The 64,737-nt window shown below is 37.3% G+C and overlaps 1 protein-coding gene and 1 long non-coding RNA gene across 2 annotated transcripts; one reads left to right on the forward strand and one right to left on the reverse strand.

Annotated features, from left to right (window-relative positions):
• Positions 1-1,838: 1,838 nt before the first annotated feature.
• Positions 1,839-52,011, reverse strand: LOC113083508 (ELKS/Rab6-interacting/CAST family member 1-like). Its single transcript, XM_026254560.1, has 10 exons — positions 51,845-52,011; positions 42,365-43,261; positions 30,539-30,955; positions 26,191-26,265; positions 23,913-24,068; positions 23,213-23,293; positions 17,963-18,130; positions 16,359-16,526; positions 4,931-5,068; positions 1,839-1,959 (listed from the first exon to the last, which is right to left on the reverse strand). The coding sequence occupies exons 2-10, from the start codon at positions 43,049-43,051 to the stop codon at positions 1,864-1,866; spliced, it is 1,986 nt and encodes a 661-aa protein (XP_026110345.1). The 5' UTR covers positions 43,052-43,261; positions 51,845-52,011; the 3' UTR covers positions 1,839-1,863.
• On the forward strand, positions 51,147-52,098 carry LOC113083510 (uncharacterized). The gene is made up of 3 exons (XR_003283288.1): positions 51,147-51,575; positions 51,701-51,859; positions 51,982-52,098. It is a non-coding gene; the product is annotated as an uncharacterized LOC113083510 (long non-coding RNA).
• Positions 52,099-64,737: the final 12,639 nt, after the last annotated feature.

A 64,737-nucleotide genomic window follows, 5' to 3' on the forward strand; every position in this document is an offset into this window, starting at 1 on the left:
TCTGGATGACACCAAGATTATTCATCAAGAAACGAGGTGAAATTAAAATCAAAATAAAATGCAGGAACACATTACAATAAGAATGTGCTTTAAAAATGCTGGCAATGCAAAACATTTAAACTATCCTGTACATCATAAACCACTTATGGTGCATTTTGTCCTTTATAAAGCCTGAAATCTTCAGAGAGCTTCAGCGAGCAAAACAACTGTTTAAAATGCCTCTATCTGTGAATCATGCAGGTTTGGATCAGCATGATGGGAGTTAACGACGAGCAAACTTTCATTTATAAATCAACCTTTATACTGACGTAAGGGCTATTGGAGAGATGCTAGACAAAACACAAGAAAGTGTGAGAAGATAGAGAAAAAGGATAGAAGGAAAAAGGCAAAAAGTGAACAACAGAGCAGAGTTGAAGACAGAAAGAGAAATGAGCAGTTGCTCTCTGGGAAGGGCCGTTCCCTCACATTTAGAATCTGCCATTTATCTTCATGACCTACACACACACACACACACACACACAGACAGGACTGACAGTGTTGCGGGTCCAGCATGTCTGTTCTCATCACTACAGCTCCTCAGGGGTTGTGCAGACAGCTACAAAATCAGTCTGTCTCTATCAAGCCTGAGCACCTCGTCCAACAGTGCAATCTAAGGAAGACGTTTCTAATGCTGCCTGGGATCTGCTTCAACCTCTTTAATCCACACTTGACACATTATAGAGGATTACTGCTTTATAAATGCGAAAAACCACCATCTGAACTAACATGATGAATGCAAAATTGCACAAGACGTCGGCTGGACGGCCACCTCTGAGCGATTTGTTGGTCATTTGAATGTTTGTTTGCACAGAACAAAAACCTGTAACATGACTTGCTTTCACAGATGCGAGATATAATCATACAGAAACAATCCGGGCTAATCTTTTGCAAATATGTGCAAAAATTTCACAGACAAATCCAAATGATTCATGCAATAATAGTTTACCGTTTAATTACAGTTCTCCCCTGATAGCCAGAGATTTTAGTTGAGCGATCGTTAGGATTAGTTTGTTGGATTTTTGAAGTCACAATTTATGACTGCAATAATGTTACACCGCAAACCCAAACTTCTTGTTCACAAATATGCAGAAAGGATTACACAAATACTGAACATATGTTTCAAGATCCCCGACATGTGCAAAGTTTAAAGGAATAGTTGACCCCAAAAATCGAAGATTTGCACCCTCAGAAACATCCAAGATAGAGAGGATTTTGTTTTTTTTTCATTTATTCATTAACGGATCACTTGCCTTAGCCGACTGGATCCTCCCTTCAGCTCAGAAAACGACGGTCTTGATTCTTTGCATACTTCTCTCCTGATTCAGATGAGACAATAATTTCACTGGAGAAAGCCATATTATGAACCGAGTATTTAGCCAGAATCAACAGTCTGAATGCCTTTCACTTCACAGTCGTGTGGATTATTGGATGTTTTTATCTGAGGTTTGATTCTCATTCTGACGGCACCCATTCACTGCAGGGTACACTGGTGAACAATGTGGATGTAATACTACATTTCTCCAACACTCTGTTCTGATAAAGAAACAAACTCATCTACATCTTGGAATGACCTGAGAGAATGTTTTCCAGCAAGTTTTTCTTTCAAGTAGACCCTATTATTTGGTCATCAACAATAAATGATGTTGTAGACAAGATATTGGTCTCTAGATATGGTTTGAGACATTTTTTACCAATGTCACTACAAGGTGGAATCTTTCCCAAAACATTAATAAAGCATTAATAAAGCATTAGTTTGTTCATGCAAAAACAAGTTCTCACCTCACGATCGGACAGCTCTCCCTGCAGTAAGCTGAACTCTCTCTTTCAGCTCTTTGAGCTCTTTCTGCTGCTGTCCAGTTCTTCGCTCTTCTCTCTCTCATCTCTATCCCTCTGTTCCTTCAGACGCTCGATAATACGCTCCTACAAACATCACACACCAAAAAAAAAGACATGTTAAGTGTGTGATTTAGAATCAAAGAGAAAAGAATCATTAACTCACCCTCAAGTTGTTACAAACCCATTTGACTTTCTTTTTTGGAACACAAAATTAGTTTTCTATACAGTACAATATGCAATCGCATGAAAGATCATAAATAAATAGTTACAGTAATTACCACCCTGTTCCTTTCACCTTTTGTGTTCCATGGTAAAAACATGAATAAATAATCACAAACCTTTCAAATGTACCAAAACCTAACACAAACTTCCTATTCACAGCAAAGTTAATAATAAATATCATTGATCTAAGAAGTAAATATGACTATTATGATTATTATTATTTATTCTCATTGTTGTTCAAGAACTGTTTTTATATATAACTTAAAATTAAAAGTATTACGTTATTTTTAATAAATCTATAAAATGAATCTAACGCAATAAGCGATTATTATGATCATTAGTATTATTATTTATTATCTATAATCAAATATAATATTTAATACTAATAAATCATTACATATAAAGATTAAAAAAAAGTAAGATTAAATAAAAAAAGTAGCACAAGCAAAGAGGAAATGAAATTTGTGGTCATTCGCTTTCTGATTTATATAAGGGTTTGTAAAATTTACCCCAAAACAACAGCAGGCCAATACCTGTCAAAGTTTAGAAAGCGCAGGCACAACATTTGCTTAATTCCCATCTTAAGCATAACCCTGCACGGGTAGTGGAACATATCTGAATGAACACATTTGGTGTACGATCCATTAATCTCACACATGTGTCAACTTTGGCCAGGTGTTGGAACTTTTGGCCGCGTCGGCTTTCAGAAAAAGGAAGTAACTTTAGTAGAAATTAGTCAGATCTTATGTGAACAGCTACTATGCTGCATTGTACTCGCACTTTAATAAGGTCGCAAAAAAAAAAAAAACACCTTTAATAATAATTCAGAGAGGGAAAAGAGACACACAGAGCAATAACGTGAGACAATAAGAGGTCTGAGGAAAGAGTGTTTTGGCGAAGCCTTGCATTCGCAGTCGATGGCCTGTGAATGAGGACGACTGGAATCATAGAGAGCACCAGCCTCCAGCACTTTCACACCCACGTCAGCCAAAACTCACACACCGAGCGGCCGAACCGGACAATAATAACACAGCTCTTTTTCAGGCCCGCACTGCGTTTCTCACCGCAAGGGCTGTATTTCACTCTCCTGAGCCGACGTTCCTTGCCGATCCTCGCTGAGCTGTGACATTAACCATGACCGAGCATCGCTGTGCCAGCTAACTCTCACACCAAGTTCACAATTTGCATCGAACGGCATCTGAGGCGTGTGAAATGGAAAACTGCATGTGTTTAAGTAGGGGAAGGACAGATACGCTCTGCAAATGTCTGTGTGAGGGAACGTGCTGCAAAAGTGCATACGTGTCGGCCTGTGTTCGAGTATGTGTGTCCACTAAAAAGCCAGAGCTCTCTTTTTCAATATGCAGATGGCTGACAAAGTTAATTTCCACCCATCAGATGGGAGGAACAGGACGCCCAAACCTCGGCGCGTGAGGGTATGTGAGCGAGATGAAGTGGGCAAACGCAGAACAGCAGATCGCTGCCAAACTGCGAGTGTGTAAGACAATGCTAATAACCGGCGGGGTTAATTCATTCATATTCATGAGCTGGAGTTCAGGGGGCAGGTGGTGAGGGAGGATATGTTGATTCGGAGAACTGCGTCATTCTGGTAGCCCATGACCCGAAATGTTCAGTGAACTCAGTGTACGCGTTGGTGAAGACGATAGCACATGTGATGCGAGTTGATGAGAAGCGACGGGGATTGACCTGTGGATCCGTGCGCTAGCTGCGAGGTCAATCATGGTGTGAGGATGACTGAGGCCTTACATAAGAGTGTGTGACAGAACAATCTTCACCGCTGTCACACACACTCACAGCGGTTCACGTCACCTGTGATATCATGTCTCTGAGGGAGACAACACAAGCTACCACATCCAGTTTAGTGATTAATAATAGCACCATTTGTACAGATGATAATAGTAATAATAATGAACAACTTCATGTAATATTAATCGAATGTATAAATAATAATAAATAATTTACATAATTACTACTACTACTACTACAATCACTAATAATAATCAAACAACAAAAAACTAAATGCAATATTAATATAATATTAACAAAAAACTGTTAGATTACACATATTACACAAAATTATCTAAATTGTAGTTAGAAAAAGGTACTACTTTTACTGCCAATAATAGACAACATTTATATAATAATTACTATTAGTATTAGATCATATATTTTATTTAATATGAATATTAATGGTTGTTATTATTATTAATAAATAATAATAATAATAATAATAATACAGCAACACAAACAACAACAAATTAGTGTATTATTAATAAAAAGTTTAATATAAATAAGAATAACTAATTTACATAATTGGTATTACTACAACTGCTATTAAATATTATCATAATATTTACAAATTGAATTTAATAATAAGTATTAATTTACACATGAATTGTAATTAGAAATTGCTATGACTATTACTACTAGTAGCGATAATAATAATAATAGTAATAATAATAATAGTAATAATAATAATAATAATAAACTAGTTATATTTATATCAGATTTTCTAATAGTATTAGGTTGTAGATTCATATTAGGTATGGGTATTAATTATTATTATTAACTGCTCTAGATTCCACCTGTTCTGATGGCAATACTTGCAAAAAATAGTAAAATTAGGGATGAATGCAAAAGTAATACTTAATAGCAATAACATCTGTAACGTCAATCCTGTTTGCTTGCTCTGGACACTCAAGGGTGAGAGTCATACCAATGAAAATGTTGCCATTGTGGCAACCCTAAAACAGACAACTAGTTTTCAGTGGCCGTAAATGAGTCTGTGGTCATGTGAGTGTTCGTGGGTGTCCACCTTCTCAGCCAGGGCCTCCTCCAGCGTGGTGAGGGCCGTGTCCGTGTTTGAAGTGTCTGTCTGCAGGGATTTGACGCGCTCCTTCAGGCTGGTCATCTGCTTCTCCTTATCCTTCAGCTGCTCCTGCAGGTTCTCAATCTGCACAGAGAGAGAGAGAGAGAGCGAGAGAGATAGAGAGAGAGAGAGAGACAGAGACAGTTTTACAACATCAAACTGATCCAGATGAGGACATATCTATTAAAGCACAATAAACAACATTCACTCACACTTATGCTCAGAGTAGACTAAGTGAAGCCATTTTTCATTTTATTTTCAGCACATGCACTTACAGCACTCTGTATGCAACAACATTGGGAACAGGGGGAGGGTCGGATCCGTTAAAAACAATCTATTTTTTTTTCCACTGTTCAGCTGAAAATAAATAATGACCTCATTAGAAGCATATTCAGAACTAATTCTCTTCATAAACTTTCCTTATCTGCGTGCGCGGCTGGCGTGGAGCTGATGAATGGCACGGGAGAGATGGGCATTTCCACGTTTCGCTCCATTCATCATGTCCCGACAGCTCAATGAAAAGACTGACTGTTCCTGTCTACCGTCTCACATTCAATTAAACGCTGACGGATTTGATAAATAGTTGCCTTTTTTGTTTCTTATAGCTGCTTTGAAACAACCTGCCGTTGATAGAGCCGCTCTGTGTGCAAACACATTTTATCAGCAGGCCTACCTCGACTGTTTAGAGTAAAAGTTCTTGGGCTGAACAAGATTTAGAGAAAATATATGGTCTTTGATATGAACATAATTGTTTTAAGATGTATATTCAGAAATGTTGGCAACAGAAAATTTGTTGCTATGGCGGTTAAAAAACACTATTACAAAAACAGTAATTTATATACACTTAAATATAAAAAAATATATTTATAATATTTGTTATATATACACTTTTATTTTTATTTAATTTTCAATAAATTTGAAAATAACAGAAAATAATTTAAATAACTATAAAGTTATCACCACTATTAAACCAATATTATAATTGAATATTACATTATATTACATTCCATTATATTGTACTATATTATTATTAATTAATTTTCAAGACATTTAAAAACAATGAAAACTACTCACTTATTTTTTAATTGTTAACACTAACTTTAAAAGAAAAATTTTTGTAATCCTTTCTTCCATTTAATAAATATAATTTTACATCATTTATATACATTATATACATGCATATATATATATATATATATATATATATATATATATATAATTTACTAAATTATTTGTTATTTTTATTAATTTATTATTCATGTTTCAAAACATTTAATAAAATAATGAAAATAACCTCTAACTAAAGTATTATATAAAATAAACCATTATAAATCACTTACAGCATATTATATTACATATTTTGTTTTGTTATTATAATTTACTATTCATGCTTCAAGACATTTGATAATCATTAAAAAATAATAAAATTCACTCATTTTTAGTTTTTAGTTAAAAACATAAAATTTTCAGACCAAAAATCTTTCCTTCTTCCATTCAAAAAATAAATATATTTATTTTTCTGCACCATTTATATAATAAATCTATATATTTTGTTTCTTTTTTTATTAATTATTATTTGAAAATAACTGAAAATGTAATGAAAATCACATATTTTGTTTAGTTATATATATAAAAAAAAGAACTGTACCAAGATATTATAAACCAAACAAAATGAACAGACTAAAAATCTTTCCTTCTGCCACATCTCCCACATCTTTTCTCCCTTTGTAGTCTTTTCTTTAAATGCCTAATCGATCTTAGAAACTTTTTTTTTTTCTCTCAGTGTCCGGAAAAGAGCAAGTGAAAACTGTGACAGCGGCGTAATCTGGTTTCCGAACTCGACCGCTGAGAGAGATAAAGCCGTGTCGACTTATGAATTTAATTAAAAGGGTGAATGTTTTGGCAAAAGCGATTAGAAGGATAACAAATGTAGGCAGAGAGAGAAGTGAGAAGAAACCCTAGAATGAATTTGCCCTGGTTCAAAAAACTACAGTTGTTGCTCAAATAATAAAAAGTGTGGCAGGGTCTGTTGTTTCAAATAATTTTAGACATGTTTGAACAGATGTCGGGGTTAGTCTCAGCTCTTAAGTGAAAAGCTGAGTGGGGGAAAAAGAAGTTCTGAATGTTCCTTTGGAATTGTGGGAGACTTTTTGTGGAATAACAACGTAGCAAAAGCAAAAACATAGCAGTGCATGTCCAATGGGCTAGGTGCACAAGATGGCGCCGGTGAGCTTTAGCGACGCGAGTGTGTGCTTACTTATTTCCGGTCTTGCGACGCTCGCATTGACTGTAAGGGAAACTTACATGCGAAACTTGGCTAGATGTATATAATTAATGATTTTCAAATTTAACAGCCGATAGTGGTATATCAAAAACATGGGGAAACATCCTCCCTATATTTTGCGTACCTCTGTGTGGAAATTCATCAATATACAACGCGGAGATTGCTTTATTCTTCTGTTGATTATGCGGATCAGCGTCAGGTCAGGTCCACAGGGATTTCTTTTTTCAAACACAAACCTCTCAAATATGCAATACTTTTCATTTTCGAAGAGCTGGTTTTGTTCTGTTATGTAAGATAAATGTTTCTGACTGTCAAACAAGACGCACAGAGATTTCTGATAAAGCATGTTTTATTAACTTTATGTGATAACATAATTTATAACTAACTGTACAATTAAACGTAATATAATTATGGTAGGTTTGCCTTAAATAAAAGATTGCTGTTTGCATTCATGTGTGTTTTTATCTGTTTATTTGTTTTGTGAAAGATCTGCAGCATAAATCATTATCTGTCTATGAGCAGCCATGTATATTGTTATTTTTTTGCATTAACTATCAGATTAAACAGATATTAAAATTAGTCACGTATTTTTTACTGTGCAAAATAATAAAATATGTTGTGAAAATAACGATGAAACAGACTGATGTATGTGTACAATTGAGAAATGGATACTTCTGAAGATAAATCGCAGCCCACATCTCACGAGGTAAATATTTAATATTAATAATAATAATGCAAACATTTTCGAGAAATAAGTAATTTGTACATTTACATATTTGGTAAAATAAACATACATTAGCTGTGTATACAAACCATGAGTTCAACTTTCATTTCGTGAACAGAAGTGAACATTCACCGGACCCAAACATTCACAAGTTTCAAATCCACTGGCTCAGTTAACATTTATAGTATAGTGATAATAGCAGTGTATATCTTATTTGCATATGAAGTGATATTATAAATCCTGTAAACATATAGAAGGTAATATTTGGACTTCTCCGGTTCTCTGCACTGACTTTAAGCACAACCGGAAATATCTACGCACACACTCGCAAGACCGGAAATCCAAGATGGCGGAGATATGCAACTAGTCCATATGCTCGCTTAAAAATCTCCAGCCTTTCATTAATCAATCAAACACACAGCTGATAGCTCCACCTGTCAGATGATACAGACATTCACACACACTCCACCTCCTTCCCTTTGATATCGTCTGCGGTCGCCCATGAAACCTGGTTGTGTAGCACAACCTGATTACACTCCTCTGCCCCATTACCCAGCATCCCCCAGAGTTTTGGGTTACCCCGTGCAGCTTTGACCGGCGCTGACAATACACTCATGAATATTTCATTGCGCTCGTATTATGCATGTGCAGAGTCATACGATAACAGCAATTATATTTTGGAAAACAATCAGCGCATTGAGGGGAAAACTGCGATCCTGTGTAGAGCTAATGGAGGAAAAATGGCTTCATCTTCCTCATAAAGGGAAGATGGACATTCAGATCTAGATTACAGGGATCCATGTCAAGCCAAATGATGATTACGTTCAAATAGGAGCTTATTAAGCAAAAAAAACAAAAAACAAAGGTCTGTTGGGAGAAGCTTTAAACCGGAATTCAATGACCCTGTATCTAAAATTGAGGGAAGAGCAGTGTGTAGATACACTCCCACACTCCCACAAGCTCTTCTGCCCTAATTCTGGCTTCATCCGAGAGTGTGTGAGCGGATAAAAGACAAGACGAGACTAAAAGAGCAGCCTCCCGTCAGAGATCCAAACGCTTGGAGACTTAAAGGCATTTGTGTGTTTGTGTGTGAGAGAGAGAGAGCGAAAGAGAGAGAGAGGCTGGGGTCTGTCTGATTTATAAAAAGAGTGTTTTGTTTTACTTAGTGACCTGCTGCATGTCAGTGTTGCATGAACTCTGGAAACAGACAGAGAGGCACATGACACACAACAAGACAACACACATAGGCACACACACAGAAAAAAGATTTGAGCGTTTACAGCGGGTTGCATCAGAATTGTATGCAATGTGCAAGCCGAACAAAACATGTCGAACCCACAGAGCGGAGCGACGGGAGGGGAGATCATTTCTGCAGATTTTCAGCAGATGGGTATTAAGAAGGTTATACTGTATGTATAAGAGAAACTGTTTGTTAGATGTTTCCAGCACTTTTTATTAGAAGGTTCTCTAATAGCTGTTATTTTCGTATAATTGAGAAAGTATTATAATTCTTAAAAATATTTTGAATAAAAAAAAAAAACTTCCATTGTAATTTTCCATTTTCATTTGAATTTTGTTTGAAGTTTTAGTAATTTTCTTGTGTCATTTTTAGAACACACACTCCTCAGTAATTCAAATGAGTGTGAGGAGTTTGGCACCTGAGTGGGTGAGACCTGACAGGTAAGTGGCACGCCGCCGGTCTTTGTTTCCCACACAGAAAAATAGATTTTCCTTCAGTTTATAATTGTCATAATTGTCAAAATTCATATTCCTGCTTTGATCACCATATTTTAGGGGTGGAACTAAACTAGTCGATTAGTTCTGGCAGTAGTCGACATGCCAGGGCTGTGTCGACTAGTTCTGGATCACATGACTTTAGTTGCACTCGTTTGATACAAGGTGACAGCAAAAGGAAAATTCCACTGTGTAACTGTGAGTCATTCGTTTTATATAATAAATTACAACAGACACATTTATTTGGATTTACTCAAACATTCAAGGTGGTCGGAGTTTTACTAGTTGTAGTTAAAGCACTTTAAAGGGCATGAATTTACTGCATCTCTAAATGCACCCCTTTTAAAGCACCACGACTACAAACAGTAAAGCTAAAGCCTAAAATTAAAAATAAAGAAATATCATTTACAATTATTGTTTATATTATAATGTAAGCTCATTTAAAATTATTTAATAGATATAAACAATGCCATTCAAAAATAATATTTAATAATGATAAGGGACAATATCTTTTTCCTGATCCAAATTAATACCTTTATTGAACAATGATACATTAAATTGAGAATTTATAAAGATTCCTATTTTGAATAAATGCTGTTCTTTTGAACTTTATATTCATCAAAGAATCATAAAAAAGGTACCATGTTGTCCACCAAAATATTAAATATTGATCATAATAACTGGAGTAAATTCAGCTTTGCATCACATAAATAATTAGATTTTAACATGTATTAGAAAAACTTAGTTTTTTTTTTTTCAAATAGTAATATTATTTCACAATATTACTCTTTTACTCTGTTTATTGCAATAAAATAAAAAATAAAAATAAATTAATAAATAATATTAGATTTTTTTTTACATTTGGACTTAATTTTTTGTCTGCCACTGCTTTTATTTGCATTTTTTTAATGTGTAAAACAAACAAATTCAAAGAGAAAAGTGAATATGAGGGAGAGAGAGAGAGAGAGAGAGAGATGGGGAGGAGGAAGTGCGGATTAATTAAAGACTTCTGTAGAACTTCTTTTCCCCAATTAAGTCAAAGCAGAGTCCCCTCTCTCTATCAGACCGTTAGGGGCTTAAGACTCTCTGCCTTTTGATGTGGGGTTTATCATTATTTTAACACAAGCCACTTATTAGCATGCACCCTCTTAAAGCTCTGCTCTCTCTGTCTGTGTCTTTCTCCCTCTCATTCTCTCTCTCTCTCTCAACTGAAAGACGGTAACAAACAATGTAATAGTCTCTTCCTCAGCAAGAAGATCACAACTCAGGCCTGACATGCTCCGTTTAAGAGGCTTTCCTTGAGGTGCTAAGCCTGTTAGCCTTCTTCAGCCCCTTAGCCGTCGAAAAGAAGAGGGGAAAAAAAGCACACACTCGTTCTGCGTTCTGAACCAGCCTTAAAAAGTGTAGCAAATTGGAAGCTCTTCATCCATGGGGACGGTTGTGGGGTCAGTGAATGTTCAGGGTTTAGCCTAAACCCTCTGTGAATGTGCATGGGGACATCCTTCGATGAAATACTGGAATATGATACACTTCATAATACATGTTGAAACGTTACATACGCAGTGAGTCATTGTTAATGAAGTAAAACCCTCAATTCTACTGGCGAGAAAACTAAAATGGCCCAACTAAACTTGGTTTCAGCCGATCGTAAACCGCTGTATGGATTTTAAATCACTGTTGTTAAAACAGTGATGACCCTTTTGGTTTGTTGTACATTACCTTTCAAAAATGTAGGGAAAGTAAGTTTCTGGAAAAAGTCTCTCACCAAGGGGGAAAAAAACAGTTAATGTTTTAAAATGTACAATTTACAATAACTGTTTTGGATTTTTATATATTTTAACAGATTTATTTAAAATATTTTGTAATTATACATTTTCAGCAGACATTATTTTAGACTTTAGTGTAAAATGACCTTTCAGAAATCATTATAATTTATCTTATTACTTAATTTTCTTGTTGAAAACTGTTTTCTTAATATCATTGTGGAAACCGCAATACATTTTTTTTTGGATTTCTGATGAAATGCAAGTTCAAAATAACCTGATTTATTTGAAACAGAAATCTTTTATAATATTCTAAATGTCTTTAACTGTAACTTTAGATCACTTTAATGTGTCCTTTCTGAATTAAAGTATTAATCTCTTTCAAAACATAAAATCATACTAAACCCCAAACGTTTTGACGGCAGTGTAGTCCGACGCACATTGTACTTTGACGACAGTTTTATGTCGCCAAAGTGTCAAGTTTGTTCAGAAGTTAGCAGGCTGTTACTTCTAAGAAAAATATAGTTGCTGGATTCCCTGAAAGTTCATGAGGTTCATGAAATTGTGTCTCAATGAACGAGTTTTGCAAGAACCTCAATGTCCCGGATTATGTTTCCAAAGTTTGCGGACAAATTCCTTGAGGAACGCTCAATATTGGGTGTTTATTACATCTCGATGGAGCGAAACTTTGACCGCAAAGTCAACAAACAGGTTTAATTTCTTTGGTGTCGTCTGAAGAACAGTTTTCATATGCTATAATTTAAACTTTTCTTTCAAAATAAGAGAAATATTTTATTTTAGTATTTTTTTTTTATTAACTGCAACCCTAATTGGAATAAGTAATGTTAAAAATGTCCAGACATGAACATTTTGTGGAAAAAAAACCCAACCCTAGCACCGCCCATGTTCATCCATAAGACAAAGTGTCTCTGACAACTCTCTCATGCCAAAGAGAGCTGCTCTCCATCAAGACCATCGACGCAAGTTTACATACTTGAGTGAGTTCTGCTGAACTGCGTCTTGTATTCCTCCCTCCTCGCATTAACAAATGTTATTTTCTGCAGCCTGTCCTGCAGTGAACTTGTGAAAGAATTCCTCTCCAAACCGCTGTTTTCAATATTTAGTTCAGCCGCTTCCACTGCGGATCTGTCTGCCACCTTATCTGACAGTTGCAAATTAAATTATCGTTATTTTCCAGGCTGTTAAAGGGTAAGTGTTCAGTTAAACACAAAACACTGAATATAAACAAAGTCGGAAAAGAGCGGGCCGAATCTCTCAGCTGCTGCTGGAAGAGGTGTTTTGCTCCGTTTGGCACGCACTCGCTCACATCCACGCAGACAAACAGTGCCACTGAGAAGGCAGAGAGCTTCGCACTTGAACCAGAGCCGCTGGGAAAACAATTACAAAGCCAAACAGCTCAGAGCGGGAGAAAAAAAAATGATGTTCAGACATTAAAGGAGAGTGCAAGAAAAAAGAAACTAACCCAAACTAGGCCTCCTCTGAGAACGAATGCATACTTCACAGGACACTGTGTATCTATTCATTTACTCACTTACATACACAGACACGCACAGTCTAGGAAAGCTCATTTTGGTACGTGCAAATGTAACGATGCAAAAAAAAAAAAGAAAAAACTAAACAGTGTTGCTTATTTAGAGGCCATATTCTTCAAGTCTGAAACATTTTATTTTTCTAAAAGCCTGCTTGTAATGTTTTTAACATCAAAAACAGCCAAAAACTGTTTTTCACATTATAATTTCCACTCTCACTGACCCTCGGAATTAAAAGGCAGTCTTTGCTACTTTGGCTGCATCCGTAATTGCATTTTTCACTACTTGCAGAATTCTATATAACTAAAATCTTACGCTTGGCAAAAAAAAAAAGCATTCATCGGGGCAGGCCAAGTTTCTCATTGATGAATTTTAATTCTTATGTTAATGTTGGAAGTCTTCTGTTAATGATCCGATCGAGTAATGCCAAAATCATTATTATTTCTGAATCACCTAGTTTCTAGCTACATTTCCATAAACAGAGTTTCTTTTTTCTGTTGAACACAAATATATTTTGAAGAATGTTGATGTCCAAACAATTGCTGGGAGCCCCTGACTTCCATAGGAAAAAAAAAAGGGGGGGGGGGGGGCACTGTGGAAGTCAGTTGCTACCGTCACGTATTTGGTTACCAACATTCTTCAAAATATATTTGTGAAAAGAAGAAATTCTTACAGGTTTGGAACATCATGAGGGTGAGTAAATGAAACTATTCCTTTAACTCCTCCATGTCCATGATATATCCTTTGTAAAAAGTACAATTTTATTAAAATGCAAAATGACACATTCCTCACTGGAAATAATCCTGCTTGCTCTGTACAGTTTCTCGTTTTCTAGTTTGAGCTGTGTGTTGAATGGTGTTCTGTTGAGCAGCCCCATGCATACCTTCATAGAACTGTCTCAATGTGTTATGGCCATTAGGACCAACTCTGGGGCAATGTAGAGCGGCTCAAGCACTATAATGGAAACTAAATGTTTCTCTTTCTGTGGCTTGGGAGAGCACTTGGCTTTAAAAAAAAAAAAAAAAAAAAAAGAAAAGTTTATTGTGTTCCTGATGACTCCGAGAAGCTTTCAGACTCAAACTGTGAAGAGAATCAAAGCAGCTAAGACAAACAGAAAATAGAAAATAAATATATATATAAATTCATCATTAATCATTTTAAATATATAAAAAAATACTTAGAATTTCACACATTTAGACATTACATTAAGAATATACAATTATATTCTGAATAAAAAAACGTGAAAAAAAGCATTTGACTTGAGCAAAATCCTAAAGTCTGTATTAGAAAAAAAAAAGTACAACCTTAAAAGGTCTTCCAGGGTAACGATTATCAGTTAACAGCCTCTTTTTGTAAACTATGAGTGAATTTCAAAGAGGTACAGCTTTTAACCATTCAAGCAAACATATTTGAGTTCTACCTAATAGCTAATGATCCATATGTTTTTTTTTGTTTTTTTAGGAAACTTAGTCGTAAAATAATATATGTTAATATAAGTTACAGTGATCTTAGGGGCATTATTTGCAACATTATCCCTGGAATGTCCATTAGACAGACGCACAACTTCCTGTTTTCCCAATAAAGGTGAGCTCACAGTGGGTACTGGGCACTCAGACTATCACTAAGTCAAGATTAATGAGGCTGCAGATGGGGGGCTTGTTTGCACAGCCTGTGATCACAGTGCAACTGAAACTGATAGTCGGATGTGACCGCTGAAGCATTGCCTCATGGGACGACCAGCTAAGGCCAGTCACTATGGAATCATCCACTGACAAACTCAAAGAGTACGGTACAACAAGCTAGAAACATGTCAGTGATAGTTTTGACTTGGCACCGTTTTGTGTGCTGATTTCTGTCAAAACCTGTATATTGTGAAATGAAGTTCAAAGCTGCAGCCTAAATACTGACGATGAAAAGCGATGTCGGCAGGAACAGGAACAGCAACAGCTACGACTTCTTGTATATCCAACGTGGGTTTGAGGCAGAAGCAAACAGCTGTTTCATGGATATGAAAGATGCAGAGCAGACGTATAACCCTTGGCGCCCGCTGTTACCCTGAGGTTAACGGCCTGTGTGTCATTTCTGAGAACAGGAGACTCCATCGCCATCACAAACACAACTTTTCCCTGCTTTTAGAAATCATAAATTTATACAAAGGCATATTTGGTGAGACTGGTTTTGTGCATTTCACCAGAGCTCATCAAACGTTGCTAAGTGCCCTGTTATTCTAGTGCTACTTGATCTCACAGCGGCCTTTGATACAGTGGACCATGAAGTCCTTCTTAATCATTCGGGGTACCGCACTTCAGTGGTTCTCGTCATATTTGACCAATATCACCTTTTCTGTATTAATTGGGGATCGTCCTCCTCCACCACTTCCCTCTCTTGTGGTGTGCCACAAGGCTCTATTCTCAGGCCTATTTTATTTTCACTTTGTATAGTGGCCTGAAATTTGATAAACAAACTGACAGCATGGTTAAAGCAGATATATTTCAGAGATGTCTTTTGGCCAAGGTCAAACCATTTTTGAATCACTCTGACCTTAAAAAAAGCTATTCATGCTTTTATCAGTTCAAGATTAGATTATTGTAATACACTTTACGTTGGTGTCACACAGTCATGCCTCAATCGCCTTCAGCTGATACAGAATGTTGTGGCCCATTTTTTAACTAACACATGCAAATGTGAGCACATCACCCCAATTCTTTATTCCCTCCGCTGGCTTCCAGTTTCTTTTAGAGTTAATTTTAAAATTGTATTGTTTGTTTTTAAAGCTCTCAATGCTCCATCTTATGTTACTGAGATGCTGGCTTTTCGTCAGCCAAACAGGACTCTTAGGTCAACAAATCAACTTTTGCTGTGAGTCCCGAGGTCACAGTACAAATAATGGGGTGACTGGGCTTTTTCTGTACCTGGGCCCAGACTATGGAATAAGCTTCCCCCCAATATATGCACCATTACTGACCTGGGCCTTTTTAAAGATAGGCTTAAAACTTATTTATTTAGACTGGCTTTTAATATCTAGCAATGTTGTGTATTTTATGTAATAATAATGTTTTTGTTTTTATTGCTCTATTTTTATTGGAAAACACTTTGGTTCACCTTGAGTGTTGTAAGGGGCTGTATAAATGAATGTTGATGTTGAAACATGGCCTAACAGTGCCATCTATGTTAAGAAGGACAAATTGACACCCATTTGAAGGGCTAATGATGTTTAAAAATGTGGTGTTTAATGGTGTTTTATTTCCTACTGAGAGAATGAAACCATCAACGTAACAAACAATTTTGCTACAATGTTTGTGTATAAACTGTCATTTACCTTCTTCTGCAGCACATTGACCTTGCGTTCCTTGACGTCAAGCATATCTTTGAGGTCGTGAATTTCTCCATTCAGTGTGCCCTTCTCCTCTGACATTTCCTGAATCTGCTTGCTCTTTTTATTAAGCGTAGCCTCTTTCTCCTCCAGACGTAAACGCAGAGCATCGACCTGAAATACACAGGCACAAAAGTCATGGAGACGCATTAACTGATACTTATTGTCCATTATAACACTATTATTCATGACAGTGTATACAGGAACACACTAATACTTGGCCAGTCAGGGCACATTAACCGTCAGCTAAACTCCATGAATCACATTCTGGCACTGGTAATACAGGATTATGATAAAAAGTATGATGATAGACTAACTATAGAATTAAAAGCTTACACAAAGAAGCCATTCATGCCCCTGTAATTTTACATAACATGTTTGATACAACAGTGCCCCCTAATGGTCTTTCAAAACCATATTAAATACAATAGCTTTTCATTGACAAAGGACAAAAAGAAACATTACTTTCATTCTATATTGTCATCATACATGGAATATAAAGTTATAAAGAATATGAAGTCCTAAAATATGAAGAAAAATTAAATTTTTCAAAATTGAATTTTAATTCAAAAAACATTTTAATGTTCCAAGTATAATATACATACAATGTTTTCTATTATATATTATTCTACTGTATTTATAGAACTATTTATAAATCTATAGTATTGTAATAGTTAAGTATTGCTAGTTAATTAAGTAGTCTTTTGATCATATACACAATTTATGACTTGCAAACTGTTTATGCTTATTTTTTTCCCCTCTTTTTGAATAAGTTTTAAATATAAATGTTTTTAGACCGTTTTGTTCATTTTGTAAACCAGTATGACACTGCAATGAATCAACCTGGAAAAAACTATTTAATCAGAAATCAAACATAACAGAAGCTTGAAAAAGAAAACTGATATTCATTGATATCCATACATTCGTACAGAAAACTACTATTCTGGGCCTGGAAAACATTTAGGGCCCTATTTTAATTATCTAAACACAAAGTGTAAAGCACACTACGCAGGTGCACTCAGGGCGTGGCCAAAATCCACTTTTGCTATTTTAACGATGGAAAAAAAGGTTGTCGCGCCCGGGCACATGGTCTAAATGGGTTGTCCCTATTCTCTTAATGAGTAATGGGTGTTTTTTGGGCGAAACATGCAATAAACCAATCTCATCTTCTCATCTTCCATTCCCTTTAAGAGCCAGTTGCGCTTGTACCATGACAGATTTGCTATTTACACGGCAGAATTTGGCCAGCACAAAGACAGAACGCGTCTCCGAGATGAATATAAATGTATATATATACACACAGTGATTCATTTCTATACCCACTGTATGTCCGAGTTGTGTCAATGGCAAAGAGTATTACTCAGAATGGATAGGGAAAAAATTTTTTATTCAGTTATGACATAATTCTCCTACTAAATATCTTTCTTGAAAGCTGATTTGGTATAAAAGGGATCTATTGAGAACTTAAAAGATATAGATTGCACAAATATTAGATATTTTTTTTTATCTAACCATACAATGCCAATTCATTGCCATAACGTAACTCTTACCTCAGTCTGCAAGATGGCAGCCCGCTGTTCCTTGGCAGTGAGAGACTCTTTGAGAACATCAATGTGCTGTTTGCTGTCAGAAAACTGATTGGTGAGCGTCTCCAGTTTAGTCTGCAGGCCCAAGAGCTCAGTGTCCTTCCTGGAGAGATTCTGCTTCACCTGGTCAATCTGTGCAAGACAAACATTTGCTCTAAGTATGTGGAAAACTCTCCAGAAACTCCCCTTCAAACCAGACCTCCAAGCTCTGGTCGAATCTCCCACACAACTTCCCCCGAAAACACCTTTGCAGAATACAAATGCAGCAATGTTTTGTTTTAAAAGCATATAAAACAGAATGAAATCTGTAGTCATAGGACTGACGTGGGAACAAAACGCTAGTAACTGTGGTTCTGTGATTTCCATATGACTGCCAGAGGTGGTGCTTAAGGACTAGTGGTTTATCACAGAGCCAGCTCGATATGTTGCAATAATATATAAAATACACCAGGCAAAAGTGCACGGGGAAGCCCAAGTATCAGCCACACAGATATTCTTTATAGACTTCTCTGAAAACAGCCCAAGATGTAGACACAGCCCTAGTAGAATGAAATCCAATGCCATAGGTGTGGTGGCTTTTTATGTAAGCCATAGTGATAAAATCCAATTTGACAATCACTGCTTTGACACAGCGGTCCCTTTCCTTACACCACCATAACAAACAAATAACTGATCTGTTATCCTAAGATGGACAGTAGGAGTCACATAGCCCTTCAGGGCTCGCACAGACACAAGAGGTGATCCCTTAACTGGTGTGACTCCTGCCAAATTGATTGACTGATTTAAAAACTGTGGAGGCAGAACTTTAGGTAGAAAAAAAAAAAAAAAAGGATTTGGTCATAGCACAACACTAGAATCATCCAGCAACCGATGCATGCATAACTCACTAATGGACAAAGCATGTAACTCACTTACACACATTTAGCAGAAGCAACTGCCAACAAAACAACAACAACAAAAAAATGTTTTTAAAGATATCCATTTCAGGTCAGCTTTCTGCAAAGGCTCAAAGGGTGGCAGACAAACAAATCAAGAACAAGTGGCAAATCCCATGGAGGAAAAGAGGGTTACGAGCTGGTCTCAACAACAGAAGGAACCATTAAATAGTACATGATGCGTAGAAATGGCTGCAACTTATACCTTCAACTTGGAGGCTGCTTTGCAAAAACAAGAACTCCAGTAATGTCACATCATGTAGGCTCGAACCCATGCTCATCGCACCATGACAAGAAAATTTTCCAACATGCAGTATAGAACTGAGGTGTGGATGCAGGTCTAGCATTAGATATGGTATGAATGAAAGCAGGCTCACACTTTGCTAAGAGACAGTCGGTCCCAGAGGCCAACCCCAAAGCTGCAGACGGGCTGGATCCAGATGCCAAACAGCACTATCCATCTGTGACAACAGGTCTTTCCAAAGTGATAGCTGCCATGGCCTGTCCACTAATAGAGACAGGAGCATGGGAAACCAAGGCCTGGCTGGCCATTGAGACACTACAAGCAGGGGCATAGATTACACGGGGACTAAGTGAGTATCTTGACGGTGAGATGCAGGGACTTGAGGGACTTTGTTCCACCTTGATGGTTCAGGTAAAACACTGTCAAGGTGTTGTCAGACCGAATGAGGACATGACGGCCTGCCAGAACTGGCAAAAAATGCTGCAGGACTAGGAAAACTGCACGCAATTGGAGCATCTGAAGGCAGTTTTATCTCTGACATTCCCAGCAACTGTCTTGGAAAGAGGAGCTTAATCTACCTGCTTGTTCTGTGATGTTGCCTTCTTAGATGGGACAACTGGCAGTCAGGTTGCACAGAGGAGCACAATTATACTCAAGGCTCAGCCTACAACACCATGTGACTTTTTTGGTATTATTATCATCTCAACCTATGGAGCTGGTGCTGTGATAATACACTAGGACTTAAGCACCGCCTCTGGAGGTCAGGAGGAATGAAACAGAACCTTGGTTTATTTAATCATTTCCAAGTGAGAACCTGTTCTAAGGTAATCTAAACACATACCAGTCAAACTAGACACTGCAAAAACACATTACCAGGTTATTTTAGCATACAGCAATTCCTGTAAATAGAAAAACTTGATGTATTGAGCTCAAAAACAAATGGACACATAGCACTCCATAATGTGACTTTTTTCACAATTTTTTAAACAAAGAGTTAAGACACTATAAAACAGACAAGAAGTGTTCATCGGCAGTATAAGACAAACATCACAGTCTTGATATTCCCAGCATTCACTGGGGCAGCTATAGCAGGTTAGCATGACCTAAAGCTGTAACTCTACTGGCAGATGGCGAGAGACAATTCAGAGTGATAGAGAGAGAAGGAGTCAAGCCTCATAGACATTACTGCTCTACTCCAACCAGTGCTACAAACAAAAGAGAGAGGAAAAGAAAGCAAGACGGGTGGAAAGCTCCGTGCAAGTCTAGTGTGGCATCCGACCTTTCGCTACAGCATTGGGAGACTCTGCTTTCCTGATCAGAGAAACCCTAGGATTTCACCCGGTCGGCCTGAACGCTGCCGCCCACCGATCCGACTATTGTGATGACGTGATGAATATTTTTGAGCAGTTCCCTTCACCACCCCGAGACCTGTTCCACTGTTCCCTCCCATCAAGTGTTGCGACTCTTTGTGTTCAAGAGTACATTTTCCATGACTTCCTCTCCAAGTTCTGTTTAAGCTGAAAAAAGGTGGTCAATTAGTATGAAAAACCGATACTGACTGACCACGAATCAGAATACTGAGAGAAATGCACCAATATCGAAAATGTGACTGATACAAACTGCCATTGTTGTTATTATCGGTTTTCAGTCATTGAAATAAATCTTTAAGAATATTGTGACGAGTCAGCTGCCTCCTCCCTGATTGTCACCGGCACCCCGTCCTAAATCGCCGCCCTTCACCAGGCTCCCGACTGGAGTGGGTGTGTGAGAGGAGGGGCGCTGGACGAGTCAGGGCTGGCGGCGTGTGATGGGGCACACCTGAAGGAAGTGGAGCCTCATTACCGCCGCTGTTTAAAAGCCCAACGCGCCTCTCCTCAGGAGACCGGTCTCTTCCCCCGTGCATGCACGCTGGTGTCCTCGTGGGTCCAGGAAGGGTGCGTCGAGGGACTCCCGCGCCACAAGAGACGTGAGCGGCCGGACCCGCGATCCGGAGGAGAACCGCACCCGTTTACACGGCCGACGGGCCAGGATGCCGGGCCGTCCATCCCCTACCAGCGCCGCGGCCGACGAGAGAGATGCGGCCGCTAGAGGAAGCCGCCGCCCCTCGCGCCCCGGACCAAGGAGGGGAGCGCGTGCGGCCGCCGGACTCCGCCCCTTACCTGGACCCTTCCTCCATGAACACTGCCCGACCTACACAAACCCCACAGCACGACGAGGACACCAGATTCCCTGTTATTTTGGACACTTTCCCCCTTTTGGCCACTTTTATTCCCTGTTGTTTTATGATTTCTGTTAATAAAAGCCTCTCCGAGGCCTGACGCCACGCCCACTGTGTCTGTCTTGTGCTCCTCCCGTGACACTGGTGGAGAATGCGGGCAGGCGGAGCCTAGACAGCGCAGTTGGGAAACGTCTGGTGACGTCACCCCCTCTCGCTTGCAAACGTTCGTGAGAACCCAGACTGGGACGGAGGAAAACTGGGGACAGCCTCCCAGCCACACAAGGGGTAAGTGACTTTTCCATTGTCATTTTACCCTGTGGTTGGTTGAGGCTGTCACTAAAACCCGGTTTCTCTGTCCCTGTTCTGGTGCGCTGCGAGAGGGAGGACCGCCCGGAGAGGAAGCCCCGCCCACTCCGACCGTTTGGAGCCTGGTTGAGGATGGTAGCACTCCCGTGTGGGTGGCGCCCTGGGGACGGGGATGTCGCTTGGGAGGGGGAATGTGACGAGTCAGCTGCCTCCTCCCTGATTGTCACCGGCACCCCGTCCTAAATCGCCGCCCTTCACCAGGCTCCCGACTGGAGTGGGTGTGTGAGAGGAGGGGCGCTGGACGAGTCAGGGCTGGCGGCGTGTGATGGGGCACACCTGAAGGAAGTGGAGCCTCATTACTGCCGCTGTTTAAAAGCCCAACGCGCCTCTCCTCAGGAGACCGGTCTCTTCCCCGTGCATGCACACTGGTGTCCTCGTGGGTCCAGGAAGGGTGCGTTGAGGGACTCCCGCGCCACAAGAGACGTGAGCGGCCGGACCCGCGATCCGGAGGAGAACCGCACCCGTTTACACGGCCGACGGGCCAGGATGCCGGGCCGTCCATCCCCTACCAGCGCCGCGGCCGACGAGAGAGATGCGGCCGCTAGAGGAAGCCGCCGCCCCTCGCGCCCCGGACCAAGGAGGGGAGCGCGTGCGGCCGCCGGACTCCGCCCCTTACCTGGACCCTTCCTCCATGAACACTGCCCGACCTACACAAACCCCGCAGCACGACGAGGACACCAGATTCCCTGTTATTTTGGACACTTTCCCCCTTTTGGCCACTTTTATTCCCTGTTGTTTTATGATTTCTGTTAATAAAAGCCTCTCCGAGGCCTGACGCCACGCCCACTGTGTCTGTCTTGTGCTCCTCCCGTGACAATATATATATATATATATATATAATATTATATGAGAAACAATTAGAAATCTTGCCTTAGAAACTTACTGAAATAAGTTTGAAATGTACATATAAACAAACTATTAAAAAAATGACAAAAAAACGATAGCACCACACAACTGGCAAAAGTGCATAACAATTATTTTATCTAAACTTAAGTTAAGATGAAAACTGAAAATATAAAAATAAAAACTCATTCAAAACATTAATAAATATTGTATAAATACTATTTACTAAAATAACACTGCCAGTAATTAATATGAATATATACGATAGTTGTTATATAAAAGAAAAAAAATATAATATTTATAGAATGGTAAAATCTTTTTTTTTTTTGCATAAATAATTTATTAAAAATATATTCATAAATAAATAAAATTATATTATATTATATTATATTATATTATATTGTATTGTATTGTATTGTATTGTATTGTATTGTTTTATATTATATTCATCTTGCCCTTCAGAAATGTATACAGAAAAAAAAACGTGTGTCAGTCAGTCAGCATGCTTAGCGTGAATCTCTATTTGGGGTCTAAAAGGGTCGAGATGCCCTCTCTGGTGAGGGAAGCAGAGCTGTGCGTATTCTAAGCTGGTTCTCTGGGTTTCTTACGGCAGACACCTCTTGTTGAAGCTCAGCCGCCTGCTTTTTCAGATCTTCGCCCTGTGCCAGTTCGTCCTTCAGTTGCTCTACCTGTTAGGAAAGGGTGCTGTTACTGCATCAACCACCAATCACAGGCCAGCAACTCCCATGCACACCCTGCACCCATCCAAACATCATCCATGTTGACGTGATGTTATAAGCAACCAAACCAATCAGCATTCACCGCACAGGCCACAAGGTTATGATTTAGCAATTCAGCTGCAATTAAATGTCAATAAAATTGGGACATTTTTAAATGGGAACTAAATGGGAAAGTTTACTAAAGAAAAACCATATTTAAATATAGAAAATAAACCTATGAAAGATATACTTAAAAATACATATAGAATAGAATATTTGAAAATAACCAAAAATAAAGATTATAAAAGCAAAAATAAAAACCAATTTAAAATGCAACGTCAAAAAAGTTAGCAATGATAACAATATATTCACATCCAAATGTAGGTATTTTCATACTCCTTTAACCAGCTGCGATACACACCATACCAAAACACTAGTATCAGAGTAAATATTAGCATCACCACATGATGTCTGGTAAAATTCAACCCTAACAAAGAGTCAAAAGCAATAAACCTGTGTTCAAATAACACATGACCTGCACACATTAAAATGCAAAATGGTTGTAATTCCCGTGAGCCGCAGGTTCTACCTTATTCTTCATGAACTTGGAGTGACTGCGGTAGACCTCCATCTGTTTCATCTCCTCCTCTCTCTCCTCTGTGCTGAGAGCCCCGTTTGACTTGAGCATCTGAATCTCATCCTCCAGGTCCCTCAGACCGCGCTCCAGAGAACTGATCTTAGAATCCTGCAGAGATCACAGAGATGTTTGAGGACGAGACGGACAAAGCCGAGGAATGGAGGACATGAAGCTGCAAAACTTTTAATATCTTATCAAGGGGCAGATTATCATAAAGAGCGTGTTTTTCCCTTTAGGTTTGAAACATGACTATAATAATGACTTTAATAATGAGACACTCTTTAAAATAAAGGTTCTAAATTCATTTCTTAGTTATTTATGGAACCTATAGATGGCAATGAAGAACCTTGATTGTAGCTGAAAACCTATAAACAGCTTATATTAAAATTCTATGGTATTTCGTCTAAACAAATTAAAAACACTATAAATATAATATACAATATAAAAATGCAATTTATCTCCGTATTGGAAAAGCGGTCTTCTGTGTCGCATGATCCTAAAAAAAAGAAAAAAATTATAATATGCTGATTTGCTGCTCAAGAAACAGTTCTTATTATTATCAATATTGAGAACAGTTGTGCTACTTAATATTTTTTTATTTGTTTGTAGAAAGCATTAAGCATTTTTGGATGCATCAGGATTCTCTGATGAATAGAAAGAACAGCATTTATTTGAAACAGAGTTCTTTTCTAATATTATACATGTCTTTACTGTCACTTTTGATCAATACATTTTTTCCTTGTTGAATAAAAGTATTAATTCTTAAAAAAAAAAAAAAATGAAATATATATATATACAGTGTTGTGGGTAACGCGTTACAAAGTAACGCGTTAGAGTACTCTAATTACTTTTTTCCTGAAATTTGTAACTTAACGCGTTAGTTTCGTGCGTAAGTAATCAGTTATCTTTAATCGTTATTTTTAAAAAAAAGTAATCCGTTATTTTAAGGAAAGGAAAATCCCGACTGCAGCCTGCTTTTTGTCAGACAGTAGTCCTAGGTCTACTGTGCCACCTGCGGATGTATCAGCGGAGCCGAAGCTCTGTGATCGTAAAGTCAATGGCTGTGATGCGTCTGTGCCCTGCGCCTGACCCTGTGTGTGTGGGGTTTTTTTTTTTTTTTCGAACTCCCGGCAAGATAGCAGAGAGGACAGCGTTTGGTTTATGGAAGTACGCACATTATTTTCAATTTGTCAACGAAAAAGAAAAGAACATAACGGTAAAATGCACACTCTGCTTTGGTGAAAAGCTTCTGTCGACCGCCAAAAATTCTACCTCAACAAAAAAAAAAAAAAAAAAAGAGTAAATGTAAGAGGACTGTGTTAAAGCGAATTTAGGCTTGTGACTGTGAGTGACACTTTAATAATAATTAGTTCGGCTATTAAGCGATTTGTCATTTGCCTGTGTGGCAGTGAAGGATTTAATTCGGTTTGTTATCATTTTTGTTTGACAGGCAGCTGTTAATTTCTGTTAGATCATTGGCTGGCTGGTTGTTCATCATTTCTAAATGGATTTAAATCTGCAAGCCTGTTTCAGGTTGTGTTTACAAGTAAGCATACTTGTACTTTGATAACTGCATTATTTAAAGTTAAAGAAAATCAGGAGTTATCTTGTGGTGCTCATAATATACAGTAGCCTAGGCTACCCGGGCTGGGTAACGTTAGGTGCGAATTTTGATTAATAATATGTTCTGTGATAATAAATAAATAAAACGCCATGTGGAATAGCCGATTGCTGACTGTCTTTCCTGTTATTGTTATCCTGCAGTGTTAATTTAGTCGGATGACTGACGTTATTCATTGTCGGGAGTCACGACTTCTAGGTGCATTTAAAGGGGCCGGGGGCTGTGTCTGTCATCATGTGTGAGCCGCTGCAAACGGCTTTTAATTTTTGGTAACGCATGAGTACTCTAACGCGTTACTTTTATGAATAGGTAACGCTGTATCATAACTGATTACTTTTAATTGATGGTAACGTTGTAACCTAACTAACTACTTTCCAAAGTAACTATACCCAACACTGTATATATATATATATATATATATATATATAAGCACTAGTGTACAATATAAGCACTAGTGTACAAACACAAAACTGACCCAATATGGCAGTTTCAGGAATATGAGAGTAGTTTAGGTAACATTATTTTTATAGCCATCAGTCCTGATTGGAAAAAAACACTAGAATTTGGGATTTACTTACACCAAACACACACAAACATCCACACACTTGCCTTCATCTCAATGACAGTCTGCAGGGCCTTGGTTTTGGCAGATTCTGGAGCTCCCTCAAATCGTCGGTGGAGATCCTGTGGAGAAAACATGAGACGAGGATCGTAAGGTGAAACCACAGAATAATAACAGCTTCCTCACTGGCAGCCATCAGCTGATGAGGATCCATACCACCCCACATTATGTGCACCACAAACACTGATAATAAAACAACCCAGACTTCTGATTTACACAGCCAAATTGTAAATTCAGCACACTGATATCATTGCATCTGATGCAGAAGGGACATTTTCAGTCTGAGTGTTTATTCATGACTGAGTCCCTAATGAAAAAGATAATGTACCGAGCAACTGACAAACAGAGTGAATGCAACGTCCACCAAACACAAAGAGATGCGGCCAGCCTGCACCCTCTGGGCTATTAAAAACCTCAAACTCATCATTCAAACACAAAGTCTGGACACCAAACCCATCAGATATGAACACACACAGACATGCATGGAAAAACAGCCATGCATCTACAAGTGAGGAGTCGTGGGAATCATATAGAAAGCAGAGCAATGCTTCAGGGAATGTAACTGTTGAATAATATTCACATCTAAAAGAGCTACAACATCACTATCTGTTCTTAGGACTTTATAACAGCTGAAATCAAAATTGATCATGAAAAAAAAAAAATGATGTGTTATATTCACTTATAATATTAGTCAAAATGAGATTTAGGGCTGTTTTTACCACTGAACCTTTAAAGTTGTGTAAGTAAATGAACACTGTTGGCGAATATAGAAGAGGCACTGAAATGTGGTTTTGGGAGGGAGGTCTGTAGTGTGAATGCAACAGTATGTCTATTTAATGCACCAAATGCTTTTAAAAGAATAAAAGAGGGGGAAAATCCCATTTTCCATGACATGGCCATTTTTTGCTGGCAAAGGAACATTTTTAAATCGCTAGATTAAAAGAAGGGCTATTCGTTTATTTCCCCCATTCTCTGAAGTCCAACTGGAGGGTCCTCTGATCTCGGTCCAATTCATTATTTTAGCTCACACGACACCTGTAACATTTGAATAATGCGTTACTGTATTTAGTTGCACTAAACTCGCTGAGACCACAGCATATTGCAATACCTTATCTTCTATAAGGATGCATTAAAGTGATCAAAACTGACAGTTAAGTCATTACAGATGTCACAAAATATTATTTCAAATAAATGTGGTTATTCTGAACTTTCTATCAATCAAATAATTCTGAGAAAAAAATGTTAGTGGATGGACGTTTCTGATTATTTATTAGGAAAATCATTCTGAAATTGTAATAATATATTTTACAACATTATTTTCTTACTGTATTTCTGTAAAAGACTATAAAAGTTTTTTTTTTTAAAACAATAAAGAATTTTACAGACCCCAATCTTGTGAACAGCAGAAGATCAGAGGGTTGTCTGTAGCAAAGCATTAAGCTATGTGGACATTAAACAAATAAATAAATAAAATCCTGATCACCCTGCACACCCTTACACATAATTTTTATGTATAAGGTTGTCTATTGTGTGTCCTACTGTAGACTACTTAGAGTTGTGCCCTTTCATTAACTGGCCACTAGATGTCACTGTCTCCAAAGTCCAGCTATTGACTGTTGGCTGTCTCAGAAGATGCCTGAGAAAAATACAAAGAGTATTCCAGACAGAACTCCTTTCAAAACTACATAACCACTATATCACCCTCCTGACATCATCACATCTCATTCTGACAAACATAAAAGATACAAATATCAAATTAGCACAAAAAGGTTGCTTGATTTATCAAGGACAGTAACTCACAAACCCTGAGAGTCCAACTTATTAGCAACATTCAACTCATCCTAAAATATGATCACATTTCTAACAACAAAGAATGAATGTCTCTTATCTTACTTATAAATAAATAACTGCTATGCTAAAAGCCCATTGAAAATTCACATAGGAACTCTTTACTCGAAAGCTAATTCTCTTTAGGGGTTAAGTATTACAACCTAAACAACTTATGTGACAAATCTGACAGGGAATTTCAGTTGAACTTGAATAAACTTCAATCAGCTTCAATCCTTGAGATAAACTACTAAACTAAATGTGATAAATGGGTCTCCTGCCACATTAACAGTTTTTGTTCTTAACAACCTCTGTGTCTCCTTTCATCAATGTTCTTTTCAGTCTCTCCCGTTTCTATAGCAACAATGTTCAATGCCTTCAATTTGTAACAGGTTTCCCTCTGTCGTTCTCTCTCGGTAAGCTTGCTCGTCCGGCACAGTTTAAAATGACTAATCTAGAGCCCTTGATTCACCATCAGCATTGATTGGGAGTCTTAATGAAAACATTTTACTGCGTATCATCTCTGGATAAATGATCAAGTGCCGTCAGCATCGTTCCCAAATCAGCTGTTTGGTTCTGTTATTCAATCCACAACAGTCATTCAAATGGCGATGTCTAGTGTCATGTTACAAAATTGAATACAATATTTTATACTCAAAACTTATTCTAATCTTGACAAAACATATATTTTTGGAAAGGTCTGAGTCTCCATATTTGATTACTTTTTTAAAACAGAAGTAATACTGTGAAAGAAATGTATACACATTGTGACAGGAAAATACTGGAAATACAGGACAAAATATATTTATAAAGAGTTTGGGTGTCACCCAGTGGCTATTTTTGGTATAGCGCCTAAACAAAATCTCACAGGAACCACAATTTTTATGATATCAACTTCAAATTTGAAACATAATTTAGTTTGACATATGGCTTTGATTTTATCATTTTAGATTTCTTTTCTCATTTCAGAATTGTTATAATATTTATTATTTAGATATTTTTATATAAATATAAATAACCACTATAACATATTTAAAGTTTTAGTTTTTAGTATAGTATATTTTCTTTACGGTTAACTTCTATAACTTTTTCATTTTTTGAAATGCTTTCACTTCAGCAATAATCTGAAATTACAACCAAATAAGCTTTTTTAAACATAGACGTGCATATTCACGTCTATGTTCAAAAAGGAGAGTTGATTGTTTAGAGGATTCAAAGTTGCGTAAGTGTTGTATGCAGTGTTGTGGGTAACGCGTTACAAAGTAACGCGTTAGAGTACTCTAATTACTTTTTTCCTGAAATTCGTAACTTAACGCGTTAGTTTCGTGCGTAAGTAATCAGTAACTTCGTTATTTTTTTAAAAAAAGTAATCCGTTATTTTAAGGAAAGGAAAATCCCGACTGCAGCCTGCTTTTTGTCAGACAGTAGTCCTAGGTCTACTGTGCCACCTGCGGATGTACAGTATCAGCGGAGCCGAAGCTCTGTGATCGTAAAGTCAATGGCTGTGATGCGTCTGTGCCCTGCGCCTGACCCTGTGTGTGTGTGTGGGTTTTTTTTTTTTTTTTTTTTCGAACTCCCGGCAAGATAGCAGAGAGGACAGCGTTTGGTTTATGGAAGTACGCACATTATTTTCAATTTGTCAACGAAAAAGAAAAGAACATAACGGTAAAATGCACACTCTGCTTCTGTCGACCGCCAAAAAATCTACCTCAAATTTAACGCTACGTTTTAATCACTACTTTGAAGAGTAAATGTAAGAGGACTGTGTTAAAGCGAATTTAGGCTTGTGACTGTGAGTGACACTTTAATAATAATTAGTTCGTCTATTAAGCGATTTGTCATTTGCCTGTGTGGCAGTGAAGGATTTAATTCGGTTTGTTATCATTTTTGTTCGACAGGCAGCTGTTAATTTCTGTTAGATCATTGGCTGGCTGGTTGTTCATCATTTCTAAATGGATTTAAATCTGCAAGCCTGTTTAAGGTTGTGTTTACAAGTAAGCATACTTGTACTTTGATAACTGCATTATTTAAAGTTAAAGAAAAATCAGGAGTTATCTTGTGGTGCTCATAATATACAGTAGCCTAGGCTACCCGGGCTGGGTAACGTTAGGTGCGAATTTTGATTAATAATATGTTCTGTGATAAATAAATAAATAAAACGCCATGTGGAATAGCCTATTGCTGACTGTCTTTCCTGTTATTGTTATCCTGCAGTGTTAATTTAGTCGGATGAATGACGTTATTCATTGTCGGGAGTCACGACTTCTAGGTGCATTTAAAGGGGCCGGGGGCTGTGTCTGTCATCATGTGTGAGCCGCTGCAAACGGCTTTTAATTTTTGGTAACGCATGAGTACTCTAACGCGTTACTTTTATGAATAGGTAACGCTGTATCATAACTGATTACTTTTAATTGATGGTAACGTTGTAACCTAACTAACTACTTTCCAAAGTAACTATACCCAACACTGGTTGTATGATGGTTTTCTGAGGACCTTCAGTGCTCTTACCTCCCTCAGCAAGACCATTTCCTTTTCTCTCTGCTCCAAAAGGCTTTCCAGGTGATGGATATGCATCTCGGCATCGGCTAGCCTCCGTGTCCGCTCGTGGTCCTCCTCGTTGGCCTTGGCCGACAGCCCTTTGCTCTGCAACATCTCCAGGAGCTTCTTGATGGACTCGTCTCGGGCACACAGTGTCTGTTTCTGCGTGTCAATGCGCAGCTCCATCTCCTCCAGAGTCTTCCTCAGGAGGAAGAGTTCCTTTGCCTGCCGCTCATGCTCACCGTGCAGCCGCTGGAAGTTCTCCTCAGTCAGCTCGGCGGTCAGGGGCTCGCCAGGACAAATGCTGGAGTCCTGCTGAAACAGCTGGTTCAGATCTCTCTGGATCCGCAGCTCATCCTGGAGGGCCTGGATGGTCATCTGGATATGCTGCAGATGAAACAAATGAATGAGAGAAAGCTTATGTAAATACAGTCTCCTGCGACAAAGAAGCAATACTAAAATTCTGGCTATATCTGGTAATGATAATATGATATAATAAAAGAATGAAAACATTTTAAAACAAATGTATTAAGTCTGTCGATTTAATTACTTATGATTTTTTTTCCATTTTTAATTTAAGTTAAAAAAAATAAACAAATTAATTTAAAGCAAAACAATTTAAATAAAAAATTAATTAAAAAAATAAATAAAGGCAAATATAAATAATAATAATGATAATAATAATAATAATAATAATAATAAATCAATTAATTAATAAAAATAACACAGCAAAATAAAACAAATAATAACAAAGACTAAAAACAAGTTAAAGTAAATAAGAACAAAAATAAGTAAATATTGTTAAAAATAAAATAAAAACACTACTACAAACTGATTTAGATAACCATACCATGACAGGCTAAGATACTCTCTCTCGTCCAAACATAAAAAGAATAAATGATCATATTAATAATTCCCTAAAATCTTGTGTGATTTCTCCAGAGATTTTTTCAGAACACTACATCAGCTGTTAGAGTCTACTCAGGACTTTTAGAGCTCTAAAGACATACAGTACGTCTATTACTTCCACCAGGAGCAGCTCTCTAGAGACCTCGGGGTAAATACAGGCCATGCTCTCCAACCACACTGAACAACCAGTCCCAAAGGAGTGGGATTCATGATATCAGTCTACCTGAGGACCAAAAAAGCAGTTAGAAGAGCTACGCTGGAACAAGGAGAAAGTAAGGTGTTCAGGAAGGCCAGAGGGCATGAATTTATGAATAGTCATGAATATGTCTGCAGGCATCACCATGGTTACAAACACCCTTTTCCCTTACACTGCAGGAAAACGTTACTGCCACACAGGTGTAACAAGATGATGGATGGTAGTATTCATATTTTTTGTTTTTGTCTGATTTCCACATGATGACAGCAACATGTGTTCCTCTATGAACTCATGACGTGGGACAGGAGGTGTTGTCACTTCCTTTTTAGAATGATTAACCAATTTACATACAAGAAGAGGACGGCGTGTTTTTTGGCTTGATGCTAGGACACAAACACAGTAACTCAAGATAGCACACGTGTCTGTGCCGCAAAACAGGCACTTCAGACACACCTCACACACACAAAGTAAAAGTCTAATAAAAAAAGTGAGGCCATCAGTAAAAAGACTTACATACATACATATATATATGCAAAATAAATACATATACAGAAAGAGACACTGACGGCTGTGTTACTGTATAAATATTGACTTTATATTCTCAACAGATTGTAATGGCACCACAGAGACAGGACTCTACATTATTCATTAGTCTCCTCTGGCTGCTGTTATCTCTGTCCGTCATGTGTGTGCGTTTGGAAAAGAAAAAGTGAGAGAAAGAGACAGAAGGAAGAGAGGCAGAGAAAAATAACACGGGTATAGCGTAGTTAAGTAGAGATATAGTACTTCTTTTATTATTGTAATGTTTTTCAGTGGTTTACTTATAAATTTAAGTGAATAAATATTTAATTAAATAAATAATTAATTAAAATGAACAATATAAAATTTATTCATATATGGAAACAGTACTTCTACCATAAAGGTCATATTTCAAAATAATTTTTACATTTAAATGAATATTTATAAATGAATGAATATGTATAAATGTAATAAAATAACTAAAATGTATAAAACAAATACATTTTAGTTATATAATACACTAATTTAAAATGTGACAATTGTAAGTCAGTATTTTACTATTTAATTTGAAATTATATATATATATATATATATATATATATATATCTTCATATTGGGCAATTTCCCAAACAGACCTGTTTAAATCTTGACGTTTTAAAGAATTATTATGAAACATCTTTCACAAAAGATTGATTTAAGCAGTACTTGTGAAATCACTTCTAAAGAGTGAGACCAGAAGAAATCAATATGAAGTATCAGCCAGCCTGTTATTCCCCTTCAAAATGGCAATAAAATCAAAGCAGGGATCTACAGTAACACATCTTAATTCTTCAGTTTGATCATTTAATTCTTCACATACTAACATTAAAGAGCTAGTTGTGCTAAAGAAACCCTAAAAGGCTGACAAGCAGGGTCAGGAACTTGAGATAGGTGATGGCGCAAAGACGGGACAGAGGTGAAAAGGGCAGAGAACAGATCAGCAAACAGGCCTCCATGGAGTAGTAACCAATCTTAAGGCTCTTACAAGAACCGCTAGACGATAATGAAGTTATCATCAGGTCTTCGGCTTTGTACATGCCTGATATAGCAATATTATATTAAAATGGCAATTAACTGAAACCTAAGACCAGCAAAAGTAAGTCTGAACACCTCCTATGGGTCTATAAATGTGAGCAGACCCTGATCAGACACAAAGATCAGATCAATAGTAATATCAACAAATCATTTATCAGAGTATGCAGTGGTTTGGATTTCTCTCTCACACACATTGATAGCAGTCTGTAGAGTTGAAAACATCCACCAAGTCTTTTCTTTCCACTCCATATCACCTCACTCCACATCACATATCCTGTCTGGTGGAAAGGTTTGTTCCATGTCTTGTCGTGTCTCTAATCTCCACTCCTACACTATCACTCCACCCTAAAGATTGGGCACTGGGATTGACATTTCCTGCAGACATTCAACCCAAATCCCTCTGCAGTGAATGGGTGCCGTCAGAATGAGAGTCCAAACAGCTGATAAAAAAAAAAATCACAATAATCCACAAGTAATCCACATACTGTAAATTCAGTCCATCAATCGAAAGCTTGTGAAGCAAAAAGCTGCATGTTTATAAAAGCAAATTCATCAGTAAGATGCTTTTAAACTTAACCGTTGCTTCTGACTAAATTATGAGTCCAATATCTGTCATACTGCTGTCTCCATTGTAACTCTTGTCTAATCTGAATCAGGAGAGAAATATGCAAATACCAAGCATAGTTTACAATCAAAAACAGTCCAGAAAAGTTCAAGACCAGTATGTGAGTGGATTTTATGTTAGAGGACAACAGAAGATGGACTTTTTCACTGGAGGAAGTTTTCTTATGGATTATGGACTTGTATTTTAAACAAAAGAAATAGTTTCAAGTTAAAAAGCCTGAATAATGGATTTGTTTCCTATCACACAGCTTTTCACTTCAGTTGTATTGTGGATGTATTAATCAGCTGTTTGGACTCTTATTCTGACGGCACCCATTCACTGCAGCGGATCCATTGGTGAGCAAGTGATATAACGCTAACCTTCTCAAAATGTTCCAATGATTAACATCTGCTAACCACTAGTGAGTGGGGTTATATTTATAACTGTGGCTTTTGCACTTTTATTTTATTTCATCTATAAACTTGACTGCTGATGCAAGGCACTTCCCTTTTCCAGGCTCAAGGGTCCCACACAAGACTGACCACACAGAACACACACAGTCCAGACAGTATGACAGACAGCTGTGCTCACATACGACTGTTACAAGTCCATTGCCTGAGGATGGATCGGTCAGCCTCAGGCAAAAGATTCAGGACTGCTTAAAAGAACAGACGATAAAAATGAAACAAGCTTGCTGTGCAGGACAAGACATCTAAAGGGGATTGATCCTTTCTCGGCTGAAATAAAAAACAAACCCTCTCAAGTTTTAAGGTAGAGACAAGCACTCTGTTGACATGAACACCTAAAACATCATACACTCATTGAAAAAAGCTGTACAAAACTGAGGCAGTAACATTTCAAAAGGCATAGCTTTGTAGCTTATTCATTAGTACCATATTAGAACCTATATGGTACATATTAACCCTTTTGAAAGGGTTCTGCCACACTGAAAACTTTTGTACCTTTTGGTCCTGAGTGTACAATCAAACAACCCCCTCTCTGAAAGTTATCTGTTAGCTATGGAAGCTATGTTAGCTGTTAGCTATGGATCTGGTAGCTATGGAAGCTATTTTTTTGTTTTTTTCTTATTGTTTTTTTAAAATTGCAAGATGTTAACTCAGAGTTGCAAGATATTAATTGAGAGAAGCCTGTTTCCACCAAGGAAAAAAAAAATATTTCAAGTTCATAGTTGTTTTTCTTTTCTTGCGATTGTGAGTTGAAAATTCTGACTATTCTTCTCTTTTTTTTCTCTTCTCACAAATCTGAATTTAATCACAATTAACTTTTTTTCCCTTAACAGAAAGTAAAGATATACAGTAAACTTGCAAAGAAGTTAGCATTTCCATTCATCTCATTGGAAATTTCAGCAGATGCTAACAGGCCTTTCTTTAACCCTCCCACAACCCTCCCCTCACTAGAAGGATCAGACTTTCCCGGTCCAACCCCCACAGATGGAATGTCTGAGGGAATGTCAAACCACAGAATGCAGCGGAGAGGGAAAAAAGATGGCTGAGGGATCTGCTGGATATTTCAACTGCGATGGGACACTTCACAGCAGCCCCGCAGTCTTCAGAAGAATCTAAACGAACCTAAACTAAGGATAGACAAGAAGTGGTGGGCCTTGTTTTCTTAATAACAAGGATACGGCGAAGCTGTAATCTTGAGCATGTGCGACCTCTGACCCTTAAGAACCCGCCAGCATTCTTTCAATGTTGGTTGGGCCACAGTGAATGACCTGAGGTGCTCTGCCAATCAGCACAAACTCATTCAGCCCTTCAACTAACATGTTCCAGAGAACAAGAATCCCACACAAAAATGCTAGAGCCACACCTCCCTTTAACACAGCACATTTCACAGCATACCTAGACAATCCAGTGTGGTTAAGAGACATGTTTTATTCTTACAGAGATATATACTGTATTCTCCATAAGAAAAATTATACTTTCATGAGTACTGAAGAAGGTCTAGATGTTTTCATCCATCAGGTATTATTGTACCAAACATGGTAAGGATAAATCCAGTACACAATGCCCACCTTTAACAATCAAAATCATTTCAACAGTTAAAAACAAGTCCTGTTCTATACCGTTTTCCTTGCTCTTTTACTCAGTAATATTATATTACATAAGTATAACGAGTTACAAACGGAAATAAAGACTGACTTTTAAACTCACAAAGGATGATGGTTAAATGATTGGTGTTTTTCCACCATTTGACTGGCTTTTATCAGAAAGCCTGCTGAGCTCTTTCCTACCTGGTGAGGTGATTCCTCACAATGGATCGACATCATGAATAACTCATAGCAAATGCATTAATTAATTGATTCCATTCCCTGTGTGCATCCAGACTAATGAGGAAACCCAACGGCAAACCAACAGCACACAGAGGCAGTGGTATCAGGTGACAGAGTCATTGACATCTATCTATAACAGCACAACATAAAAAAAAAAAAAAAAAAAAAAAAAAAAAAAATTCCACAAATCTTTTTTATATCTGTTGAAAATGCACTCATCCTCAGGCCATCCAAGATGTAGAGGAGTTTATTTCTTAATCAGAAAAGATTTGGAGAAATGTAGCATTACATCACTTGCTCACCAGTGGATCCTCTGACGGCACCCATTCACTGCACTGAGAAAGTGATGTAATGCTTAATTTCTCCAAACTTGTTCGAATTAAGAAACAAAGTCATGTACACATTGGATGGCCTGAACTAATTTCTAATTTGTATCACTTTCTTCAATCTCTTTTCCAAAATAGAGAACAATAAAAGAAACTAGGGCTGTGCAAAAAATCAAATACGATTTTCATGCACATCTCATCAGTAAAGACGCTCCTTTAATTAGAAGTATATCTCCAGCACGTGTGTTCAGATCAGGGTTGCCAGGTTTTCACAACAAATCCTGCCCTGTTGCTTCTTAAAACTAGTCCAAAACTAATCGCGATTCCAGGAGGTTCCCCAATAAAAAATTGCTTCCCCGGGTTAAAATATAAGTTTTAAAATACAAGTCTGTGATTGTTTTTCATGTCCGCGGGTCGAAGCGACAATACCAATATTGTGATATTAAGCCCCTAAAATGCGAATTTTACCAAAGCAACCATGCCATAAGACTTAAATTTTGACCCCGGAAAGCAATTTTTTTTATCGGGGAACCTCCTGGAAACGCGATTGGGCTAGTTTTGGACCAGTTTTGAGAAGCAACTGGGCAGGATTTGTTGTGAAAACCTGGCAACCCTGATCTGAACACACGTGCTGGAGATATACTTCTAATTACAGGAGCGTCTTTACTGATGAGAATCGCATGAAAATCGCATTCGATTTTTTGCACAGCTTTTAAAGAAACTGAATGATTTGGGAATCAAAGAAAAATGAATCTGTCAGATTATGCCTAGCACATCAAAATCCTTAAAAAGAGCAAACAGGAAAGAAAAGTCCTATTTTCCATGACAGGTCCCCTTTAAGTCTAGACCTCTCCAATTAGCTCTGTTCATCATGTCTGTCTGTGTCTCAGCCTCCTATGGGCCACTGTTGTGTCCCAATCGACTCGCCTCGAAACCTTCCAGTGGTGCAGTCAGACCCTGCAGGTCACCATCACAATACAGAGCCATCATTCAGTTCACTGTACCAATTACAGCTTGTCTCCTGCGTTGAGCCTAAGAACATCAGCACTGACTTAAGGCCATCTGTAATTTTCACACATGCATCGTACAAGGCTTTAGCTCATCCTAGCTTTTTCAAATGCTTGGTCATCAAAGATCCTAAAAAGCTATAACTTTCATTTTAAAAACACCAATTCATGTCCACATAGACAGGAAATCTCCACAGTTTGATTCAAAGGGCTCATTGAGATCTGGGCCGGTTCTTGCAGAGGGTCTGCTATTGCGAGGCTACCATGGCAACCGAGACTTGCTGTGTCATGAAGCCCTCGAAGGAAAGCAAAGCCAGACAACTGAATGTGATTATGTAATTAACCAGATGTGAAGGGGGAGGGCGTCATCGGACGGGAATAATCATTCAAAAACAGCCATTTTCAATTAGAGCAAGCAGACTAAACGTGGCTGCATTTTAAAAGTCCAATTTTGTTCTCCAGGTTTACATTACATTGAAATAGCAGGCCAAAAACTTCAAAAAACAATCAAATAAATAACATTTAAATGCATAGGACCAGTTTAGAACATTAGAAATAATTAACTCTCTCTCTTTATATTTATTTATATATATATATATATATATATATATATATATATATATATATATATATATATATATATATATTTATGTGTGTGTATATATATATATATATATATATATATATATATATTTATGTGTGTGTATATATATATATATATATAAATTTGCCCATTTAATAGTTAAAATAAACTAAAATGAAAAATTCTGTACAATAAATAATAGAAACTATCAATTGAATTTGTCCAGTAAAAAGGGCCAATTTAATCTACAAAATAAAATTATCTAAGACAATTGATATAATTTTAGAAAATCTTATACTGTATGTGTCATTTATCTCTCAATCTCACTCTAAAAAAATGCATATACATTTAAAAAAATATATAAATAAAAATGTATATGTACACAATAAAATATATGTCCGAATTTATTTTATTTACATGTATTCAAATTAAATCCATTTGAATAAATGCAACAAACCAGACACTACATACGACTGTGAAATTAAATCAGCATAATTGCCATGAAAATAAATGCAACAATGCAAAAAATAATAATCTTAATGGTACAGGAAAACAGTCCTCATTTTCTGTGTTATTTTTTCTTTGGATTTTAGAAATACATCTAACTCTTTGCCTGATTAGAAACTGATAACCTATAACCACTGTACAACATTACTTCAAGTACAGCAGACCATTTCAGCTTCTTCTAGGTTCAGTCGGAATGTCCAAATACAGATACACATGTAGGTACAGTATAAACACCTTGAAGGTGGGCGGGACTCCTGCTGACTGACAGGAAGAATGGAGCTGATCACAAGGGCTTAATCTTAATGCAGCATGTCAGAGGGGCCATCTGCACAGTCAGTGGGGGTTTTGGGAAGTACGGCAGTAGTGAACAAAGCAAACCTGCTCCCTTCTCGCTCCCTTTCATTAGCCACACGCAGCATCCAAAGCAGCAGAGATCTTAATCATAAGGCTTAAATGTTCAGAGCATCTACCTACTGTAGTACAGCAAACCTTTTTTCCAGTCATGGACCTGGTAGAAAACGTCTTCTGTATATGCAACCTCTTTTTCCTCTTTCGCTCTCCAATCTATTTGTCTCAATGCCTCTCATAATCCAACTTTTGAACTATAGAGAGTGAGGGAGAGCGGGACTGTGAAGTAGAGGAGATTCTGAGTAAATGATTCGGTTAATTCCACACCTGTCCTGCATGACCAGACTCATATAAGGGGCTGCCGCATCTGCCAAAGAGCATCGGCTCACACTCCCGTGGTGAGAACGGATAAAAATATGATCTGTCATCCCTGCATTCTTTCTTCCAGACTTTTACTACCTTGCACATGGGTTGTTCAAGATTAAGAGACCAAATATTAAAGTTAAATCTTGAATCTCTTAATCTTTTGTTACAGCATGTTGATTTTAGTCCTCCTGTCTAATATGGCACAGCAGCATTACATACGGCCCTGCTCCATTATGATCCTACAGTGTAAACACACAGCATATTGTATGACACAGTCATTCTGCTGTGAGTAATGAGCTAATTATCTATTACATAATGAGTAAAAACAGCCCACAAACCTTAATCGGGCTAAGCAGGATGACAGGAAGCATTGAATAAGAAGATCATGCAAAATATCTTCATGGTTCTTAGTCACTGAGCTCAACATGTGATGTTTATTTCCATCTGAGAGCAAGTGTGGAGCTTGATGACCCCTGACTCCACCCTTGAACATCTGCTACCCTTCTAAGTTACATTTACTGACATGACACAGCAAACAAACCCCTACACTATCTGTGCTCATCTCATCTGACTCAAACATTTTGGATTAGGAACAAACAGTCTGACTGGATTGGTGAATATTAGTGTGGGGGCGGACCTTGGCTGTGCAAAGTGACACTACCTGATAAGGAGACTGTGGGATTGGGGTGCAATTCTTTGGACCTTTTACAACACTTCTACAGTAAGCGCATCAGGAGCCACATCTGTCATCTGTTCTCATGTCTTCAGAAGGCAGAGATACACGCTTATGGAAAACACACATGTTTGGACACCCGACTGGCTCGGTTGCTTTGTTTGAAAAGATGCACTTACGTCATAGTGCTTTCTATTGCTGGGAATGTCACGGCAGATGTTCACAATGCACTGGAAGAAAAATACTTTTAAGGAAGTAAAGTAAATTTTGTTTTCTATATCTATTCTATAAAATTATCATTTAATATGATATATATTTTGACAATACTTTTAATTAAGTATGCTCATTTTAGTAATTTCCGTTCATAATTTGTACATTTTCTTTATAAACGCTAATTATTAACACTGTTAAATATAATCTGTTGCAAATCTCAAATTAAATATCCATTTTCATACTGTATTTTATATTGTGATGTCTAAATTAACTTTAAGCATTTAAAACAACTGATTTTATTTATTTTTCTTTCATTATTTAAGACACAAAAACGTTACATTTTTAACTATTTAAATAAAAAAAATGTATGCAATCAGCCAAATAAAAAATATTACTAATAATTGTTTATCATATCAGCCAGAATTGTATGATACAACCCTAAATGGAAGAGAGAGAAATCATGCTCACGAATCCAGTGAACTAGCATGTGGGCTGAATGAATGAATGAAGAGAGAGATCCGAGCAGAGGAGGTAAATTAATGAAAGTTGGCTGACTAAAGGGGTTTTCTGTGTCACATCTCATAATTGAACAGGTCTCACAGGAACATTCAAGCATTATTTCCCTCATTCCTGCTCCTTTATCCCTCCTTTGAATGCCTCTCTCTCCTGAGAATTCGACGTGTTCATTTAACTGACCAAGGTTCTTTTGAATATTGATCTAGTTCATCTAGATAAACCCTCTAACGACAGAACCAGACTTCATCAGTCAAATACTCCAGCTCACTGCACTAAGTCAGAGTGGGGTGTCATATGGGTTAAAACCCAATGTCTTGCACCGACCGGACTACACAAAAATGTCATCCGAGCCTTCATCAAACAGGCGGTGTGAGTGAAAGGCATCAAAATGCAAGGAGGACGAGACCCTCATTAGCCTCGCGCTTCAGCCAAGGCAGAAGCAGAACCATTTGTGTATTAAAGGTCTATGACATCCAACTAAGTTCAAAGTTAACTTTACAGACACTGCGATGTACACACAGTCTTTCTTTAGGATGGCAATTCTTTGCCAGATATCAATGGTGAAATCTCAGGCAATGCCAGACTTGCATAGACTAGACTAAATACATAAAAACATCTTCCTGTTGAAAAGAGGTGATGGTATAACAATAACAGTTCATGTCTATGCCACATGCTGTAGACTGCAGGCCCTGCCCATGAAAATGCTAAATTACAGTTTACACAAGAGCTAAAATTCAGCACGAATGAAGGAGAATAAAACGGCACATCTCAGGATGGGCATGTGTTAAACTATGGCCTGCAGAAGAGAAATGGATGTTTTAAAATGCATTATTAGTCAACAATAAGAGTCAGACTGAAAGGAAAAGAGCAGGAATCTGCAGCGAAGTCATATAGAGTTAGTTCAACAGTTGTCCATTTTATGTGAAAACAAAAAGATCAGCTTTTTGACTTCTCTCAGCAAGCCAATTCTGAAAACAACACCAAAAGACAAATAGAGCTATTTATTAAGTGCCTTGTAATGATGTTCTTCGGTAATCAGATCCATTCTGCAAGTAATACTTTTTTTTTTGTCTCAGTGCCAGGTGCACCGTTTCGTATAATTGCATTTCAGCAGACGAAGCCCTTTGGCTACCAAACACTACAGTAAAAACACCAGTATATTCCAGCTTACACAAGAGAAGGGAAATCACATTTAGACACTTAACTGACCAAAATCTAATTAAGAAAAAAATCTGATTAGTAAAAAAAGCAACATTTGGGGATGCATGACATGTTAGTTAAATGTCAAATAAATGTAATTTAATGTATATTTAATTGGTCATGCTCATTCTATTTTGCCAACATCTAAAACTTTAAAATCTAAATCTTTACAAAGCCTCATTTAAGAGCAGTGTTAAAGGTAATCTTTAGAAAATCTCAAAAAGAACTGGTTTATTTGGAATTTATTTACTGGCCATAGCTTGAATGGCTTATCAGCCAGAATGTTTATATCAATGTATCCACACCTATGTATATTTTTTTTAATAAGGTGCAAGCATAACATCCTAAAAACTAAAGCTACATTATTCCCTACAAAATATTCTGATTCACTCTGACAGATTTCATATTACAAAAATAAAATGCATTGTGAATATGTCTTAAATCCACGTAATCTCCTCTCACCTGATTCTCCTCCTGGACGACTCTGTACTGCTCTTTCCACACAGCGATCTTAGACGCCTCATCCTTGCGCAGGGCGCGCTCTTTTTTCAGCTCAGGGCTCCAGAAGGTCTTAATGGAGTTCATGGAAGAGCTGAGTTTGCTCTCCTTCACATCCACCTCCTTCCGCAGGAGCTCGTTCTCCCTAAGCACCTCCTTGAGCTGGGTCTGCAGGTCCATGATGGTGTTGTCCCGCGCCTGGCGCAGCGAATGAGGCACAGTGGACGCAAGGGTGGAAGGCATGTGGTGGTCTCCAAAAGCGATAGCATCAGTTGAAACGGAGCCGGGAGCCCCGGTGGAGATATTTGGGCTGGATCCCATGACGGTCGTTCGGACACTATAAGGCACCCGTCCTCCTGAGCGGCCCAGCGTCATAGTGCTCTTAGGCAGGTCCGGGCCAGACGTCACCACCTCGTTGTCACTCAGGTACATGGGGCTGGATGTGGCATAGGCAGCGTTGAGAGACTGGATGTTCTCCATGGAGAGGGTTTTACCACCTGGACCTCCAAGTCCACTACCCCCTGAGCTGTTGGTGCGGCGGTGGCCCAGACGGGGCGAGCGAGGGAGACGAGGCGAGCGGCCGGGACTCTGATTGCTCCCCCCGCTGTGGTTGCCCTCCACTTTGCCCACGGATCGGCCACTACCGTACATGGCGGTTTTGACTGAAGAAGGGCAAGAGTGAAGAGAAAAGGATGATATGGACTGATTCAATCTTTTAAATATTGTAAATTTCGAAAGGTCTGTGATCTACTTTTGGCCTGTTTAAAGCATTTAAAGATGCAGATGTTTCATTTTCATCATATGATTCTGGGTGTTGAAGAGTGGCTGGTTTTATCCGTTTACTCTGGTCATGTTATATTCCTGCAACAGAGAGAGAGAGAGAGAGAGAGAGAGACAAAGTTAAAACCTTTCCTGTCACATTTTTATTCAGATAATGGCGCTCATGCAGAGTTCTCCCTGGCGTCTGCTGCTTTGCACTCTTCTCAGAGAGGAAATAATAAGCTAATGAACAGGTCTGGCACACTGTATGCTTTAACCTCCTTCGCTGGACTCTATGTAGGTCACTCACATGCCATACTGTATTTACTTTAGCTCTTTGGCTTCTGTCCAATACCCATACCGCACTCTCAGCTCTACGTCTCTCTTCATCTTCTCCACACAGTCTTTTCCTCTGCCTTCTTCATCAGTAGCAACTTGCTTTAACATCTGACAGCTTTCATATAAATTGAGGCTGAGCTGATATCATGCAAACTTATTTTAGGAGTATGAACGACACAACAGTCTGCATTCGGAATCTCTGATGGTAATCAAGGCACGAACACCACTTTTTTCTCATCTTTAAATATCTTTTGGTTTAGATATTTTCATATGCATTGCTTGAGCTAGCATGCTAACAGTATGCTGTCTTTAATTTCATCACCTTCAGCACATTGCATCTACAGAAATAATTTGACTTCCATAAAAATGAATCACTGATTAGTCATTCATTTGAATTTAAAATGTAAAAAAAATAAAATAAAAAAATAAATTCAAATAAAATGCTATTTTTAAGCTATATTTTTCTAACTTTTTTAAACACTGATTGTGCAACCTGAAAAAAAACTGCTTGCTTGATTCAACTCTCATGAGGTTTTCAGAGGCTGTGGCACGTCATTTTGGACAAATTACTTCAGTATAACACCTGGATGTAACACCTGCAGTTGAACCATGGCATACATTATAGGGAAATAAAATACTAATACAGACAATGTAATGCCTCTGCTATTGCGGTTTTAATCAACACAAACCATGTATGGGATTGTGAAACCACACATGAACACAGCTATGAGCTCGTTCAGAGAAGAACGGTTTATTTGAGTCCAGCCACAGGCGGCAGCTGCCTTTTGTCTTGTGTGTTTATCCCTGATGAAATACTTCATTGTCTTTTATAAAACACATCTTTGTTTTGTAGCAATACTAAGTCACATGGGACTCATACGTGATCTCTTCTATAAATGCTACTCTATCACTAAATTTAACTCATTTTTTAACACAAAGGGAAGTGGTATAGACTGTTCAATTCATCTGGTTTTTAAGTTCTAGATTTTAAACCCAAAATATTTCCCACAAATGCAGCTTAAGCGTAATTTATTGAGAAGAGGCTGGCAGTGGACAGCGGAGCCATGTTTTGGTCCATCCCAAAAGCCAGGAAAATATTCAGGGAGGCTGCGATCATGCCCAAGCCAACGTACGCGCACTCTCTCATTAGGAAAGAATCTAACATCAGAGCCACAATGTGTCTCAATGGAGTAAATCTACATGAAAATGAACCAAACGTGAAATATGTCAACCACAGACTCCCTTCAGAGTGAAACTTCGCGCTGGGTTTGCGCTGTCATGAAGAACATGATACAAAGAATACAGAGTAAAGAATCAAAACAGTCCGGTCTCATGGAGGAACAGTTTGCTGAAGCTGTGATAGACTCAAGTTGAGAACGGAGCCGGGTACTGATAGATGCGGAGGGGGCAGCGAGACCACAGATTTCCTTCCTCTGCTGCTTTGACGAACGGAAGCCAAATCATTAAAGCAGTGGGCATGTCCAACCCCGTCACATTCCCTGAAGCCGAGAACATGTTTTAAATGCCTGCACTTATCTCACTTATGTAACAGCTTTTTTATGCATTAATCGTCCTAGACCTAAAATATGTAATATGTAGATATAATCAACAACTGCAGATTTGCCACTTTAATGACTCAAATCAGCAGAGCATAAGCGCAGCATGACAGAAACATAGATTCATTGCAGTGAAGGCCAGAGAGAACAGAGCACAACACTTCAGTTAAACAGGGCAGATCTGAGAAGATCGGGACAACTAGAGTCATTCAGAAATTACGGGAATGTATCCCACGTTTGAGGAGCAGAGTTGAAACTGGCTTAGGAACCGACAACACACTACGAAATTTGTACGCCACATCATTTCTACAGATTTTTTTGTTTTTTGTTTTAAACTTAATACTTAATTATTAAGAACACTTGTTTTAAAGTTACAGCCCAAAAAAAGTATACTTCAGCTTAAATTAAATAATGTAAACTAAGTGAATAATGACACTGTTCATTATTGGGTGAACTGTTTCTTTAAGAACTATGGGAGATCTCGCCATCTGGCTCGCCCCGGGCAGGTGGATTACACCTGGACAGTGGACACTTGAAGAAAAGGTACCCTCCCTCCATTTCTTTATCTCTCAATCACTCCCTACAGCCATATCTCCTTCCAGAACAGCAATCTGCACTGCTCTGCTCTTCAATGGGGATTTTCAATGCGCTTCATGGAACAGTGAGTTTCCATTACATTTGGCCTAAATCATCACACATGAAAATAGTCCAAAACCAATGTTTACTATAATGCTCACAGAACTGGAAACTATAAAAGTATTCAACTTATTTTTAATATATCTGGAATAGTCTGTCTGGTATTATACAAACAAACACATGTAAATAAAACCTTCTCCAAATACTAAAAACGAATGTTTATGCCTCTGGAAAAGCAGAGCTTCCAAAAGTGAGAGATATCAGAATGTGTATCTAATGTGAATCTCACTGTTTAAGTATTTTATTCTGAAATTGCTTAAAAGTGTGATCAGATTGTGCCCAAACAGAAAGTAAACTAAATACTTCTTATGCAAAACGCAAAAAGATATTTATACATTGAAAAAAAAAATTAAGAAATGACAAGTAACAGATTAAATTATTTATTTCAAGTAAAAAGGGGGTAGTAGTATTTTATTGCAAGATGTACTCCAAAAATCTTTGTTTAAAAAAAACAATGAAGTTCATAAAACTGTACCATTCATTATAAAATATCTCTTTAAATTATACTAATAACCAATAAAAAACACATTAAACTCACTGAGAATGTGATATTCGTTATGTTTCTTCATGTTATAATATATAGCCTGCAAAATCATAACAAATATATTGGGAATATTCAATGTATGACCCAGCCCTAGTTCTACAGACGAGACGATAAACACACCACAAAAGGAATGCGTTTTATTTTGCTCATGACTCACAACATACAGCTAAACGGAGTCAAATCTTTTAAAGTAATGGTTTGAGTGCGGAGTCAGAATGCATGATCAAACCTTCCAAGCCCACAGCCTAAATTACAGTCAGCAACTCTCATTTCAAACTACAAAGCTGCCTACAATAATCAATACAGGGTAAATTTCAACTAGCCGCTTGGCATTACGGTAACTTTTGGGCAAGGACTCCTTCTCTAACATCTAATATGAATTGTTCTGCCCCCCTCTCGGCTCGGTTACAGCATCAGTGGGACAGTGTGTTTATAGGAGAGAACAGAGGTCAGCTTTGAGCTGATGCCTGACGGCCTGTCACTTCACATCACTGAACATCTCTTCTAGACAGCAGCACTGATTCATCAGCATTCAAACAACTACAACCACGGTGCATTTCATTCAATCCACATCCACACGCACATAAACCACTCTTCTGCCTTCTAAATCCAGATAACTGTGGGAGCATAAATCAGATATCTGACAGATATGCAACCTGAGGATCTTATTTCTAATATGGTAAAGGATGAGATGGGTGACATAACTCAATAAGCAGCCAAAGAAATCATTATATCTCTGCAAAACGACCGATATTGATATCTAGAGACCTAGTCGAGGTTGATGGTCAATATAATGCAGGCACATTCAAGCCTACGTAATGTAATTAAATGAAAGAAAATGAGATTTACTGGAAAGAAAAATAAGCACCAAAGATTATCTGTTTTTTTCCACAATTTTTGTCCAGTTGCTTTGAAAATTGGGCTGACCTTGCAGCGTTGCAGTGTTTCACATTTTTCAAAGACAAAAAAATAAAGCAACAATTATTGGAGGGTGTTTTACAAGAAAATACTATTTCATAATATTTACTTCCATGAAATAAAGAAACTACCTAGCAATTTACAAGCAATTTTCTGACTTGTTTCTAAATGTCTAACTTAATTTCACTTGCTGCCTTGACTTGGTTGTGCAAGTAATTTCAACTTAAATTACATTAAACTGACTTAAATCAAGGTTACTTTCACATGATACAACGGATAAAAGTTCAAATTGCTCAACTTTTTTTGATGAATTAAAAGTAATAAAAAAAAAAAAGTTAAAATTGCTCAACTTTTTTGGATGAATTAAAAGTAATGTAAAAATTAGGTAAATTTTTTTAAGTGAACTATTGCTGTTTAGTGTACTAATTTTGAAATCAAACTGCCAGTTTTTACGCATTATTTACTCAAAATTCAGTGCAGAAAAGGTAGTTTCTTATATGTTGACAAGACTGTCGGTTTTGTAAATCAGCTAAGAGGTTTCCAGAAGGATGAAGGAAATAGAAAAGGTGAAGCATTTCAACATTTTCTTTAGAGAATCACCAAGGGTTGAAGATCCATCAGCCTCCTCTGATACGGGATCTACTGTAAATAGAAGCTGTGCATGGCCAAAGTAGCCGCAGGCTGTTTTCACACTGTTCGACTGTTCATCTGAACTAGAGTTTGATTCAGTCTTCCTCCACTGGCCTTAACTCTTTCTCTTTTGCATTATTTGGCTCAGAATCATGTTGGTTTTGTGTTATCTACTATATGATAAATAAGTGATATTTTAGTAACAGAAATACTATTCACTATTACTTTTTTTTTTTACATATTTTGGATAAGTTTTTTTCTATTTTCTATATTTAAAATGTTCTCCATTTTAATTTTTGTTAAAGTTTGTCATTGTCATTTTATTGTATATTTATATATTGTATAATAACATAAGAATTATTTAACAAAACCTTAGCTAGAACCTCCACATTACCCATTTCTATTTCTCATACCCACAGCTTTAGAGCTACAAGCCAAAGATGTTGTTTCAAACTCCTCAGCAAACACTACATTGCTTTTGAGACTCTGGATCAACTAATCAATAGTCATCTCCAGTCCTGATTTGCTAGCATGAAACGAGAGAGCCGGTGTTGAATGTGCATTTCTTCAGGTCTGACAGGTGCTTGTCCCCCATCTGTCTGTCTGTTTGCGAGAGTTAATTAGGTCAAAGATGGGCTCCCCGCACCAGACATGCTAAACCACGCACACGAGGGACTCTTTCTATCTGAAAGTCTGGCTTGAGTCTGGCTTGCTCAGCACTGAGTTGCTGCTGCATTTGTAGGTGTAGTAGTCATTGTGAAAGACGTCATGAAAGTGCGCTTGCTGAGATGTGTGCTATAGAGGCACCGGAGAACACACAACTGAGGAGACATCGCACATGAAAATCAAGCCACTGCTTACATTAGCATGCTGTGCTAATAATATTCAATATTAAAAGAATCAATATTTATACAAATTAGATTTTATATTTAAGTGTCATTAAATTATTAGTGTTTATAAAGATTAACTTCAAGTGAGTGTTAGATGATGGCAAAAGTGAACTAAAAATATTAAAATATATGAAATTCTATAAGATTCTTAATAGTAAACATGGAAATGGGAATGAGCAGTCACATTTTACATTGCATTTGCCATCATCTGACACTCACTTACAGTTCATCTCGAAGAAATTGTAAAATATAATCTTTATTGAATCTGAACATGCATATACATTTTTTCAATCATATTTTAATGCTGTGATGCCTAAATTCACTTGTAGCTTTTAAAATGACTTATCTGATTTTTAATATCTAACTGATATTAAATATTTAATTTTTGATGCTTAACTGAGATGTATGTGTATGTGTGTATATATATACATATATATATATATATATATATATATGTATATATATATATGAAAAATGGATATTCATTCTGATTACATTGAAGTGCATTATTAAATTATTAGTGGTTACAAAGATTAACTTAAGTGAGTGTTAGACTGACAAATGACGATCTAAAAATAGAGGAAATATCTCATATCAACAGATAAGCTACATTAAAATGTCTAATAAAATCTTTTAAAAATAAAGATGTCATGTTCATTTACATTTTAACTAAAAACATGTCACAAGCATCACATTATGAGGCTCTAAGGACTTCAAATCCAGATGCACTCTTAACCCCCATCCTTCATCGCACCACGGCTTCACCATTTTAAAAAGTGTTTCTCTTAACACACCAGATTGCATAACACATCCACATATCCAAAAGTAAAAAATACATTTTTCATCAACTTCAAACCACCAACAGAACTACACCTTCCCCTTTGGGAAATGAAAGCATGCTGGTACACGCGGACACAAAACAAACCTGCATTTCTCATTGTCCAAGAACCAGTCACCTCCCTGTATTTCTCATGTAGTACACCCTCCAGAGATGAAATAAAAACGAGGACCAGGCCAGGTCTTACAAAAGAGAAGATAGCTTAGTCATATACACCCTAATCGAAGCAGTTTATCTTGATAATATGTCTCTCAATATATTTAAACAAACATATTTGCTTTTGCCACTAACCATTTTTCTCTACTAAAAATTAACAAATGGTTTTAGACAGTGCTTAGATATTCTTTTCAATCACCCTCATCACCAATCAGACAGCAGGTATGATCAAGACCAAGTGTCCATCACAGTTCCTGGGAAAGTTCTAGTTCTGAGAAGATACAGACGCAAACCCTGAAGGCCAGAAGATATGCACCCCTTAAAAAAATGAAGTGATAAAAACAAAATCTTGATCTGATTTTCAGTTATTTTTAGATTATTGGCTTTCCAAAATCTACTGACAACCTTATTGATTGTATAGTCAGATTTTGTGTGTTCAGCTGTGTTTTTAATTTCAATTTTAAGTAAATAATTTCTGTCATCATTAAAATATGTTTCATATATTTGTATTAATAAATAAACAAATAATAATAAAAAATAAATAAATGAATCTAAAAATATATATAATTCAAATAAATACATTTGTGATCAGTCATCAGTCACCCTGTCAGTATTCGTCAATTAAAAATAATAATAAATGCTAGTCAAGCATGTTTGTTTGTGTATGAGTTCACATCAGGTCAGCATGACATTACACTAATCCTTCTATATCAGTAAGACCTCGAGTCCAGCTTCCTGACACAAGCTGTCCAGTCAAACCATGACAAACACAGATACACAGGATTGATCCAGTAACATAGACCAAACGTTGAGATCCACACAACAGATAAAGCAAGAAAGCACATGCTCAGCGTGTTTATCAAATCACTATGAGTCTATTCTGCTGATAATATTCACAGCAAAATGTGATATGTCATCTGACAAAAAAAAACCTTCCTAAAACTAGGATCAGCCACACAATACAGTACTGAAACATCACCTTAAAGGACTGATGTGAAAGACACCTGTTGGATCACAAGTTAATATATTTGATTGATATTTCTTATATTCATAAAGCAGCTACAATATCCAAATCATCTTAAAAAAGGTTTAAGTTTGAAAAAAGTTTAATAAATTATTTTTCCATTTAGAATTTTTAATTACATTTAAAAATGTATATTTAAAATATTGAATAAATGTTTCATCTATAATATGAGCTCATTTTTTAAATTACAGTATAAATAAATATAATAACAGGATTATAAATATGTATTTTTTTTTATTAATTTGGTTAAAAAATGTTAAGGGAGGGGCTCTTGGATCCTTCTCAGGAGAGCCAATCAAATTCTTCTAAACGAGAATCAGTCGGGAACGACACTCGATTGAACTACCTGCAGGGTCCCTGTAACAACATCCTCTGCTTTTAAACAAAACTGTTTTGTTTGAGGGTTTGTTTTGCTCAGAAATAAACACAACTTCGTTTGGAATTAGAGTCAATGTTTCCCCGGCGGGGAGATACTTTGTGTCTGTTCTAAAGCGGAGATATTTTGTAACCGATACATATTTTCCTGCTGACGTCACAGAGAGTAGGGAGATACTTTGTAACAATTCGCGGATATTTAGTAACCGCCTCGCGGACGCTTTAAATCTGTTCTACGAGGGAAATACAGACCAAATAAGCAAAGTTATCAGGAATGAAAGTCTGAAATGCACATGCTTGCAGTCACAGGGCTTGACACCGCCTGGGCTGAAGCTTTGGACGGATTCGCAGCGGTTTTACCACACAATAGTGTCCAGATTGCCTCACTATAGCTGTTTGTGTCGAATCATAAACTCGCCACTGGAACGAGACTCCTCTTACACAGAATATGTGTGTATTTTTTCTTCTTTTCCCCCCTCCTGTTCCACCATTGCTTACTGGCGCAACAGCGTTTCATTTGAACGATCTCTCGTGCGCATTTTGTTAAACATCTGCTTTATTTGCCCTGCTTATAGTTTGCCTGGTCGCATACGAACGTATATAGACCGTCAGTGTGCAATAAAGAGATATTTCTCCACATAATCCCACACTATGCATGGGCTGTGTCCGAGCAGTTCAGACTCTTCAGCAGAGGAAAATCACTTTCAAAAGCTCCTTACCTTCTTCCACAAGAGGTTAGTCCGGTGTGGTGAGATGCCTGTGCCTGTATCTATTGTTGTAGACGGACCGTTATCACTTTGAGAGCTGATAGCCCTGTTTTACAGTACTTCTGTCGTTTTCTCCCTCTCCTTGCCAGATCTACCAGCCAGGGCGCTTCAAGTGACGTAACAAACCGGGATGCGCGCGCCCGACACTGGCCTCCATGACCGTCGTGACGTGCACGAGCTCTACTGCACTTATGCGAGGTGGCACCACATTGGATGATATGCTGGTTATTTACAGTGGGGTTCAAATATATGAGCTAATTGTATTTATTTATTTAAGAAGAAGTTGAGAGTGAGTCCACATATATATATATTTAATATTTATATTTAATATTTTTATTTGCATTTTCTTTGTTCAAATAGTGGATATTTTACACAAGTGAGTTCATATGATCAGTACCACCATGCTGCTTCATTTATATTAGTGACCTGTAGCCTAGTGCATAAGCAATTTTATCAGTTAAATTGTGTGTGTGTGTATGTGTGTATATATATATATATATATATATATATATATATATATATATATATATATATATAAAACAATAATTATAATAATAACAGATCAGAATATATAGAGGGGAAGTCATGGCCTAATGGTTAGAGGGTTGGATATGTATATAGTGAAGTGAAGTGAAATTCAGCCAAGTATGGTACTCAGAATTTGTGCTCTGCATTTAACCAATCCGAAATGCGCACACACACAGAGCAGTGAACACACACACACACACACACACACACACACACACACACACACACACACACACAGAGCAGTGGGCAGCCATTTATGCTGCGGCGCCCGGGGAGCAGTTGGGGGTTCGATGCCTTGCTCAAGGGCACCTAAGTCGTGGTATTGAAGGTGGGTATTGAACAAAATTATAGTGTTCATGCACTATCCCCACCCACAATTCCATCCGGCCCGAGACTAGAACTCACAACCAGAACTCACAACCCTTAGATTGGGAGTCCAACCCGCTAACCATTAGGCCACGACTTCCCCTCTATATATACTGATCTGATCTGATCTGTTATTATTATAATTATTGTTATTATTAATTCTTTGGTTATTGTAGGTAAAACCTCAAATCAAATTTATTTAACATTTAAAGCTTAAAAGTTTTTTTTCATTAGCTACTTATTTCCATTTGCCTGTTTCTATAACAGATAAAGTCCACTAGAGGTCAGTAGAGATCTTCAAAACAGTTGATAGATCAAAATTAGAGAACAACCTACATTTTCAAAATTTCAAGGTCACTGCTTAGTCATTTTTGAAGTTATCCTAACAGGAATTGAAGGGCAGTTTTTAAGCATATTTAATAAAATAACTGTATTCTGAAGAACAGTATAAAAAAACTTAAATTAGATATTTGAAACAGAACTCTGATCAAAATAAGAACCCTTACAGATGTATACAAGTTATTGGTGTTAATCTGGCACTTGGTGCTAATTTCCTTAATTATATGACAAACCAAGCAGCATTCCTCTCATTTTTTTAATGAGATTGCACGATGGCAGGCCGCTCTAATGTGACTGAAACCCTACAACAGGCGGTGGTCCAGATGAAGGGCATAGGGATGACCCTTTCAGCCATGAAAAGCTGGTCGTTCCAAATCTGTGATTTCTTGAATATTACAGCTTCACAGTGACACTAATTCATTCAAGTCACCCAAAAAGCCTAGTTGTCCACCTAAGACAAAAGCACGAGAAGACAGGATAATGCAGAGACTCTCAATGGGGAACTGAAGTCTTGATCTAAACCCGAATGGTACTGTTGTACTGTATAAAACTGTTTTTTAAGGGACGTCCCTGAATGTCCCCAAAGGGAGTTTTGGTCAGATTTAGCTCTTTCGGGGAGAGTTTTGCTGCCAAGCTAAAGTTAAATCCACACTCACACACACACACACACATACTTGTTTGGGGTGCCTCGTGGGGGCACCAGTTATTTACCACATTTTGGGGACACCACTTTCCTGACATCCTAGAGACTAGATAAACACATCAAAAAATCTAAAAAAAAAAGTTTAATAAATATCTCACTTAAAATGTAATTAATTCATTAAAATAAGGGTAGGTGATAATCTGGGGACAGGTCAGGTTAACACATGTGGGGACACGGGGACAACTCCTTATATGGGCATTAACGGAAGTCCCATCTGGGGACAAAACCCTGACCAACTAGTGTATGAGTAAGTACACATGGATGTCCAATCTGGGGACCAACCAGTGTAATCTACAGACAAAGAAAGGTCATAATATGGCCAGCTGGCCAATTCATAATGGTATTTCTGGAAGTTATATTGGTTTGTTAAAAATAGGGTGGTTTAATAAGTTAGTTCATCTTAACTTCAAAAATGAACTTGAACAACATGCAATCTTCAACTGCAAGCCATTTCAGTCCACTAAGACTGCCACAATCATATACTGCATTTAACTCATTCTTACACAATTTAGTTTCTACATTTACTGATTATTATGACCCATGAGAGACATTCATTGAATGTGATTTAGCTGCTCTTATCAAAGTCAATCTAATATATATTATAAAGCCCTTTAAAATAAAGTTGTCACAGAGTGCTTTTACAAACACCCACCCTAAACCTGACAGAGCACACAATAAGTAAATACACACAAATTTTTTTTTTTAATTACCATACCAATTAAACGTATACATGGTAAGCTTACTTTTAAAAGTATGTATTATGTTTGAGGTAAAGTTAAGTATCCTGTAGTTAACCAGTAATAACACATTCGGAAAGGTTAGATCAGAGCTACAATTCTTAAATTGTCTAAAATTATGAACGTTATCAGTGGAATGTTTGGTTTTTTTTTGTCTGGTTTTGAAATGCTCTAAGAATTTAATCTTTAAATCATTAAAAGAAATCCAAGAGAAATAAAAACGACCTTGATACAAATTGAATCTACAGCCAAATTTAATCAGTACAGTATGGGTTCAGTGCTTGCCATCAGATATTACAACATAGTTTTTATGATGCGTTTCGTCTAATGTGCCATCAGAAAATAAATTAATCAATTTACAATTAAAATGTGAAACGTAAAGGGGCCTGAATAAAGGGATTGAATACTATAGACACTCACTCTGTCGTATGGCTACTGTACAGTAAAACTAATCTACGCAATTAGAAAAAACATTTACACCAACTGCTTATCACTTGACACAGCATTAAAAACAAGGAAGTCCAAGCACCAAATTTACAACCAACATCAAGCCGTTTTAACTCTTTCAAAACTTAAGTTACATTATAATGTTTCAACTACGGTATTGAGTAGGGCTGCACAATGTGTCGTTTAAGCATCGATATCGCGATGTAAAAATTCGCGATAGTCACGTCGCAGGATGTGCGATGTAGGCTGTCATAGTTGATCCGTTATTCATTAACTGTACGGGCAGCTGCTCCCCGGCCCTTGCCGAATTTGATTCGCGGATTAATTGCAGTTTAAGTCCTAGCAGTTTAACAGAGCGCATAAGAACGAGCAGAGAGAGAGAAAGAGCACGAGAGAGAGAGAGAGAGAGAGAGAGAGAGAGAGAGAGAGAGAGAGAGAGAGAGAGAGAGAGAGAGAGAGAGAGAGAGAGAGAGAGAGAGAGAGGGGGCCCAGCCACGCGCTCACGCCCACCTTCACCGTCTTCAAACAACACAAGCGTTGTCTTGCTCTCTCCCTCGCGCAAATTTATCAAAATCAAAAAACGATGTCGGAAAAAAAAATTATAATTCTGTGATGACGTGTTCTGTGTTGTCAAATCTTGTTTATTAAATTAATAGCAGTAACTGCACAATAAGTAGCCTACATTCAATACAAACACAGATGGTACAGACATCAGCATTTAGCTTTTGTTTTTTAATTGGGTTGAAACTACAGAGAACTGGCCTTAAATAAAAGATTAACTGTAACCATGTGAAATTAAAGGTAACAACTGCATAGTTCTACAGTCCAAACAACACAATCAACACACATTCAATAAGATGTTTCTTGATCAGCATTCAGTATTTTAGTTTTTAAATTTGGTTTTAAGTTAAAAAAAAAAGGTCTTTACCAGTGAGACTAAATAAAAGTATGCTATATAAATACATTTTCCAAAATGTTAAAATCAAATAATGTTTGTGCGAATAAAACAAAGATGCAAAGGGTTTCATTCATCCAATAATAATAATAATTAAAAAATAAATAGGATAATGATTCACATCTATATTTTTTTTACTTGAGCCAGTGAAAAATAAATAACTTGTTGACTCAAGTAAAAAAAATTTAGATGTGAATCATTACCCTAAAATATTTTAATTAGATGAAATACTTTTTTTCAGTGTGCTACAGCAGATGATTTTTAAATTAAATTAAGTCTATTTTAGGGTAAAATAAAAATAATCATCCTAATTCAGAACTGAAGTTTATTTCTGGCTTTTCAAACATGAATGCAAGTTCTAATAATAATAATAAAAAAAGTAAAATAAATAAATAAAAAATAATTCTGTGTTGTCACAGTTTAGTCCGTTTCGTTTCTCATCCAACACGTGAGAAGTTGAGCTGAACATCTCTTCACGGTCTACTCGTGTTCAGGGCGCGGACAGATACAGTATACGCTCGCGCAGCTTCAGTGTGCAGGAAAGGCTCTTATTTGTGCGGCAGTACAACAGCGGCTGTTCACTTCCTGCCATCTGTGCCTCAGACATGAAGCTCTGCATTTCCGGTACTGATCGACTGCCTGTGTCCTGCGCACAGATTTCGAAATACTCTTCCACACAAATTACATAGCAAACGATTACAATGTAGTCTGTGCACACGAGCGCACTTCCGGAATAATCGGCCGGAAAAACACCAAAAACGGGCGATTGCGTATTTTAAGCAAAAACCGGCCGGTTCCGATTAATGGCCGGTCAACCGGTGCATCCCTACTGTGAAGTAACATTACCAAACAATGAACAGCTGTGTTTAAGATAACTAAGATAAACAAAGATTAAAAAATATAGTAACACAAGTATTGCTCATGGTAAGTTCATGTTAGTTAATGTTAACAATTCAAACCATATCCTAAAGTTACAAACAAATAATTTACTCTAATTTAAACAATACTCTGATGTTTAAATCATTTAAAATGAGAATGTATGTGTGCTCATGCCATTTTTGTTTGTAAGAAAAAATTAGATTAGATATCATATCGCAATATATATCGCAGAAAAATAAGATATCGCAATGTCCTTTTTCCCCAATATCGTGCAGCCCTAGTATTGAGACCAAAAAAAAATAATAATTCAACTAAAACGCAAAAACGGAATCAACAACCAAAATCAACCTTACTTTTTAGTGGTCTTTCTCTCATATGCTGTGATTCTGTTTTTTATACAGTATTGTTCAAAATAATAGCAGTACAATGTGACTAACCAGAATAATCAAGGTTTTTAGTATATTTTTTATTGCTACGTGGCAAACAAGTTACCAGTAGGTTCAGTAGATTGTCAGAAAACAAACAAGACCCAGCATTCATGATATGCACGCTCTTAAGGCTGTGCAATTGGGCAATTAGTTGAAAGGGGTGTGTTCAAAAAAATAGCAGTGTCTACCTTTGACTGTACAAACTCAAAACTATTTTGTACAAACATTTTTTTTTCTGGGATTTAGCAATCCTGTGAATCACTAAACTAATATTTAGTTGTATGACCACAGTTTTTTAAAACTGCTTGACATCTGTGTGGCATGGAGTCAACCAACTTGTGGCACCTCTCAGCTGTTATTCCACTCCATGATTCTTTAACAACATTCCACAATTCATTCACATTTCTTGGTTTTGCTTCAGAAACAGCATTTTTGATATCACCCCACAAGTTCTCAATTGGATTAAGGTCTGGAGATTGGGCTGGCCACTCCATAACATTAATTTTGTTGGTTTGGAACCAAGACTTTGCCCATTTACTACTGTGTTTTGGGTCATTGTCTTGTTGAAACAACCATTTCAAGGGCATGTCCTCTTCAGCATAGGGCAACATGACCTCTTCAAGTATTTTAACATATGCAAACTGATCCATGATCCCTGGTATGCGATAAATAGGCCGAACACCATAGTAGGAGAAACATGCCCATATCATGATGCTTGCACCTCCATGCTTCACTGTCTTCATTGTGTACTGTGGCTTGAATTCAGAGTTTGGGGGTCGTCTCACAAACTGCCTGTGGCCCTTGGACCCAAAAAGAACAATTTTACTCTCATCAGTCCACAAAATGTTCCTCCATTTCTCTTTAGGCCAGTTGATGTGTTCTTTGGCAAATTGTAACCTCTTCTGCACATGCCTTTTTTTTAACAGAGGGACTTTGCGGGGGATTCTTGAAAATAGATTAGCTTCACACAGACGTCTTCTAACTGTCACAGTACTTACAGGTAACTCCAGACTGTCTTTGATCATCCTGGAGGTGATCATTGGCTGAGCCTTTGCCATTCTGGTTATTCTTCTATCCATTTTGATGGTTGTCTTCCGTTTTCTTCCACGTCTCTCTGGTTTTGCTCTCCATTTTAAGGCATTGGAGATCATTTTAGCTGAACAGCCTATCATTTTTTGCACCTCTTTATAGGTTTTCCCCTCTCTAATCAACTTTTTAATCAAAGTACGCTGTTCTTCTGAACAATGTCTTGAACGACCCATTTTCCTCAGCTTTCAAATGCATGTTCAACAAGTGTTGGCTTCATCCTTAAATAGGGGCCACCTGATTCACACCTGTTTCTTCACAAAATTGATGACCTCAGTGATTGAATGCCACACTGCTATTTTTTTGAACACACCCCTTTCAACTAATTCAACTAATTGCCCAATTGCACAGCCTTAAGAGCGTGCATATCATGAATGCTGGGTCTCATTTGTTTTCTGAGAATCTACTGAACCTACTGGTAACTTGTTTGCCACGTAGCAATAAAAAAATATACGAAAAACCTTGATTATTCTGGTTAGTCACATTGTACTGCTATTATTTTGAACAATACTGTATAATACTTCACCGCCTGCCAGTCTCGTTCACCGAGGGCTTTGGGGGCTGCTGTAATGCATGCAATGTAGTCGACTTTTCCAGGAGTAACTCCCGAGTGAATACATTTCATCATTGTCTCTTCTACAGCTGCAATCTCCACTTCACTCCACTTTCTCTTCCTAGGAACTAATGACAAGAAAATTACATTAATTGCACTGCATATGTTGTAGGTGCAAGACTGGATTATTTTTATACTACTGTATTCTTTATGATGTTGTTGACTTTTTATAAATAAAGTAAATAAAAACTATTACAGGACAGGTTCCTTACCTGATGTTACTTTCATGACCTCCCGTGACCTCTCTGGAGATCCTTTAGAAACACAATCATATACATTTCTAAATCAAACTACTAATTACTGATAGGCTGTTTGGGGGGGAATTCTTGATATTCTAATCGCTTTAAACATTTAACTGCCTGTTCATACGTCTTACCTTCATTCGTGTTTACTGGCCTGCTGCTATTCACTCCTGAAGTGCCTGCTTGAAGGCATGATTTAATTATTATTTAACTAATGGAAATTACAAACATCTTAAAAAAATGTGTTTACAAATCTTTACCTGGCTCACTTGACATCACGTCATGAGAATGATCTGACAGTTCGGTTTCACTCTCTATCCCAGGATCAGGCTCAACGCACTCTGAAATATAGTCTTCGTATTCAGAGATATGCACAGATTCTTCCAAAGTCACTAGGACACGCTTGACAGCTAGTTTAAACTCGATTAACAGGTTACATACCCTGTTAATAGTGTTCCCTCGGGTAATCTGTAATATTTCCTGTGGATACGAATATCATGTCCCAGGATATCAGCAAGTTGGTCCATTTCGGTGTCGTTCATGTTAAGAACCCTAACCCTAGTCCATGTTGTGAAGGAAGGCAACCTGTAATCAGACAAATATAAAGGTCTTGAGAATTCTACACAAATTATATTATGCATATAATGCAATCCCCATTTAAACAAGGTGTCCCCATAAAGACAGTTAAAATACAGGTCAATGCATGTCCCCAGAAGGTATCAAATATCATCACTTGTTCGTTCTATCCTCAATTTACACATGAGCACAACAGCAGAAATAATAGCCTACAATTTGATGTTGGCCGAGCATGAGTTGGGGCAATTTCTTGTAATTCTCATCATGACATTACGATAAATAATCTTACTGTGGTTTTGACTCTTACAAAGAGATCATTAGAGACATATTGGTTTAACGTTTAGACATTAGACAGTTGTATGCAGAGCAGTACACAATCAAAATATTTCTTGGTGAGTCGTATACCTTTTAAATAGTGTTGTCACGGTACCCAAATTTCAGTATTTGATACCGATACCAGTGAAAATCCATGGTTCTCGGTACCAAAGCAAAACACAAAAATATGCCAATTAAAAAAATATATATATTAATAAAATAATAAAAATAAAACCAATGCCATTCTTTATACTTATTTACAATTGTGTTTAAAATTTTTCTACAGGTTATATAATTATGAAAAACAGTAAATAAGTTTCACCCAAATTTAATTTGTCTTTTAATTTATGAAATTTAAACATTTTATTTTTGGTAAATAAAGGGGATTTGCTATTAAAATTAAAACATGGAAGAAATATTGTGATTTATTTCTTAAAAAAATAAAGTTTAAAAATTTTTAACAGTAGTAGCAGTATCACATACATTTTACTAAATAATAGTAATATTTCTAGCACAATGTCTTTATGTAAAAATTTACTTTTAGGCCTAATGAATGCATATTTGTCATTTTAACTGAACTTAAGACTGGTGGTGATGCTTAAGATATTTTTGGTCATTGAGGGTTTCTGTAAGAAAAATAGTAATAGATCATAATTATTATTAAAGGATAATTTTACTATCATACTAATGTATATACAATGCACTATGAATTGATGAGCTGCTGGGTTCATGAATATTAATCACGTTGTCTGCGTTCGGTCAAACTGATTTGCTGAAATCAAAACAGGGTCGGTGCTAGTTGAGCGTCAGCCAATGAAATTGCCATTTGCACATTAGCTCCGGCCACTACCGGAGAAACCGGAGTGTCTTCTGCTTGTTCGAAAATGAATAATTGTAAATGAACTCCATTATTTTGACAGGAGAAGACAACAAAGAATAGTTTACATATAGCGTGTCGATTCAGCGTGGTAAGACTCTCGCGCTCTCTCTCTTTGCATGTGTGAGAAACAGCGCTATCAGTAAAGCGACGGTGAGTCGTGCGCCTTCACACAGAGTTTACAGAGCATCAAATACAGGTGCGCTGTGCGTCCATTGAGATGAACTGAAAAGTTCAGATCGCTTGATGGAGAGAGAACTCTGAAGCTCAGATGCTGAAATTAATACAAGCGTCATGCGCTTCAGTCCATGTAGTAAACAAACCTGCACGTCTCTGCCATTCATTGATTCACACAGAGACGCGCAGAACACGGATTTTTATGCGGCTTAACATTTACAGATACTGGTCCATACGGAGATTTGATTTGATTAATTTACGCTAACTTTGACAAATTCCATGACTGTCCATATTAAAATGTAAGTTTCATTTTCATGACTGGATTTTGAGATTCCATCCTCGTTTTCTGCTTCACGGAAATCATAGCGCTGAACCGGGTTTGAACGAGACCTCGGTACTACCAATACTTAAAGAAACCTGGTACAGTCACATTTTTAAAAATTTTGTACCGACTTGGTACCAAAGTACCGGGTCTTTTGACAACACTACTTTTAAACCCTGTCACAGTTAAATGTGATCTTCAGACCACAAACTTTCAAGAATAGGGAGTTAAAAAGGTAGATATTTTATGTAACCCTAATGGACAGACTTCGGACAGGCAAGTAATTAATGTTGTTACTTACAAATACACTCTTTCCAGTGGTGGTACACATTCGCTGGTTGGAGATGCATGGTCAATTTCTGACCATACCTGTAATAAAAAATAATTATCATTTGAGGCTATGAAATTACAAAACAGATAAGGCACTTTATTGAGACTGAATAACAGTATTACAAAACAAAAACAAGGGGAAACAACACTTTCCTTTTGCTAGAAATTATTAGGGCCAACATATTTTATTGTTTTTGCTCTGTACACAAGCACAGTGGATTTAAAATAAAGACCTGAGGTTATTACCAACTTCTGTTTAGAGAATGTTTCTATCCATCTTTTATGGACAGTGTATGAGGGTAGCCATTTTAAATACATGGTCTCCAAATTTCAGCGGAAAAAGTAATTAGACGAACAATATTTTAGGATTTATAATGGTTTTTACTGACGGATGTACCCAATGAACTATATAGGAAAACTGCTACGGTGCACCTTATAGTTTGCAAAAAACAGTAGGAGGATCATAATAGTTTTTAGTTGTATAAATAAACAAAAATTGTATCAGCAAGAAATTACATACGAGTTCCAATGGTTATCCTTAAGAGGACTAGGATTCCATCCTCACTAAGCCAAAGTGTCCCCATAAGGACAGTTAAAATACAGGTTAATGTCCCCAAAAGCTATCATAAATACTCATTACTACTTATTAGGTTTAAGTGCCAACCAAACTTTCAGGATTGTTTAGAGGGCGTTTGTATCCATCATTTGTGTCAAGTTGTTTAAAATATAGAAACCGATATATTTATATTACAATTTGTCATTCATAAATGTAAATACGTTTCGTAAATGTGCGCAAAAAATCCAGTATGCCCTAACAGGGTTGGGACAAAGCCTGTAATAATGCCATCCTCGCATCGTTCTGTCAAACACATTCTGATCAACATTGTTGCTGGGAAATAATTACTATAATATAATGTATAATGTGCAGCTCTGAAACTAAATGGTTATAAAAAAAACCTGTCTTATTACCTGTGTGTCTGTTGGTGAGGGTATCACAGAATCTTCTGCTGTTTAAGTGACTGGATGTGATTCTGGGCCCAGCTAAAAATCAAAAAAAAAAAAAAAAAAAAAAATCAATGCTACAGAAAGAGTGTAGAATGATTTTTTAACTAAAGTACATACAGGTCCTCCTCAAAAAATTTGCATATTGTGATAAGTTCATTATTTTCCATAATGTAATGATAAAAATTAAACTTTCATATATTTTAGATTCATTGCACACCAACTGAAATATTTCAGGTCTTTTATTGTTTTAATACTGATGATTTTGGCATACAGCTCATGAAAACCCCAAATTCCTATCTAAAAAAATTAACATATCATGAAAAGGTTCTCTAAATGAGCTATTAACCTAATCATCTGAATCAACTAATTAACTCTAAACACCTGCAAAAGATTCCTGAGGCTTTTAAAAACTGGTTCAGCCTGGTTCATTACTCAAAACTGACCTGACTGCTGTCCAGAAGGCCATCATTGACACCCTCAAGGGAGAGGGTAAGACACGGAAATAAATTTCTGAATGAATAGCCTGTTCCCAGAGTGCTGTATCAAGGCACCTCAGTGAGAAGTCTGTGGGAAGTGTGGCAAAAAAAGCTGCACAACGAGAAGAGGTGACCGGACCCTGAGGAAGATTGTGGAGAAGGACCGATTCCAGACCTTGGGTGACCTGCGGAAGCAGTGGACTGAGTCTGGAGTAGAAACATCCAGAGCCACCGTGCACAGGCGTGTGCAGGAAATGGGCTACAGAGAAGCAGCACTGGACTGTTGCTCAGTGGTCCAAAGTACTTTTTTCGGATGAAAGCAAATTTTGCATGTCATTCAGAAATCAAGGTGCCAGAGTCTGGAGGAAGACTGGGGTGAAGGAAATGCCAAAATGCCTGAAGTCCAGTGTCAAGTACCCACAGTCAGTGATGGTCTGGGGTGCCATGTCAGCTGCTGGTGTTGGTCCACTGTGTTTTATCAAGGGCAGGGTCAATGCAGCTAGCTATCAGGAGATTTTGGAGCACTTCATGCTTTCATCTGCTGAAAAGCTTTATGGAGATGAAGATTTTGTTTTTCAGCACGACCTGGCACCTGCTCACAGTGCCAAAACCACTGGTAAATGGTTTACTGACCATGGTATTACTGTGCTCAACTCTCCTGACCTGAACCCCATAGAGAATCTGTGGGATATTGTGAAGAGAAAGTTGAGAGACGCAAGACCCAACACTCTGGATGAGCTTAAGGCTGCTATCGAAGCATCCTGGGCCTCCATAACACCTCAGCAGTGCGACAGGCTGATTGCCTCCATGCCACGCCGCATTGAAGCAGTCATTTCTGAAAAGGATTCCCCACCAAGTATTGAGTGCATAACTGAACCATAATTATTTGAAGGTTGACTTTTTGTATTAAAAAACACTTTTCTTTTATTGGTCGGATGAAATATGCAAAATTTTTTGAGATAGGAATTTTGGGTTTTCATGAGCTGTATGCCAAAATCATCAGTATCAAAACAATAAAAGACCTGAAATATTTCAGTTGGTGTGCAATGAATCTAAAATATATGAAAGTTTATTTTTTATCATTACATTATGGAAAATAATGAACTTATCACAATATGCTACATTTTTTAGAAGGACCTGTACAATTGTAAACTGCAAAAAAAAAAAAAAAAGTTTTTTTTAAAAGTGATCATTTTTGTTATGTACATGCAATGATTTTCTGTTCTCTACATTTATAATTAGTAGTCATTTCTCTAAAGTAATGATCCAATTTATTTGAATTGCGATGTGATTGTATTAGAATTTAGACATGGACCAGAACAGATTAATAATCTAGTTTAATATATAATTGCAAAAATGAATGCAAGTATGAAGTATGAATGGGTCTCAAGTATCAAACAAACATTGAAAGAGTTGCCTTTTTAAACTGTTACAAAAATCAGTC

This window comes from Carassius auratus, unplaced genomic scaffold (assembly GCF_003368295.1).
Source record: "Carassius auratus strain Wakin unplaced genomic scaffold, ASM336829v1 scaf_tig00038541, whole genome shotgun sequence".
Classification (NCBI taxonomy): Eukaryota; Metazoa; Chordata; class Actinopteri; order Cypriniformes; family Cyprinidae; genus Carassius; species Carassius auratus.

What these genes read in the sequence shown, in the direction of transcription:
- LOC113083508 (XM_026254560.1), bottom strand. Translation starts at nt 43,051, where the DNA reads ATGTACGGTAGTGGCCGATCCGTGGGCAAAGTGGAGGGCAACCACAGC. An exon ending in CTGCCATCTTGCAGACTGAG is followed by an intron (nt 16,527 to 17,962) that starts GTAAGAGTTACG and finishes TGTGTATTTCAG; the next exon opens with GTCGATGCTCTGCGTTTACG. An exon ending in TCAATGTGCTGCAGAAGAAG is followed by an intron (nt 5,069 to 16,358) that starts GTAAATGACAGT and finishes CTCTCTGTGCAG; the next exon opens with ATTGAGAACCTGCAGGAGCA.